This window comes from Salmo salar, chromosome 12 (genome assembly GCF_965601325.2).
Source record: "Salmo salar chromosome 12, fSalSal1, whole genome shotgun sequence".
Lineage (NCBI taxonomy): Eukaryota > Metazoa > Chordata > Actinopteri > Salmoniformes > Salmonidae > Salmo > Salmo salar.
In genome coordinates, this window is record NC_138302.1 from 68,347,043 (window position 1) to 68,418,916 (window position 71,874).

Sequence of the window (71,874 nt, forward strand, 5' to 3'; positions counted from 1 at the left end):
AGACTGGAATATGATGACTAATCAGAGGACTCCATATGTGCTGATTGTATCCACAGTGTCCTAATGTGGGGAGAGGGAGGGCAGTTTGTTGGTGTGATAAATGACAACTGTTTGTAATTAACACAAATACAACATCAGTCTAGGTCCTATAATCATGGCTTGTTAGTGGCAAAGTTGTATTGTTCCTCTAACTTCTGAGTTATTGAAACACTCAAAGGCTCATTCATGTGCACTTATGCATACAGACAGGCAGGCATAAGCACACACCTTTTGATACAAACAATTACTGTTTATCGTAGATATAACAGTCAAGCAGGTAATAAAAGTAAAAAATTAAAAGGTCTGACGTAACCAGTGGTGGAAAAAGTACCCAATTGTCATACTTGAGGAAAAGTGAAGATACCTTAATAGAACATTACTCAAGTAAAGGTTAGTCACCCAGTAAAAAACTACTTGAGTATTTGGTTTCAAATTCTGAAGTATTAAGCAAACCAGATGGCTGTAACGCGTGTCGTGTGTGGAGGACCAAGACACAACAGGGAAGTGTATACAAAATGAAACACGTATACAATTACGAAAACGACACTAACAGTTCTGTCAGGTGAAGAACACAAAACAGAATACAACTACCCACAATCCACAATACAAACACAACCCTAATTATAGGACCTTCAATCAGAGGCAACGATAGACAGCTGCCTCCAACTGAAGGCCCCAACACCAATTAACTAAACATAGAAATACAAATGACTAGACAGAACATAGAAATAAACAAACATAGAACAATAACCAAAACCCTGGACTAATAAATCAAATACCCCTCCCTACATGGACACATACACACAACCACCCTGAACCACATAAAACAAATACCCCGCCACGTCCTGACCAAACTAAACACTAACAAATAACACCTTTACAGGTCAGAACGTGACAGTACCCCCCCAAAGGTGCAAACCCCGGATGCACCTAACAAAAAGAAAATACTAAAATAAACCCCAAAACAAAAAAATTCCCAGCTTATATGGGAGGGAAGGGAGGGCGGCCACCGTCACCAACGTTGCCTCTGCAACGCTCCCCCCTTCCCGCATACTAGTCCCTACGGAGGTGGCTCTGGAGCGGGACGTATTCCTCGCTCCGCCACTTGCTCACCCCTCTTCTTTGCAGACTCTGGGGCGAGGTCCCTCTTTGTCGACCTCGGACTTGGGATCCTCGCTACGGGCGACTCTGGCTGCGTCGGACTGGAGGGCGACTCTGGCTGCGTCGGACTGGAGGGCGACTCTGGCTGCGTCGGACTGGAGGGCGACTCTGGCTGCGTCGGACTGGAGGGCGACTCTGGCCATGGACTGTGGAACACTTCTCTCTCGGGCATAGGTGCCGGACACTCGGACTGAGGCACTGTCGTCGGGCACTCCGGGTTAGGCGCTGTCGCTGGGCGAGGCGCTGTGCCATCTGGGCGAGGCGTGTGCACTGAAGGCCTGGTACGTGGGGCTGGCGTAGGGGACGTCGGACTAGGCCCACGTACCTCAGGGCTAGTGCTAGGGGCAAGAGTAGGACGAGTTGGGCTGGGCTGCTGCACTGGGAGCCTGGTGCATGGTGCTGGCTTCGGGGGAGTCAGACTAGAGACACGCACCTGTAGGCTTGTGCGGGAGCAGGGCTAGGTCGAGCTGGACTGAGCTGCCGCTCGGAAAGCCTGGTGCGCGGTGCTGGCTTCGGAGGAGCCAGACTGGAGACATGCACCTGTGGGCTTCTACGAGGAGCAGGAGTAGGATACACCGGGCCTTGGGTGAGTACTGGAAGTCTCGAGCTCACCTCCTGCACAACCCGTCCTGGCTGGATGGCAGTAGTAGCCCTGTACGTTCGGGGTGCTGATACAGGGCGGACTGGGCTATGCAGGGGCCTGATGGTCGCCGTGCATAGAGGTGTCCTGTAGCCTGGACTTCGGAGGCATACCGGTGGCCAGACGTATTGGGCTGGCATCCTCCTTCCAGGCTGGATGCCCACTCTAGCACGGCCTTTAATTGGGGCTGAGATCACACGCACCGGACTATGCGTGCACATGGGCGAGATCTTGCGTACCTCTTCGTACTTCGGCGCTCTCCACTCCATGTGCTCCCCATAATAAGCACGAGGTGTTGGCTTCAGGGGCATCCTTTGCCCAGCCACCCACCCTGTGTGCCCCCCCAATAAATGTTATTGGGGCTGCCTCTCAGGCTTCCTTGCAAGCCTCATCCCAACGTACTTCTCCCGGTCCTCACCGTTCCTTCGCCACGGACCTTCTCCCGCCAGGATTTCCTCCCATGACCACGATTCCCTGTAGTCCTCCTGCTTCCTTGGCTGCTCCCTGTTCTGTTGCTTGTTCCGGTTGTGGTGGGTAGTTCTGTAACGAGTGTCGTGTGTGGAGGACCAAGACGCAACAGGGAAGTGTATACTCATCTTCTCTTTTTAATATATAAGAAGGAGAAGAAAATGAACCACGTATACAATTAACAGAAACGACACTAACAGTTCTGTCATGTGACAAGCACAAAACAGAATACAACTACCCACAAGCCACAATACAAACACGCCCCTAATTATAGGACCTTCAATCAGAGGCAACAATAGACAGCTCCCTCCAACTAAAGGCCCCAACACCAATTAACTAAACATAGAAATACAAATGACTAGACAGAACATAGAAATAAACAAACATAGAACAATAACCAAAACCCTGGACTAATAAATCAAATACCCCTCTCTACATGGACACATACACACAACCACCCTGAACCACATAACACAAATACCCCGCCACTTCCTGACCAAACTAAACACTAACAAATAACACCTTACAGGTCAAAACGTGACAATGGCAGAATTTTTGTGTTTTTTTTTATTGACAGATAGCCAGGGGCACACTCATAATTTACAAATGAAGCATTTGTGTTTAATGAGCACGCCCGATCAGAAGCAGTAGGGATGACCAGGGAGGCTCTCTTGCTAAGTGTGTGAGTTGGATCATTTTCCTGTTCTTTTGTGTACTTTGTGTGTGAAGGAAAATGTATGGAGTAAAAAGTACATCATTTTCTTTTGGAATGTATTGAAGTAAAAGTAAAAGTAATAAATAGTAAAGTAAAGTACAGATACCCCCCCAAAAACGTAGTACTTTCAAGTATTTTTTACACCCCTGGACCACTATTTTAAATCTCTTATTTCCCCCTTCATCAAAGGCTTGTTTTTTAAATGAGTAAAGGATGAAAGGGATGAAAGCGAGAGCTGGATAATTCATGTATCCTCCAGCAATGTGTTTGTGAGGGGTGAGCACTAGACTATGGAGAATCAATCCATAACATTTCATCTCCATATACATATTTTGAACCAAACACACCTCAAGCCACCCCACTGTCCTGTTCTTCCAAAACAAATTATGTGGCTTTGCTTTGCACCCACCCAACTTATTAGGCTACCAGGGAGAAAGGCAGTTATCATAACAGACCTAGCTGGCAATGACAGAACACTGTGGACACAAAACATCTCTGCCACAGACACAGCTTCATTATCGCTCTGTGATTCTCTAGCATTATTGGCATAAGCAGGCCAATGTCATTGTAACTATAGAAACAACGGACAGGTTGTTTTTGTCTAGATCACTATGGCAGCCACCATGCCCGGTTCTGTTTTGACTGAGAGGGCTCCTGTGATTGGACAAGATCTTATCATGAACTGTAACTACCTCTGAAGTATATAAATAGTCTGGGATCTGTGGGCATGCATCTTTCAGTGCAGTGGGTACCGATGATTATCCAAGCAAGGGAACAGAACCGCTTCACATATTTCACATAAACATGTATAGGCCTAACAATTTTCTTGCAAACTACAATCACAACAATCTTCATGTGGATTTTGCTGTATCAAAGTTGAGCTACAAGGGTAAGGTTTAAAGTAATTAAATAACTGACACTTGTGACTTATCTCATCAAGAGTTCTCCGGTGAACTGAGGTCGGGGTGTACATACGCATACTCCGACACTCTTATAAATCAGTGAAATCACCAAAACGAATAATAGATTTAGAGCAGGAGGGTGTGTTCACTTCTCTCTGATCCTTGCAACAAATTAGGCTCTTGGCTAATGAGCTGCAATTGTGCTACAGATCATGGAGAGACTTAAGACTCAGAGTTTGTGAGAGAGAAGTACAAGACCTTATAATAGCATATGCCATTTAGCAGATGCTTTATCCAAAGCGACTTAGTCATGCATGCATACATTTTATGTATGGGTGGTCCCAGGAATCGAACCACTATCCTGGCATTGCAAGCACCATGTTGTACCAACTGAGCTACAAAGGGCGAGTGACTAAAACTTACCAGAGAACGAGGCCCTGCAAACCTTGATTCAGTTGTAACTGACTCTCTCTCATAACAAAACATATGCTGAGCGATACAACCAAAAGTGCTGTTGTGAGGACCACGCAAAGTCTCATGAAGTCATAAAACCTCCTCGATATGTTTCCCATTAATTCCTAAGAAAAAGTGACCAGCTGTGGATCAAACGTAGGCCTATTGTAACGACTCAATGGGCCAGTTTCCTGGACACAGATTACAGATGACTATTGAAATAGTTTTTTAGTCCAGGAAACTGGCCCATTGAGTCGAATTTGACCTATTTGCACAACTACCAATGGACACAAGGAGATGGAGGCAGAGTCAGATGGGCATGAAACCTCATAGGGAGCTCATCATACTAAATCCTTGATCAAACAACACATCGGGTCCACAGCAGTCTCATTCCCAGCGCTCTTATCGGATTAATGTCCAGGCCGGCAGATCAACGGGTCCCCCTGAGTGTTCCCTACACTTTCCCCTTAGAGTCGTCTGGCCTGGACAGCAAACAATCTGTTGGATCAGGTTCACCAACATGGTTTAGTCAGGGTGGTGGTGATCAATCTGCCGGAACCCAATGAGTAGGTTGCCATTACCGACTCCTGCCAAATCAAATATACGGTAACTTTGAAACTAAAGCGAACTGATATCTAGTTCTTCAATCACAAAACTTTTGGGGGATCCATGTTTTGGATGAAGCTGGAGGTTAATTCTGTTCTTTTGTGAATTGCCTCCTACGTCAAGAGGGCATATTTTTCTTTGGATGCAGCTTACGATTACAATTTCTGAAGGGAAGAAAGTTAATAATTAGTACAGACATAAAGACAACCTTCTGATATCCTAAAAGAGAATCTCAGGCAGAGAAGAAAAGGCTCCTAAATATACCAGCTGTTGGAAGCTACTGTATGAACAGTGGCGGAGGACAGAGGTGTGTGTGTGTGTGTGTGTGTGTGTGTGTGTGTGTGTGTGTGTTTCAAATGCTGTATGTTTACTAAAATAATTGGACTAATGGCCTGGCATTAAACCAACAACACCACCAATTCTCACCTGTTGCATCTGGCTTATTCCAGCATAAATCATTAAATACAGTCTCTGCAATTTTCTTAAATTCACCACTCTTTAAAATGCTTGTTATACTGTATGTCCACGTGTGGTCTCTGAGCGCACATGTCATGGAAGTGGAGTGTATCAGAGTGGGTGACTCGCAACAGCTTGTTTGTTTTCTCTCTCCGATTCATCCCTCCCTTTTGTTGACCCTGAGAATGGAATGTATATGTTTTAAATAACATTCTTAGAATGTTCTTTAAAAGTTTCTAAATGTTTTCATAGAAAGTTTCCTTGATGTTTTGAGAACATGACTTCAAATAGAACCATTAAGTAACCTGTAGAACGCAGAAGTACTGAAATTCCCACAGAATGTCACGGCGTGTGTGTAGGTGGCTGAGAAGTCAAGCGCAGGAGGAACAAGCTTGGTGGAACTGGAGTAGTTTAATAAAGTAAAACAAACTCCAAACCCAAAGTACAATAAAAAAAGAAACATGGGTACAAAACCCTGTTACGCACCAAAAATGACAACACGTGCAAAACAACAAACAATCACTGACAAGGACATGAGGGGAACCTGAGGGTTAAATACACAACATGTAATGAATGGGATTGGAAACAGGTGTGTAGGAAAACAAGATAAAACAAATGGAAAATGAAAAATGGATCAATGATGGCTAGAAGACCGGTGACGTCGACCGCCGAACACCACCCGAACAAGGAGGGGCATCGACTTCGGCAGAAGTCGTGACACAGAAGAAGAACGTTGTTTAAAATACTCTGAACTATGAGAACATTCCCAATGTCAAACCAGTTGGAGAATGTTCCTAGAACATTACCAAAATAAAAATTAAACGTAAGAATGTTCAAACCTTTAGGAAACCTTCTGTTAAAGTAATGAAATACCAAGAACATCTGTTTTTTTGTCAAGTTCCTTTAATGTGCTGATAGTGATGAGACTATCATAATAATATGTAGACAACCCAAATGAATAGTCATCAGTCATTACTGTGTATTTACAAACACATAAATATGGATATCATTCCTTCCTCACCGAGGTTCAGCAGACACATGCTCACATGGACTGGTACACATGTGGAGAATAACACAGGACACTCGCAACGAGTGAGGTCTGTCTAAAGATGAACACTTACAGTGTTCAGCTACAGCGTAATCGCATGTATGAAAACCGTTCCCTACCATTGTTATTTGACAATTACTTGTTCTTTCTTTGACATCCTGGACCTGTGCAGCTTTCTCTCTTTCAACTGCCTCAAAACTAACAGCCATATGAAAATACCTACAATAAAGCTATCGTTCACAACAGTATACCTGTCTTCAAGGATAAATTACTCCAGGTTATGGCAGGGAGAGAGAGGGTAGAAAGAGAGGGCTGAGGGTAAGAAGAGAGGAGAAAGAGTGAGACATGGAGAGATTGTTCATAGATTATATTTATTATGGCCATGCCAATGGAAAATGTATAATTTAATTGTGAAGAAACCAGGGCACGAAATTATCTAACGAAGGTCGTCCTTTCTAGTTTCAAAGAGCGTAGTAGGCTAACTGCACAGATAAACCCAAGCAAGATAAAAGCAATGCAGACCAGAGAGAGCAGGTTCACAGCCAGGGAGACAAGAGACAAGCCAGGCACAGTAGCAGGGGGCATCTATAACAAGCTCAACTGAGTGCTATGAGATATGAGCTGTCACACACTGGACATGAAAAGGAACACAATTACACTGGCTGCAATTTTTCCACGATGAGGGCCTCTCACGTCCCTCTCGTGGAGTGTGTTAAGGCAGGTTGAGGTGCGTGCCGGAGAGCACCCAGAGAGGCCAGTCTCCCGCCCAGTAGCCACTCTCTGGTTAGCCCCTTGCTGGGCCAGCATATGAGACAGCGGCAGAAGGCTGCAGGAAAGCACTGACCAAGCCAGCACACAGCAGTGCACGTGTACCTGTATGCCTATAACACACACACAAACACAAATTACTGTATACTTTGTATGTATAATCAGTACAAACACAGAGGTTCAGCCCAGGTTTCTGCCATCTCTTTTCCTCCCACCTTCTTTTCATTCTCACCGTTGTTCCCTTTTACCCCCTTCTGTCTAAAGAGGTTTTTCCTACATTCTGTATCCCTCTATAGCTGTTGTTTCTGTCTGAGGGAGTGTGCCTAGTGTTCCTTTGTTTGTTGGAACAGTAAAGTGAGAAGTGTATCTGCTGGCTTCTAAAATCCCTTCTGATGCTGAGAGTGCACCTCCACATGTGCCAAAAAACAAACACTTACGCTGTGGAGTTTTCAGCTCCTTATTTTGATTTTAGCTACAGAAGAACACTGAAAACATTCAAGGGCATTGGAGTGTCCTTCGACTAGCGGGAATAGTGCCCCCTACTGGCCCTCCAACATAATCTGGTCTCCCAAGCCTCGACCAACCCAACCCTGCTTAACTTTAGAGGCAAGCCAGGACTAGGATGCTGGGTAATATGGCTCCTGACCACAGGAGGTTGGTGGCACGTTAATTGGGGAGGACAGGCTCGTGGTAATGGCTGGAGTGGAATGGTTAAAATACAAACACATAGGTTGCGTGTGTTTGATGCCAGTCCATTCGCTCCTTTCCAGCCATTATGAGGAGTCCTCCCCTCAGCAGCCTCCACTGCTCCTGACTAAAGATAAAGTTTTATCCCCAAACTTGACAAAAGGAATTCCGTGTTTGGATCTTGAATCTCTTGGGTAACTTCTTTGGTAAGACACTACAAACATGTCCTCTGTATTGGTTTCATTCTACTATATTAAACCACAATTAATACCAATCATGTGTTCACCAGCTCTGTGAGACTAGGATCCCCATAGTAAGTCCAGCAGACATGGTCCTATTGATACTGTCCCATGGTGATGGTTATTGTCTCTGTCAGGTGGATTACACTGTATTGACCTTAAACAATCTGTCCCCGGGGTCTGCCACTGAGGACACAAACAAACACACAAAAGGGACAGCAATTTCCTTCATAGAAACTTTTCCATATTGGTCAAATCAGATGACAACCACTGGTTGTGTAGCTAGCTGCCTTTATTCAATCAACCACACACACACACAGCGTTAAGGCATATTGACATGTCAAGATGAGTTTGTAGATAAATGTCACGTTACTGCCAACGGAACTTGAGGTCACACTGATGCATTAATGACAAGAGTAAATCTGGATCACGAATGGAAAAAGCCATTTGAGTAGCTTTACCCTTAAGAATAGTTTTTATCATATCTAATAGAATAAGCTCAAAAGCGTGCCTGTTTGATTCAATTTAAAGTAATCACAAAGCTTACACTGAGTGTACAAAACATTAGGAACAACTTCCTAATATTGAGCTGCACCCAGGGTCAAGATCTCCCACCAAATCAAAACGGGGACCCAAACCAGCTACTTAAAAATTGGCCACCGGCCCAAGTTCCCAACCGCCAGGCCACCAACCATCCAAGATCCACCTATAGTTCCCCGAGAGCTGACCCTCAACCATCTGAGACCACCCCAAAATACCTCTCCCTCCATTCCCCAGCAAGCCACCCCCCCCCCAATGCACCAACAATATGAACAAGAGATAAAAACATTGCAAAAACAAACAGACATCAAGGACAACAAAAATCAAAACAGCGAGGCCAACTGTACATACGTTTGAGTGCATGTGGTACTATTTACATGTGTATGTACAGTTGAAGTTGGAAGTTTACATACACTTAGGGTCGAGTCATTAAAACTCATTTTTCAACCACTCCACAAATTTCTTGTCAACAAACTATAGTTTTGGCAAGTCGGTTAGGACATCTACTTTGTGCATGACAAGTAATTTTTCCAACAACTGTTTACAGACAGATTATTTCACTTAGAATTCACTGTATCACAATTACAGTGGGTCAGAAATGTACATACACGAAGTTGACTGTGGCTTCAAAAAGCTTGGAAAATTCCCCACAATTATGGCATGAGAAGCCTCTGATAGGCTAATTGACATCATTTGAGTCAATTGGAGGTGTACCTGTGGATGTATTTCAAGGCCTATCTTCAAACTCAGTGCCTCTGCTTGACATCATGGGAAAATCAAAAGAAATCAGCCAAGACCTCAGAAGAATAGTGTAGAACTCCACAAGTCTGGTTCATCCTTGGGAGCAATTTCCAAACGCCTGAAGGGTACCACGTTCATCTGTACAAACAATAGTACGCAAGTATAAACACCATTGGACCACGCAGCCGTCATACCGCTCAGGAAGGAGATGCGTTCTGTCTCCTAGAGATGAACGTACTTTGGTGCGAAAAGTGCAATTAATCCCAGAACAACAGCAAAGGACCTTGTGAAGATGCTGGAGGAAACAGGTATAAAAGTATCTATATCCACAGTAAAACGAGTCCTATATCGACACAACCTGAAAGACCGCTCAGCAAGGAAGAAGCCACTGCTCCAAAACTGCCATAAAAAAACCAGACTACGGTTTGCAACTGCACATGGGGACAAAGATCGTACTTTTTGGAGAAATGTCCTCTGGTCTGATGAAACAAAAATTGACCATAATGACCATCGTTATATTTGGAGGAAAAAGGGGGATGCTTGCAAGCTGAAGAACACCATCCCAACCATGAAGCATGGGGGTGGCAGCATCATGTTGTGGGGTACTTTGCTGCAGGAGGGACTGGTGCACTTCACAAAATAGATGGCTACATGAGGAAGGAAAATGATGTGGAAATATTGAAGTAACATCTCAAGACATCAGTCAGGAAGTTAAAGCTTGGTCGCAAATGGGTCTTCCAAATGGACAATGACCCCAAGCATACTTCCAAAGTTGTGGCAAAATGGCTTAAGGACAACAAAGTCAAGGTATTGGAGTGGCCATCACAAAGTCCTGACCTCAATCCTATAGAAACTTTGTGGGCAGAACTGAAAAAGCATGTGCGAGCAAGGAGGCCTACAAACCTGACTCAGTTACACCAGCTCTGTCAGGAGGAATGGGCCAAAATTCACCCAACTTACTGTGGGAAGCTTGTGGAAGGCTACCCGAAACATTTGACCCAAGTTAAACAATTTAAAGGCAATGCTACCAAATACTAATTGAGTGTATGTAAACTTCTGACCCACTGGGAATGTGATGAAAGAAATAAAAGATGAAATAAATCATTCTATACTATTATTCTGACATTTCACATTCTTAAAATAAAGTGGTGATCCTAACTGACCTAAGACAGGAAATTTTCTGCGGATTAAATGTCAGGAATTGTGAAAAACTTAGTTTAAACGTATTCGGCTAAGGTGTATGTAAACTTCTGACATCAACTGTATGTGTGTGTATATGTATGTGTACACGCGTACAAGCACCTGCGCGGCATCAGCCTCAGGGAAACAGGCATTGGATGTAACAGCATTGCCCCTCCGTGTCATTCAAACTTACTTTGTTTTGTTCCACAGGGATGCTGGCCCATGTTGACCCCAATGCTTCCCACAGTTGTGTCAAGTTGGCTGGGTGTCCTTTGGGTGGTGGACCATTAAGACACACGGGAAACTACTGAGTGTGAAAAATCCAGCAGCGTTGCAGTTCTTGACACACTCAAACTGGTGTGCCTGGCACCTACTACCATACCCCGTTCAAAGGCACTTAAATCTTTTGTCTTGCCCATTCACTCTGAATGTCATACATACACACTCCAGGTCTAACTGTCTAAAGCTTAAAAATCCTTCTTTAACCTGTCTTCTCCTCTTCATCTACACTGATTGAAGTGAATTTAACAGGTGACATCAATATGGGATCATAGCTTTCACCTGGTCAGTCTCAAATCACATTAAATTGTATTGGTCACATACACATGGTTAGCAGATGTTATTGCGAGTAGTGCGAAAGGCTTATGCTTTTAGATCCAACAGTGCAGTATTATCTAACAGGTAATATCTAACAATTCCACAACAAAACCTAATATCTTAAAATTCCACAACACAAATCGAGTAATGGGATAAGAATTTATAAATATATAATATATGGATGAGCAGTGACAGAGCGGCTGATGCAATCGATAGTATAGAATATATATGTATACTGTATCCTACACTATGAGATAAGTAATGCGAGATATGGAAACATTCTTAAAGTGGCATTATTAAAGTGACTAGTGTTTTTAAAGTGTCCAATGATAAAGTCTGTAGGTAGGCAGCCGCCTCTCTGTGCTAGTGATGGCTGTTTAACAATCTGATGGACTTGAGAAGGAAGCTGTTTTTCAATCCCTCTGTCCCAGTTTTGATGCACCTGTACTGACCTCGCCTTCTGGATGGAAGCAGGGTGAACAGGCAGTGGCTCGGGTGGTTATTGTCCTCGATGATCTTTTTGCCTTCCTGTGACATCGGGTGTTGTAAGTGTCCTGGAGGGCAGGTAGTTTGCCCCCGGTGATGCGTTGTGTAGACCGCACCATCTGGAGAGCCCTGCGGTTGTGGGCGGTGCCGTTGCTGTACCAGGCGGTGATACAGGATGCTCTCGATTGTGCACCTGTAAAAGTTAGTAAGGGTTTTTGGTGACAAGCCACATTTTTTCAACATCCTGAGGTTGAAGAGGCGCTTTTGCGCCTTCTTCACCACACTGTCTGTGTATGTGGACCATTTCAGTTTGTCGGGGATATGTACACGGAGCAACTTAAAAAGACTTTCCACCTTCTCCACTGCTGTCCCGTCGATGTGGGTAGGGGGGTGCTCCCTTTGCTGTTTCCTGAAGTCCACAATCATCTCTTTTGGTTTGCTGACATTGAGTGAGAGGATATTTTCCTGACACCACACTCCGAGGGCCCTCACTTCCTCCCTGTAGGTTGTCTCGTCGTTGTCGATAATCAAGCCTACCACTGTTATGTTGTCTGCAAACTTGATGATTGGGTTGGAGGCATGCATGCATGGCCACGCAGTTGTGGGTGAACAGGGAGTACAGGAGGTGGCTGAGAACGCACCCTTGTGGGGCCCCAGTATTGAGGATCAGTGGAGTGGAGATGTTGTTTCCTACCTTCACCACCTGGGGGCGGATCGTCAGGAAGTCCAGGACCCAGTTGCACAGGGCGGGGTCAAGACCTAGGGACTCAAGCTTAATGATGAATTTGGTGGGTACTATGGTGTTGAATGCTAAGCTGTAGTCAATGAACAGCATTCTTACATAGGTATTCCTCTTGGCCAGATGGGATAGGGCAGTGTGCAGTGTGATGGCGATTGCATCGGCTGTGGACCTATTGGGGCAGTAAGCAAATTGAAGTGGGTCTAGGTGGACAGGTAGGGTGGAGGTGATATGATCCTTGACTAGTCTCTCAAAGTACTTCATGATGACAGAAGTGAGTGCTATGGGGTGATAGTCGTTTAGCTCATTTACCTTAGCTTTCTTGGGTACAAGAACAATGGTGGCCCTCTTGAAGCATGTGGGGACAGCAGACTGGGATAGGGATTGATTGAATATGTCCGTGAACACACCAGCCAGCTGGTCTGCGCATGCTCTGAGGACGCGGCTAGTGATGCCGTCTGGGCCGGCAGCCTTGCGAGAGTTAACACTTTTAAACGTTTTACTCACGTCAGCCACGGAGAAGGAGAGCCCACAGTCTTTGGTAGTGGGACGAGTCGGTGGCACTGTATTGTCCTCAAAGCGCACAAAGAAGTTGTTTAATTTGTCTGGAAGCAAGACGATGTCCGCAGCAGGGCTGGTTTTCTTTTTGTCATCCGTGATTGTCTGTAGACCCTGACACATATGTCTCGTGTTTGAGCCGTTGAATTGCGACTCCACTTTGTCTCTCTACAGACAATTTGCTTGTTTGATTACCTTATGGAGGGAATAACTACACTGTTTGTATTCGGCTATATTCCCAGTTGCCTTGCCATGATTAAATGTGGTGGTTCATGCTTTCAGTTTTGCGCGAATGCTACAGGAGTGAAGCAACAAGATGGAGTCATGGTCAGATTTGCCAAAAGGAGGGCGGGGGAGGGCCTTAGAGTAGCAATGGTCAAGCGTGTTACTAGCTCGTATACTGCAATCGATATGCTGATGGAATTTAGGTAGCCTTGTTCTCAAATTAGCTTTGTTAAAATCCCCAGCTACAATAAATGCAGCCTCAGGATATATGGTTTCCAGTTTGCATAAAGTCCAGTGAAGTTCCTTGACGGCCATCTTGGTATCCGCTTGCGGGGGATATACATGGCTGTGACAACCGAGGAGAGTTTTCTTGGGCGATAATACGGTCGGCCTTTGATTGTGAGGAATTCTAGGTCAGGTGAACAAAAGGACTTGAGTTCCTGTATGTTGTTACAATTACGCCACGAGTCAGTAATCATGAAACATACACCCCCGCCCTTCTTTTTACAGGAGAGATGTTTATTCCTATTGGCACGATTCACTGAAAATCCCGTTGGCTGTACTGACTCCGACAGCATGTCCCAAGCTAGCCATGTTTCCGTGAAACACACTGTTACAATCCCGGATATCTCTTTGGAAAGCAACTATTGCCCTGATTTCGTTGACTTTGTTAACTGGGGACTGAACATTAGCGAGTAATATACACAGAAGCGGTGGGTGATGTGCACGCATTCGAAGCCTCACTAGAAGACCGCTCCGGCACCCTCTCCTCTGGCGGAATTGCTTTGGGTCGGCCTCTGGAATCAGTTCTAATGCCCTGGGAGGTGCCAACAAAGGATGCGCTTTGGGAAAGTCACATTCCTGGTCGTAATGTTTTGATATAAAAATGGCTGCATTGGACCTTTAAGGTTTACCCACTGGGACATCACATATAAACACTTTTTAAAAATGTATCTTAACAAAACTCAAGGGAAAAAAGAAAAAAGACAATCTCAATCGTATTGTAGAACATTTCTTATTGCGTGGAATTACTTTACTCAAATGTTGACAATTGAGCTGAACAAATCAATCATGTATTACATGTTCTAAAATGGAAATACACAGCAATGGGAGGGGCAAGTGTGTTGAGGTTCTACATAGATAAATCAGTTATATCAGAGCAGAATTGCTATCATTGATTCTTATTGGTTACTTACAAACATGAGCCAAAATAACCTTGTACATCAGCAAGGAATACAATTCTTAATTTAAAACAAATACATTGATCTAAACAAAAATATAGTTATGTAGGTAACAACACTTGATATGATGTTGCCATTTTCAACCAATACAGGTTAATTAACACAATGTCCCATTTAATTGTGTGGCTCATTAGACATTGATTTGGACCATAGGCACGCCATCCAGCCATGCCCTTAGTGCAGCAACATCACATATAGAACCATGGCGAAAGCCTGAAATTCTAGTCTCTCTGGCTCCACTGCCTTGTGCCCTGCTATCTAAGTCTATATTACACCAGGCATCAAACCAACTCTAGTCTTCACTAACCAGAGGTACTCCTTGTCTTCAGAGGAACAGTCTCTTGCAGTTCAATGGGCCTCCACCCGTTTCAAAATAGAAACCTCTATCTCTACATGTGTATTACATATACTGTACATTTTAGACAATGTGAAAATATGAAAACCAATCAAATAATATATTTCCACGCATTTCAAAATAAAGCAATAGCTTCCTTACATTGTTCATGTTCCGAATTCCTCCATCATATGCATTCAACGGGCATATGAAACAAAGGCATGATACATCCTTGTAAAAGCAGTATACTTTCATATGTACGTACACCGTCTAAACCGTGGATTTGACATGGTTTAACTCTCCATGACCCGATCCAGCAGAACTGAGCTTCTCTGAGAAACACATCAAGGACAAACGGTGGACTTGAATCACAAGTGGCTTCCTATTGATTGGTTTGTTTAGAGATAGATTATGGGGACTGAAGGTCCTCTTGATGGCTGTCTATAACACTATATACACCTAGCTGGATACCGCATGCAAAGTCACACCCACTATGTTTAACAGCAAGTGGCAATGCACTGGTGCGTGCCATGTCTGTGGCAAATAGCATAGAAGCTGGATAGACAGACCACAGTAGACAGCCATACAGACAGGACAAGAGTAGCATGCTATGGGGAAGATATGCCGTGTTGCAGAACTAATCTCTTGATCCATTCCCCACATCTATCTGTCGATGTGCAACGCATTCCATCACCAGTGTCCCTGCAGTCAGGAACAAAACACCCCTCCCACCTCCTCCTTGCTCCCTCTCGCCCCCCCATGTTAGAAAATGCCATTTTAAAGCAGGATGACCTTTACACTAATATGATGAATGTGCTGCCATGGCTGTCAGGGGGTTGGGCGGGACACATCAATGACTAAAATAGAGACCCTTGCCCAGTGGACAGGGTGGGGCGATCGAAGACCCGTTGAGGACATGGGGGGTGGGGAGGAGAGGTCCCCATGTTGTCACAGGCAGAGCAGGCGGGAGCCCTCGTCCCCCTCCTCACCCTCAGTCTGGGGGATGCGGGGCAGCATGGCCGAGCGGGTCAAGCCCCAGAAACGAGGAGGGGACAAGTCTTTCTTGGTGGCTGTGAACTTCCAGCCCATGTGTGAAGCACAGGTACGACACTGAGCGATTGTCCAGGCATACCTGAGAGAGGAAAAACAGAAAGAACATATTAGTCCTCATGCATTTGTGCTGCATGCCACATTTCTTATTATTGTTGTCATAAGGCACCTGACACAGAAACTAATACCCTAGTTGGTTGTCTTTCAAATCCCCCTCAACATATATGGCATACCAGATAGTATTGTTCTAATCATCAGCTAATAGAGGCCTAAGGCTCTCGGAGGCTCTCCTTCCCAGATATTACACTGAGAAAGAACAGAGTGTGTGTCTAATCAATACAATCCACTCGCATCTCCTCTCTATTTGTTCCAGCCTCATTTCCTCCTCAGACCAAAGCCTTTGTTGGCTTTCACGTGGGAACGGCGGCAGGAGATGGAAGCAAGGCACACAGACAAACCACTCCCCTCCAGGCTCTCATCTGACACCTGTCAAATGAAGACGTATCCCAGTGTTCTCTTCTTGGCAATAGCATACCATTTGAAGTGGCTGCATGACAAGTATCACCCAGCAGCACTGGCAATTCAAATCGGCTGTATACTGACAAACACCAGTATACAGCCTAAAACTGCCATCTTGTGGGTCTGTTGCTCTCTCTACAACAAGTCTTCGCAGAACACCTTATGCTAACAGGCTGTAAAAGCACCCTTCCCCAGAAAAGCAGTGTGGCACATAGAGGTTGAGTGGAGCAAAAGCCCTTTCTTCCCGCTACCCCTCCATACCTCCACTCAGAGGACTTGAATAAGACTCAGCTTGACCAGTGCCAGCCCTCGAGGAGAATAAGTGGAGGCCGTTATTACTGTCATTATTATTACTGGAGGCTAACACCGGCACAAATGCATTGTCTCATGCAGAAAATGCATACTGGAGACCATTTATGAGGAGCGGCGTTGGTTGAAGGGGCCCTTACGTTACAGAACCACTGAGAAGCCCGTGGAGCGCTCCACTTCTCTTCAAACACTTCAGGTTCTACGTCAATACCTCGGTCAAGCCTGATGTTATGTACCCAGGCACCCGCACACACAGCTGCTGTATGTGTAAGGTATCCCCGCAAGGAGAACTATGTCAAAAAATATATATACATTTAGCATATTGACGACATACCAAAAATGACAAACAATACCATAAATGACAGTACACCAAAGGGCCAGACACTTTTGTTTTCAAGTCTTTAGCAGCTTAGATTATTCCTGGACCAAATAAGGTATTAAAGCGCAAATTAACCAAAAAAACTACTTCTCTGATTGAAAACGGCCTGTGTGCATAATATGAGTCAGAAACATGCATTCTAGTGTCAAAATTTATTACAAAATGTAAGTAGGATAATTTTGGTCATAAAGTCAGTATCGTCCCAAACTGAGATTTGCGAGATGTAAGCTTTCCTTGGGTTGGGTTTATTTTTATTTCAATCCTGCCCACATGTCCACAGCTGGCAGCACCCAAGTAATCATCAATTGAAGTGTTTCCCATAAAAACAAATCCAGCGCATCGGGGGTGCATTGCTATTTCTAGCTGTTCCCATAGACTTCCAGTCATTGAGCCCACGGCTATCGCGTCTCGGCAGAAATATATATTTACAAACATGACATGTTTTTTTTTTATTTATTACATGCTTTACATACTTTTTTGCAGCGGCGGCAACAATTTAGCAGTGGTGGATCACAGCTGCTTAATGAATATAGGGGAAACACTGAATTTGAAGTGCAGCTGCACACGACCCAATCGTAATGTCCACTAAACACATGGGTTTGGAACGCACACTGACCGTGCTAAATTTGATTTAACTTTGGATATCCCTATGGGGCTAGTTAGGATAGGGTATCCAAAGTCAAACAACTTTTGCAATGGTCACACACCGGCCAACTGAAGCCAATTGGCTACTTTCAGAATGTTACATCTTCACCATACCATCTGGTTTGTGCTTAGTGGGACTAAAATTTGTTTTTCAACAGGACAGTGACCCAAAACACACCTCCAGGCTGTGTAAGGGCTATTTGACCAATGAGAGCGATGGAGTGCTACATCAGATGACCTGGCCTCAACAATCACCCGACCTCAACCCAATTGAGATGGTTTGGGATGAGTTGGACCGCAGAGTGAAGGAAAAGCAGCCAACAAGTGCTGAGCATATGTGGGAACTCTGTTGGAAAAGCATTCCTCATGAAGCTGGTTGAGAGAATGCCAAGAGTGTGCAAAGCTGTCGTCAAGGCAAAGGTGACTACTTTGAAGAATCTCAAATATAAAATAGATTTTGATTTGTTTAACACTTATTTTGGTTACTACATGATTCCATATGTGTTATTTCATAGTTTTGATGTCTTCACTATTATTTTACAATGTAGAAAATTGTAAAAATAAAGAAAAACCATGGAATGAGTAGATGTGTCCAAACTTTTGACTGGTACTGTATATGTGCGTGTCATGTATAGAGAGGCATTACCCTGGAAACCAGCTGTGGAGCGTGGACGGCCTACCGACCAGGTTGAGGTTGCTGGCTTTGTAGACGGTCAGGGTCTCATGGACGTAGCCGTGGGGGTTGACATAGGCTGCCATGGGGCCGTACAGAGACAGGCTGCAGGAGAAGAGAGAGGAGACATGGTAGAGATTTCAAAAAAAGTTAGTCTAAACCACATTGTACAAATAGCAGCTGAATTGACTGTAGAAAATGACATGCAAACATTTTAAGTACCGGTATAGAAATATACTAAAACTACAAATATTCTAAAATTATACAAACATACTACAATGACCCCAGGCCAGGTGGCTAAGGCTGTGGTAAGGTACAGGTCAGAGAGTTTAGCCCAACTGAATGGGACAGTAGACAGAAAGATGGTTATGAAACCTAACTAGATGAATGTCAAGCAAGAGACAACTTCTGCTTAATCCTTCCTTCATCGCTCTCATTTGAGCAGAGTACAAACGCACCTGCAGCATCATTAATCTAGTGTGTTTGAAACGTATACTGTATTAAACACATCAGTCATCAGTTATGTACACTGAGTATACCAAACACTAGGAACACCTTCCTAATATTGAGTTTCACCCTCCCTTTTGACCTGAGAACAGAATCAATTTGTCAGGACATGGACTCTACAAGGTGTTGAAAGCGTTCCACAGGGACGCTCGACTGTGTTGACTCCAATGCTTCCCACAGTTGTGTCAAGTTGGCTGGATGTCCTTCGGGTGGTGGACCATTCATGATACACACCGGAAACGGTTGAGCGTGAAAAACCCAGCAGCGTTGCAGTTCTTGACACACTCAAACCAGTACGCCTGGCACCTATTATCATACCCTGTTCAAAGGCACTTAAATCTTTGTCTTGCCCAATCACCCTGTGAATGGTTCATATACACAATCCATTTTTCAATTGTCTCAAGGGTTAAAAATCCTTCTTTAACCTGTCTCCTCCCCTTCATCTACACTGATTGAAGTGGATTTAACAAGTGACATAAGGGATCATAGCTTTCACCTGGTCTGCCTATGTCATGGAAAGAGAAGATGTTCTTAATGTTATATATACTCAGTGTATAGCTGCCCGTTCCCTAGTAGGGCTGCACAGAACCAGAAATGGGTCTGGAGAAGCTCATTGCCTCTGCTTTTGGGTGCCTGTTTATCGCAACACTACCATCTCACTCTAACAACTAGTGTTAGACTACTCGACAGACACTATTCAGAGTCTAGGTGCATCTCTCCCTCACCTGAAGATCTCGTTCTTGGTGGTGATCTCTGTATCTTGGCACTGCTTGCAACACAGCGAGGTGCACTGTAGGAAAAAAAGACAACTAATGTGACTTCATGTTCAATCCACCAGACTTCTGTAGCAGAAGCAAACATCCCCGTAGTTATTGCCTGTACTAACAAGCACCTCAGAAGGGCCAGGTGTTTCTCTTTATAACCCTCTTTCTCCAGGCAGCAGCATGAGAGTGCTAATTATCTTCAAGCAGTGGTGCAGGCTCTGAGTGATGAAATCATAGCAGGGGGTGCAGAGTGGTCAGAGTGATGAAATCATAGCAGGGGGTGCAGAGTGGTCAGAGTGGAGATGAGGGTGATGATGGAGGTAGGGTTTAGGGAAGTAGCACTGTAACAGCTCTCAATGCATCAGAGAGTTCACAAAGGAAGGCAGCATCTCCGACCCACCGACTCAGAGGGGAAATTATCATCACTATACAGTATATAGGCAGTGGCTAAAAATACTGAACAAAAATATAAAACCAAACAAGTGCTGGTCACATGTTTCATGAAAAGTTCCATACACACAAAAGTCTGGTTTCTTTCAAATTTGGTGCACAAATTTGTCTACATCCCTGTTGGTGAGCATTTCTCCTTTGCCAAGATAATCCATCCACCTGACAGGTGTGGCATACCAAGAAGCTGATTAAACAACATGATCATTACACAGGTGCACCTTGTGCTGGGGACAATAAAAGGTCACTCTAAAATGTGCAACTTTGTCACACAACACAATGCCACAGATGTCTCAAGTTTTGAGGGAGCGTGCAATTGGCATGCTGACTGCAGGAATGTCCACCAGAGCTGTTGCCAGAGAATTTAATGTTGTTTTAGACAATTTGGTAGAACGTCCAACCGGACTAAAAACCGCAGACCACGTTTAACCACACCAGCCCAGGACCCCCACATCCGGATTCTTCGCCTGCAGGATCGTCTGAGACCAGCCACCCGGACAGATGATGAAACTGAGGAGTATTTCTGTCTGTAATAAAGCCCTTTAGTGGGGAAAAACTGATTCTGATTGGCTGAGCCTGGCTCCCCAGTGGGTGGTCCTAGCTCGCAAGTGGGCGTGCCAATGCCCTCCCAGGCCCACCCTTGGCTGTGCCCCTGCCCAGTCATGTGAAATCCATAGATTAGGGCCTAATTCATTAATTTAAATTGGCTGATTTCCTTATATGAACTGTAAATAAAAGCCCGTCTGGTGTTCAACCTTCCCAAGTTCTCTCACGTCACCCCGCTCCTCCGCTCTCTCCACTGGCTTCCAGTTGAAGCTCGCATCCGCTACAAGACCATGGTGATTGCCTACGGAGCTGTGAAGGGAACGGCACCTCCATACCTTCAGGCTCTGATCAGGCCCTACACCCAAACAAGGGCACTGCGTTCATCCACCACTGGCCTGCTGGCCCCCCTACCTCTGAGGAAGCACAGTTCCCGCTCAGCCCAGTCAAAACTGTTCGCTGCTCTGGCACCCCAATGGTGGAACAAGCTCCCTCACGACGCCAGGACAGCGGAGTCAATCACCACCTTCCGGAGACACCTGAAACCCCACCTCTTTAAGGAATACCTAGGATAGGATAAAGTAATCCTTCTAACCCCCCCCCCTTAAAAGATTTAGATGCACTATTGTAAAGTGGTTGTTCCACTGGATATCATAAGGTGAATGCACCATTTTGTAAGTCGCTCTGGATAAGAGCGTCTGCTAAATGACTTAAATGTAAATATTGAAATTGTCACATGCTGCATTTAAATTTTTGTTCAGTATATAGACACTAGCACATTAGAGGAGAGGGAAGAGAGAGAGACAGGGGCGTTTGTCACAGAACAGCAGGGAGGAGTAGGGGGTCAGAGGTTAGACAGATCAGTCGGGGAGTCAGTCGGTACAGCTGGATGGATGTGTGTTGTGTGTTTAGGGGTACATATCAGACAGTGTGTGGATGGTCAGTGCTAAATTGTAAGGTTTAGTGATGTGTATTTCTGGCTCTGTGCGTGGGCGCACATGTCTGTGTCTGTGCTCACCCGGGCCATGATGTCCAGCTCACAGCGCAGCCTCTGGATGGCACTGCCAATCTTCAGCAGCTGGAGCCGAAGGGCATCATCTATGGGCAGACAGGCCGCCACTCTATAGGAGAAATCTGGGAGGAAGGAGTGGGAGCAGGAATATTACAGTTCAGGATTTGAATTCCATGAGATTGTCAGTAGTACTCTAAAAGATTTTAGGTGGCATATATACTCTGAACAAAAATATAAAATGCAGCATGTAAAGTGTTGGTCCCATGTTAAATGAGCTGAGATAAAAGATCCAAGAACTTTTCCATACACACAAAAAGCTTATTTCTCTCAAATCTTGAGCACAAATTTGATTACATCCCTGTTAGTTAGCATTTCTCCTTTGCCAAGATAATCCATCCACCTGACAGGTGTGGCATATCAAGAAGCTGATTAAACAGCATGATCATTACACATGTGTACTTTGTGCTGGGGACCATAAAAGGCCCCTCTAAAATGTGATGTTTTGTAACGCAAACGCAATGCCACAGATGTCTCAAGTTGAGGGAGCGTGCAATTGGCATGATGACCGTAGGTAAAGTGGGGGAAAAAAGTATTTGATCCCCTGCTGATTTTGTACGTTTGCCCACTTACAAAGAAATGATCAGTCTATAATTTTAATAGTAGGTTTATTTGAACAGTGAGAGACAGAATAACAAAAAAATCCTGAAAAACGCATGTCAAAAATGTTATAAAATGATTTGCATTTTAATGAGGGAAATAAGTATTTGACCCCTCTGCAAAACATGACTTAGTACTTGGTGGCAAAACCCTTGTTGGCAATCACAGAGGTCAGACGTTTCTTGCAGTTGGCCACCAGGTTTGCACACATCTCAGGAGGGATTTTGTCCCACTCCTCTTTGCAGATCTTCTCCAAGTCATTAAGGTTTCGAGCCTGACGTTTGGCAACTTGAACCTTCAGCTCCCACCACAGATTTTCTATGGGATTAAGGTCTGGAGGCTGGCTAGGCCACTCCAGGACCTTAATGTGCATCTTCTTGAGCCCTCCTTTGTTGCCTTGGCCGTGTGTTTTGGGTCATTGTCATGCTGGAATACCCATCCACGACCCATTTTCAATGCCCTGGCTGAGGGAAGGAGGTTCTCACCCAAGATTTGACGATGCATGGCCCCGTCCATCGTCCATTTGATGCCTCCTCCTCCAAACACGGCAAGTTGAGTTGATGTCAAAGAGCTCCATTTTGGTCTCATCTGACCACAACACTTTCACCCAGTTGTCCTCTGAATCATTCAGATGTTCATTGGCAAACTTCAGACGAGCATGTATATGTATTCTTGAGCAGGGGGACCTTGCGGGCGCTGCAGGATTTCAGTCCTTCACGGCGTAGTGTGTTACCAATTGTTTTCTTGGTTACTATGGTCCCAGCTGCCTTGAGATCATTGACAAGATCCTCCCGTGTAGTTCTGGGCTGATTCCTCACATTTCTCATGATCATTGCAACTCCATGAGGTGAGATCTTGCATGGAGCCCCAGGCCGAGGGATATTGACAGTTCTTTTGTGTTTATTCCATTTGAGAATAATCGCACCAACTGTTGTCACCTTCTCACCAAGCTGCTTGGCGATGGTCTTATAGCCCATTCCAGCCTTGTGTAGGTCTACAATCTTGTCCCTGACATCCTTGGAGAGCTCTTTGGTCTTGGCCATGGTGGAGAGTTTGGAATCTGATTGATTGATTGCTTCTGTGGACAGGTGTCTGTTATACAGGTAACAAACTGAGATTAGGAGCACTCCCTTTAAGAGTGTGCTCCTAATCTCAGCTCGTTACCTGTATAAAAGACACCTGGGAGACAGAAATCTTTCTGATTGAGAGGGGGTCAAATACTTATTTCCCTCATTAAAATGCAAATCAATTTAACATTTTTGACATGCATTTTTCTGGATATTTTTGTTGTTATTCTGTCTCTCACTGTTCAAATAAACCTACCATTACAATTATAGACTGATCATTTCTTTGTCAGTGGCCAAACGTACAAAATCAGCAGGGGACCAAATACTTTTTTCCCCCACTGTATGTGGACCAGAGCTTTTGGCAGTACGTCCAGCCAGCTTCACAACCGCAAACCAAGTGAAAATGTCCTTGTTCTTCCATGGCCTGAATACTCACCAGATGTCTCAAGTTTTGAGGGAGTGTGCAATTGGCATGCTGACTGCAGGTATGTGGACCAGAGCTTTTGGCAGTACGTCCAGCCAGCTTCACAACCGCAAACCAAGTGAAAATGTCCTTGTTCTTCCATGGCCTGAAGCATGTTTGGGATGCTCTGGATTGACATGTACGACAGCGTTCCAGTTCCCGCCAATATCCAGCAACTTCGCACAGCCATCGAAGAGGAGTGGAACCAACATTCCACAGGCCACAATCAACAGCCTGATCAACTATATGTGAAGGAGATGTGTCACGCTGCATGAGGCAAATGGTGGTCACACCAGATACTGACTGGTTTTCTGATCCACACCCCTAACTTTTTTAAAAAGGTATCTGTGACCAACAGATGCATATCTGTATTCCCAGTCATGTAAAATCCATAAATTAGGGCCTAATGAATTTATTCCAATTGACTGATTTCCTTATAGGAACTGTAAATAAGTAAAATCTTTGAAATTGTTTCATTTATTTTTTTGTTCAGTGTATATACACAGTATACATGGTCTAGAGGACAGTTGTACCTATAGCGTTTGTGGGGAGGGAATCATCCTTGAGGTTCTCGTCCCACTCATGGAGCTGTCTCTTCACTCTCTTCATCAGAGTCTCCTGGGAGACAAACACAAGAAACCATGTTACAAACAAGATGTGTGTCATAACAGTCACTAAACTCACTTACAGTATTTCTCTGAAACGCATTATGGAATAAATCAGCTCAATCATGTTCCAGTGGAAATGTTTTGTCTGTACACACACACAGTAGTTCTATCTAGCCCTGATAGGTTAGCACACTAACCTACAGAGCAGAGATGAGCAGGGCATTCAGTACTCACAGAGTCATAGAGGGCGTAGACCCAGGAAGGCCATGAGGTCATGTTGGCACAGTGAAACTTCCTCTGAGGAGGACAGAGGCAAACACACAGACAACAAAACCTCAGCAAGAGAACATCTTTATTCATCTTCATTGTTGAACACAAACACTGGGATGCCAGGTCGCATTCAGGAGTGAGCAACTGTATAAAGAGCGGATATGTTTTCTTTTCCCATATGACAAAGAAGCATGTCTGTTCTAGCTAAAACAAGTTTATATGAACACTTCATAAGGTTGGGCCTTGATTTGAACACATCTCATGTTTTGTATGTCTCGGCTTGAAGACTGCCACCTCTCCTCGGCATCTTAAACAACACCCTAACAAACAATTAACGTTGACTCCATCCCTCCCCGTTCCTAATTTCCACAAGAATAATGTGTGTCGGACCTGGCGGTAGGTGGCCCACCAGCGCTGGGCCTGTTTGCAGCTCTGGGCGGGGGGTCTGGAGGAGGGGTGCATGTGGAGGCGGGACAGGGGCGTGAGCTGCACTGCAGTCAGGGGGTCCGGTAGAATCCGCTCGGGGAGGATCTGCACCTTGGCCTGTCTGATCCTGGAAGAGACAAGAGACAAGACACAGAGAGAATTGGGGGCTAGATAAAGATAGTGAATAAACCCTTAGGTACGTATACTATGCATTTCAATTACAAAGCAAAAGCATACTTCATCAGAGAGAGGAGATAATCTGGGGCCTTAGTGAAAAAAAACATTACGTGGTGGATTAAAGCATGCAATTTGGTGCAAACATTCCTCAGGTGACAACATCCCAGAAGGGGTGCACATTAACATTTTACCAGGAATAGAGTTTTTTGCGTAAATCCAAAATGGCTTCCATAATAAAGGTATTTGACCATAAAACGGTTATGCAACAAATAAAAGCAGGACATTTGGTACAAACATTCCTCAGATGATATAAAAACATCCTAGAAGGGGTGCTCATTGCAAATAGCTTGTGCGAATATCTGCATAAGCCAGACACAGAGCACAAACATACCATATTATGGTGTGGTACCTGCCCTTAAAAACATACATAGTGGCACAGCCAGTCCACAAGGTGGCGTAGCGCCAGTCTTACATTCTTTGGAGAAAACCCTGCCGGACATATTAACTCTGGCTTCATTCATACATTAGACCAGTCAGCACAATGCTAGCAGCCAACCATATTTAGCCTAGGCCTACTCAACGTAAAGTCCCCAAAAGAAAACATCACTTACGTGCATGACTTTAAATTGTATTGCTTACTATTATTTCCATGCTACAGGCCACCTCTCAACACATTTACTGAAGGCAATCTCCATCTCGCATTCCCAAATCTCCAAACTAGCTTTGTGATACTGGCAGATGCTCAAAATATAAACTGCAGCTACTCAGTGTTAACAAAACGGCTGGTACACTGTGTCCACAAACGTGCTTGAGGAAATGGACATCTGCTACATTGTTCCATGTTACAATAACAAAAGTGAGTGCACAGGCTTGACTAGTCAGATTCACAGTGATTTGATCAACCACTGCGCTATCCATGGTGCTGAATCTCTGCTACTAGGCCTATTTGCTTGTATATAACCATGTCAGAGGTGAAAGGCTTGCCTTTGAGATGAATACATTCATGGATGTACAGTGAGGGAAAAAAGTACTTGATCCCCTGTGGATTTTGTACGTTTGCCCACTTACAAAGAAATGATCAGTCTATAATTTTAATGGTAGGTTTATTTGAACAGTGAGAGACAGAATAACAACAACAAAAATCCAGAAAAACACATGTCAAAAATGTTATAAAATGATTTGCATTTTAATGAGGGAAATAAGTATTTGACCCATCTGCAAAACATGACTTAGTACTTGGTGGCAAAACCCTTGTTGGCAATCACAGAGGTCAGACGTTTCTTGTAGTTGGCCACCAGGTTTGCACACATCTCAGGAGGGATTTTGTCCCACTCCTCTTTGCAGATCTTCCCCAAGTCATTAAGGTTTCGAGGCTGACGTTTGGCAACTCGAACCTTCAGCTCCCTCCACAGATTTTCTATGGGATTAAGGTCTGGAGACTGGCTAGGCCACTCCAGGACCTTAATGTGCTTCTTCTTGAGCCGCTTCTTTGTTGCCTTGGCCGTGAGTTTTGGGTCATTGTCATGCTGGAATACCCATCCACGACCCATTTTCAATGCCCTGGCTGAGGGAAGGAGGTTCTCACCCAAGATTTGACGGTACACGGCCCCGTCCATCGTCCCTTTGATGCGGTGAAGTTGTCCTGTCCCCTTAGCAGAAAAACACTCCCAAAGCATAATGTTTCCACCTCCATGTTTGACCGGGGGGATGGTGTTCTTGGGGTCATAGGCAGCATTCCTCCTTCTCCAAACACGGCGAATTGAGTTGATGCCAAAGAGCTCCATTTTGGTCTCATCTGACCACAACACTTTCACTCAGATGTCCTCTGAATCATTCAGATGTTCATTGGCAAACTTCAGACGAGCATGTATATGTATTCTTGAGCAGGGGGACCTTGTGGGCGCTGCAGGATTTCAGTCCTTCACGGCGTAGTGTGTTACCAATTGTTTTTTCTTGGTGACTATGGTCCCAGCTGCCTTGAGATCATTGACAAGATCCTCCCGTGTAGTTCTGGGCTGATTCCTCACCGTTCTCATGATCATTGCAACTCCACGAGGTGAGATCTTGCATGGAGCCCCAGGCCGAGGGAGATTGACAGTTCTTTTGTGTTTCTTCCATTTGCGAATAATCGCACCAACTGTTGTCACCTTCTCACCAAGCTGCTTGGCAATGGTCTTGTAGCCCATTCCAGCCTTGTGTAGGTCTACAATCTTGTCCCTGACATCCTTGGAGAGCTCTTTGGTCTTGGCCATGATGGAGAGTTTGGAATCTGATTGATTGATTGCTTCTGTGGACAGGTGTCTTTTTTACAGGTAACAAGCTGAGATTAGGAGCACTCCCTTTAAGAGTGCGCTCCTAATCTCAGCTCGTTACCTGTATAAAAGACACCTGGGAGACAGAAATCTTTCTCTTTTGAGAGGGGGTCAAATACTTATTTCCCTCATTAAAATGCAAATCAATTTATACAATTTTTGACATGCATTTTTCTGGATATTTTTGTTGTTATTCTGTCACTGTTCAAATAAACCTACCATTAAAATTATAGACTGATCATTTCTTTGTCAGTGGGCAAACGTACAAAATCAGCAGGGGATCAAATACTTTTTCCCTCACTGTATGTACTCTATATGTATTGTCTTTTCTCTGTGGGACTGATGACCATTTCAATGCTAATAAACAGTAGACACATGTTGAAGCGGTCACCAGGGTGTATAGATCGCAGGGTGATCAGTGTAGGGTAAATGACCGCCGACACAATCATAGGTAAGTCACCAAGTGCACCAACAGGTCCAAATTGTTTTGACCTCAGGGGGTCTATGTACACCTACTAATGAATAGACCGACTGAAGACGCGAGAGATATCATTATAAACACTATTAATGTACATGGAATACATGGGGTTTCCATGGTAATGAAGATCTTAGTGACGTAAAGTTCTAGAACAGCTTAATCAGTGAGCGGTTGACCTCTATAATAACCAGGTGCAGCAGCCTGTTCTTCCTCCATGTCTCATATATGTTGGAATGTAATATGAACTGAACTGTGTGAGATATTTAACTATTCAATGAAGAAACTGAAATGTTCGCACCTTCCCTATCTGCAGAAACTTTAGTTGCGGCAAAAATGTTACTAAATTTAAAAGTTCCTCAGTTAAAATTTGGATTAAATTATGAGTAAACTGTGTTACAGAACAACAACGCCAGCTTAAACCATAGCTTCAGTTTTACAGATACTTTCCTGCAATTCTACCCACCGTGCCATGACTTATGCCATGTTAATATGACATCTGAGTGAGTGAGAGTGACTAACAAAATAAATGGCTTTCGTGCCCAGTCGGTATTCGGCCATGATAACTACAAGTTTAAATAGCTGGCGCAACTAATTTACCAATCCAAAAGTTGTTAGCTAGCTGACTGACACTAGCTTGGTTTCCATCCAACTGGCGACAGATTTATGGGAATATTATAAAATCTGCCTAATAAAATTGGGCTTGTTAAATGGATTTCCATCACATTTCCAACTCTACTGATGTTTTTTGACACAATAAATGTAGCGTTAGATAGTGAATGTGCCCACTCTGGTATTGGCACGTGCTCTCTAGCCAACAGCTCGCAGAAATAGTGTGGGTATTGTTGTATTTATTTAACTAGGCAAGTCAGTTAAGAACAAATTCTTATTTACAATGTCGGCCTACCCCAGCCAAACCAAAACGACGCTGGGCCAATTGTGCGCCGCCCTATGGGACTCCCAATCACGGCCGGTTGTGATACAGCCTGGAATCGAACCAGGGTCTGTAGTGACACCTATTATGGATTATTAAAAGTGCGAGAATTTTTATTTGTCAAATGGCAGCCAAGCATCGATCATCATGTCAACAGGATGAGCCCCTCGATATTTATTGGAAATGACCATCAAGCTCATCAACTTGCACTTTGACCACCATTTGAAGTTCGTCGTAACTTATTTATTATGTCGCCGAATAAACTGCATGCTTTCCCAAGTCATAGTGGGATGACCACAAGTTTATTTCGAATGATGATTATTATACTGAACAAAAATATAAATCCAACATGTAGCAATTTCAACGAGTTTACTGAGTTACAGATCATATAAAGAAATCAGTAAATCAAAATAAAGAAATAAATTAGGCCCCAATTAATGACTGGGCAGGGGCACAGCCATGATTGGGCTTGGGAGGGTAAAGGCCCACACACTGGGGAGCTGGCCTAGCCAAACAGCATTAGTTTTCCCCACAAAAGGGTTTTATTACAGACAGAAATACTCCTCAGTTTCATCAGCTGTCCGGGTGGCTGGTCTCAAATGATACCGCAGGTGAAAAAGCCGGATATGGAGGTCCTGGGCTGGCGTGGTTACATGTGGTCTGTGGTTGTGAGGCTGGCTGGATATACTGCCTAATTCAACATTGGAGGCGGTTTATGGTCGACAAATGAACATTAAATTCTCTGTCAACAGCTCTGCAGTCAGCATGCAAATTGCACGCTCCCTCTAAAATTGAGACATCTGTGGCATTGTGTTGTGTGACAAAACTGCACATTTTAGAATGGCCTTTTATTGTGCCCGCAGCACAAGGTGCACCTGTGTAATTATCCTGTTGTTTAATCATATTCTTGATATGCTTTTTGTGTGCATTTACAATTTCTGTGATCTTAGCTCATGAAACCACTTTATATGTTGCGTTTATATTTCCGTTCAGTGTGCATGTACAGTACCAGTCAAAAATGTGGACACAACTACTCATGCAAGAGTTTTTCATTATTTTAACTATTTTCTAGATTGTAGAATAATAGTGAAGACATCAAAACTATGAAATAACACATATGGAATAATGTAGTTACACCTCCAGGCTGTGTAAGGGCTATTTTACCAAGGAGAGTGATGGAGTGCTGCATCAGATGACCAGGCCTCCACAATCACCCGACCTCAACCAAATTGAAATGGTTTGGGATGAGTTGACCCGCAGAGTGAAGGATAAGGAGTCAAGTGATCAGCATTGTGGGAACTGCTTCAAGACTGTTGGGAAAGCATTCCTCATGAAGCTGGTTGAGAGAATGCCAAGGTGTGCAAAGCTATCATCAAGGCAAAGGGTGGCAACTTAAGAATCTCAAATATATTTTGATTTGTTTAACACTTTTTTGGTTACTAAATGATTCCATGTGTTATTTCGTAGTTTTGATGTCTTCACTATTATTCTACAATGTAGAAAATAGTCAAAATAAAGAAAAGGTGTGTCCAAAATTTTGACTGGTAATGAACTGGCAGCTTCATTAAATAGTACCCACAAAACACCAGTCTCAACATCAACAGTGAAGAGGCGACTCCGGAATGCTGGCCTTCTAGGCAGAGTTCCTCTGTCCAGTGTCAGTGTTCTTTTGCCCATCTTTAACTTTTCTTTTTATTGGCCAGTCTGAGATATGGCTTTTCCTTTGCAACTCTGCCTAGAAGGCCAGCATTCCGGAGTCGCCTCTTCACTGTTGACGTTGAGACTGGTGGTTTGCGGGTACTATTTAATGAAGCTGCCAGTTGAGGACTTCTGAGGCATCTGTTTCTCAAACTAGACACTGTAATGTACTTGTCCTCTTGCTCAGTTGTGCACCGGGGCCTCCCACTCCTCTTTCTATTCTGGTTAGAGACAGTTTGGATGGAAACCTGCTTAGTGACTGAAATATCAAAAGGAATTGCTTATGCACAACCAAATTTCGAAATTGCACCTTGTGTATTCTACCTCTCAACAACCATGTATTTGGGAAAGAAATACTGCTGTAACTATATAATGCTGGTCACAAAACAATTGGTTTACCACTGTCTCTGAGGATATATGATTGTCCACCCCTTATAGGGAATACTGTCTGATGTGCTTTCCCACTCAGATGATACAAATAGAGTTTTCCATCTTGTGGTTACTTATGGTATCACTTACAACATATTTCCTGCTCATACATACATAATCTCTACTTACAGTTGAAGTCGGAAGTTTACATACACCTTAGCCAACTACATTTAAACTCAGTTTTTCACAATTCCTAACATTTAATCCTAGTACAAATTCCCTGTCTTAGGTCAGTTAGGATCACCATTTTATTTTAAGAATGTGAAACGTCAGAATAATAGTATAGAATGATTTATTTCATCTTTTATTTCTTTCATCACTTTCCCAGTGGGTCAGAAGTTTACATACACTCAATTAGTATTTGGTAGCATTGTCTTTAAATTGTTTAACTTGGGTCAAACGTTTCCGGTAGCCTTCCACAAGCTTCCCACAATAAGTTGGGTGAATTTTGGCCCATTCCTCCTGATAGAGCTGGTGTAACTGAGTCAGGTTTGTAGGCCTCCTTGCTCGCACATGCTTTTTCAGTTCTGCCCACACATTTTCTATAGGATTGAGGTCAGGGCTTTGTGATGGCCACTCCAATACCTTGACTTTGTTGTCCTTAAGCCATTTTGCCACAACTTTGGAAGTATGCTTGGGGTCATTGTCCCTTTGGAAGACCCATTTGCGACCAAGCTTTAACTTCTTGACTGATGTCTTGAGATGTTGCTTCAATATTTCCACATAAGTTTCCTACCTCATGATGCCATCAATTTTGTGAAGTGCACCAGTCCCTCCTGCAGCAAAGCACCCCCCACAACATGATGCTGCCACCCCCATGCTTCACGGTTGGGATGGTGTTCTTCGGCTTGCAAGCCTCCCCCTTTTTCCTCCAAACATAACGATGGTCATTATGGCCAAACAGTTCTATTTTTGTTTCATCAGACCAGAGGACATTTCTCCAAAAAGTACGATCTTTGTCCCCATGTGCAGTTGCAAACCGTAGTCTGGCTTTTTTATGGCGGTTTTGGAGCATTGGATTCTTCCTTGCTGAGCAGCCTTTCAGGTTATGTCAATATAGAACTTGTTTTACTGTGCATATAGATACTTTTGTACCTGTTTCCTCCAGTATCTTCACAAGGTCCTTTGCTGCTGTTCTGGGATTAATTACACTTTTCGCACCAAAGTACGTTCATCTCTAGGAGACAGAACGCATCGCCTCCCTGAGCGGTATGACGGCTGCGTGGTCCCATGGTGTTAATACTTGCGTACTATTCTTTATACAGATGAACGTGGTACCCTTCAGGCGTTTGGAAATTGCTCCCAAGGATGAACCAGACTTGTGGAGATCAACAGTTTCTTTTCTGATGTCTTGGCTGATTTCTTTTGATTTTCCCATGATGTCAAGCAAAGAGGTACTGAGTTTGAAGTTAGGCCTTGAAATGCATCCACAGGTACACCTCTAATTGACTCAAATTATGGCAATTAGCCTAGCAGAGGCTTCTAAAACCATGACATACTTTTCTGGAATTTTCCAAGCTGTTTAAAGGCACATTCAACTTAGTGTATGTACATTTCTGACCCACTGGAATTGTGATACAGTAAATTCTAAGTGAAATAATCTGTCTGTAAACAATTGTTGGAAAAATTACTTGTGTCATGCACAAAGTAGATGTCCTAACCGACTTGACAAAACTATAGTTTCTTAACAAGAAATTTGAGGAGTGGTTGAAAAACAAGTTTTAATGACTCCAACCTAAGTGTATGTAAACTTCCCACTTCAACTGTAATGGCCATGAAGATAATGCCTTTATAAATCCGAAAATGATGATAGTCAAAGTGAAGCTCAACTGATAGACAGATTGGATATATGTTGGTCTGTGTCTTATTAGCCGTTTTACTCATTACTATGCCCAGGTTCTACGAGGTTCTAGGTCGTTCTGGTCTGGTCAGTAACATTTAGTTCCACTCACCCATCGGCTTGGGTTCTGATCTCATGGACCTTGAACCGCTGCCGTCCGACTGCCTTCACTTTGACTGTCTCAATGCCGTACTCCTGCTCCTCCCGGTAAGCATAGATCTCAGCCGTCGTCCCAAACTCTGCCTGCACCTCGCCTGTTTCACTGGGGGGAGTACAGACATCTATTTAGCAACACCCTATTGTGCTCTACTCTAGCCATGCTCACACGTAGAGCAATACACACCAATCAAATGCATTCTAATACATGAGAGAGAATGAGCAAGAGAAAACTTTGTGGAGAGGGGTAGCCAATTGGAATGCAGCCCATTACGATTCCCACTCTTTCTGAACCCATACACTCTCCCTCCGTCCCCCTCTGCCGTCCTCCTCCTCCTCTCTCCCGCCATACCTGTGTGCGAGAACAGCAAAGGTGCGGTCTCTCTGGATAATGCTTCGCATCATGCTGACCTCCTGCGGTCTGAAGAGCTGCAGCGGCAGGGTCTGTCCTGGGATCAGCATGACAGCTGTGAACGGCAGCACTGGGATGGTCTGGCAGCTGTCGTCATCGTGCACCGTGCGCCCATGAAACTCCTCCATGTCTGAGCCCAGGTACTGGGAGGGAAGGGGGCATTGGAGGGAGAGACATTATCAGATACACAAACAAACAGCACTACTGGAATCAGTAGGCAAATCTAACTGTACTGCTTATTTGAATAAATTACTGACTAAGTGATTAAAAGGCAGAAGGGAAGCATTTCCCAGATACGGAAAGAAGAATTAGTACTGTGTGTGTAGAAAACCCCATACTGAATACTGATACAGCTGCACAACAATACTTTGTAGAAGTAAATATAAAACCCACAGCATGTGAAGTTGGAAGACTGGGGTCAAAGTTTATGTTTGGTTTTTCTGCATCCTCTGCATCCTCACGGTCCTCAGTCTCCATCTCATTCTCCTCTTCCTCTTCATTTTCTATAATAGTGATTGGCAAGCAATACATACTTAAACAAGCACATATGTACTCTCTCTTTCACTTCAAATGACCCCATTGTAAAAAAAAAAAAGAAGAAGTATTTCCCTTAGTCATTGTGTTGACAACAGCATAACCTGTTGGACATGCATTTAGATGATGATTACCAGTGATCATACACACAGACCAAAAAACCTAGCTCTGGCAAGCTACTGCATCTTAATGCCAAGTACAAGTAGACTGACATGACTATCAACTGGGGATTAAATCACATTAGCATACATGGTAGCTAGCTAACTAAATAGACAATTTAATTACAGTCTGTTGAAACAATTCCATAGCTAGCTAGCAAGATATTACAAATTATAAAACAAGCAATCAATCCGTCAAGATAAAAAATAAAAATAATTGCTTGACTGCGACAGCGATTGAGTGAGTTGATTATGCTCTGTCACTTGAAGTGGTGTGGCCTCGATTCTTTGCAGAATACAAAACTGATTTTGGCTTGCATAACGAGGCTTTACCATTTACAATAACCAACGTATTCAGTACACTAGTATACCAATGCAATTCAACTGAAGACACATTTACCGGGTAAAAGTTGTAGTTGGTTGCCCATGTTGTCGTTGATATTGTTGTCGCCTGCACCCCTCTCGTCGGCCATATCCTTCTGTTTACACCATAGACTGTAAAAAAATGGTTTAGACTCTTCTTTCTCAGTGGTGTCTTACCGCAGGGTATGCGTCGAAAACGACTCACTATCGTCCCTCAGTGGAAGGAGCTAGTCTTGTATTCCTGTTTTCAAAATGAATTATGCATTTTGGGTTAAGGGAATTATTATTTCAAGTTTCGAAGTTTATTCGCTACGTGCACAGGATACAGCAGGTGTAAACCGTACCTTGATAGCTCATACTGGAGCGGTTGAGGTGGATTTATAAATAAAAAGTGACTGATAGTAGAATATATACTGCTCAAAAAAATTAAGGGAACACTTAAACAACACATCCTAGATCTGAATGAAATAAATAATCTTATTAAATACGTTTTTCTTTACATAGTTTAATGTGCTGACAACAAAATCACACAAAAATAATCAATGGAAATCCAATTTATCAACCCATGGAGGTCTGTATTTGGAGTCACACTCAAAATTAAAGTGGAAAACCACACTACAGGCTGATCCAACTTTGATGTAATGTCCTTAAAACAAGTCAAAATGAGGCTCAGTAGTGTGTGTGGCCTCCACGTGCCTGTATGACCTCCCTACAACGCCTGGGCATGCTCCTGATGAGGTGGCGGATGGTCTCCTGAGGGATCTCCTCCCAGACCTGGACTAAATCATCCGCCAACTCCTGGACAGTCTGTGGTGCAACGTGGCGTTGGTGGATGGAGCGAGACATGATGTCCCAGATGTGCTCAATTGGATTCAGGTCTGGAGAACGGGCGGGCCAGTCCATAGCATCAATGCCTTCCTCTTGCAGGAACTGCTGACACACTCCAGCCACATGAGGTCTAGCATTGTCTTGCATTAGGAGGAACCCAGGGCCAACCGCACCAGCATATGGTCTCACAAGGGGTCTGAGGATCTCATCTCGGTACCTAATGGCAGTCAGGCTACCTCTGGCGAGCACATGGAGGGCTGTGCGGCCCCCCAAAGAAATGCCACCCCACACCATGCCTGACCCACCGCCAAACCGGTCATGCTGGAGGATGTTGCAGGCAGCAGAACGTTCTCCACGGCATCTTCAGACTCTGTCACGTCTGTCACGTGCTCAGTGTGAACCTGCTTTCATCTGTGAAGAGCACAGGGTGCCAGTGGCGAATTTGCCAATCTTGGTGTTCTCTGGCAAATGCCAAACGTCCTGCACGGTGTTGGGCTGTAAGCACAACCCCCACCTGTGGACGTCGGGCCCTCATACCACCTTCATGGAGTCTGTTTCTGACCGTTTGAGCAGACACATGCACATTTGTGGCCTGCTGGGGGTCATTTTGCAGGGCTCTGGCAGTGCTCCTCCTTGCACAAAGGTGGAGGTAGCGGTCCTGCTGCTGGGTTCTTGCCCTCCTACGACCTCCTCCACGTCTCCTGATGTACTGGCCTGTCTCCTGGTAGCGCCTCCATGCTCTGGACACTACGCTGACAGACACAGCAAACCTTCTTGCCACAGCTCGCATTGATGTGCCATCCTGGATGAGCTGCACTACCTGAGCCACTTGTGTGAGTTGTAGACTCCGTCTCATGCTACCACTAGAGTGAAAGCACCGCCAGCATTCAAAAGTGACCAAAACATCAGCCAGGAAGCATAGGAAGTGAGAAGTGGTCTGTGGTCCCCACCTGCAGAACCACTCCTTTATTGGGGGTGTCTTGCTAATTGCCTATAATTTCCACCTGTTGTCTATTCCATTTGCACAACAGCATGTGAAATTTATTGTCAATCAGTGTTGCATCCTAAGTGGACAGTTTGATTTCACAGAAGTGTGATTGACTGGGAGTTACATTGTGTTGTTTAAGTGTTCCCTTTATTTTTTTGAGCAGTGTACATGTAAACCAGGCTGAAAAGTGACTGATAGCAGGAATATATACATACTTATGGTAATATACTAACGGTAATTTATAAACTGGGTGGTTCGAGCCCTGAATGCTGATTGGCTGACAGTCGTGGTATATCAGACAGTATACCACTGGTATGCCAAAACATGTATTTTTACTGCTCTAATTAGGTTGCTAACCAGTTTAAAATAGCAATAAGGCACCTCGGGGGTTTGTGGTGTATGGCCAATATACCACAGCTAAGGGCTATGTCCAGGCACTCCGCGTTGCGCATGAGAATAGACAGTACCAGTCAAACGTTTGGACATGCCTACTCGTTTAAGGGTTTTTCTTTATTTGACTATTTTCTACATTGTAGTGAAGACATCAAAACTATGAAATAACACATATGGAATCATGTAGTAACCAAAAAAGTGTAAAATCAAAATATGATTTATATTTGAGATTCTGCTAAGTAGCCACTCTGCCTTGATGACAGCTTTGCACACGCTTGGCATTTTCTCAACCAGCTTTATGAGGTAGTATCCTGGAATGCATTTCAATTAACAGGTGTACCTTGTTAAAAGTTAATTTGTGGAATTTCTTTCCTTCTTAATGTGTTTGAGCCAAGCAGTGGTGTTGTGACAAGGTAGGGAGTGGTATACAGTAGATAGCCCTATTTGGTAAAATACCAAGTCCATGTTATGGCAAGAACATCTCAAATAAGCAAAGAGAAAAGACAGTCCATCATTAGTTAAGACATGGTCAGTCAATCCAAAAAAATAAGAACTTTGAATGTTTCTTCAAGTGCACTTGCAAACGCGCTATGATGAAACTGGCTCTCATGTGGACCGCCACAGGAAGGAAGATCCAGAGTTACCGCCGCTGCAGAGGATAAGTTCATTAGAGTTAACTGCACCTCAGATTGCAACCCAAATAAATGCTTCAGAGTTTAATTTACAGACACATCTCAACATCAACTGTTCAGATGCTGCGTGAATCAAGCCTTCATGGTCAGATTGCTGCAAAGAAACCACTACTAAAGGACACCAATAAGGAGACTTGCTTGGGCCAAGAAACATGAGCAATGGATATTAGACCGGTGGAAATCTGTCCTTTGGTCTGATGAGTCCACATTTCAGATTGTTGGTTCCAACCATCTTTGCGAGACAGAGTAGGTGAACAGATTATCTCCACATGTGTGGTTCCCACCGTGAAACATGGTGTGATGGTGCTTTGCCTGTGACAGTGATTTATTTAGAATTCAAGGCACACTTAACCAGCATGGCTACCACAGCATTCTGCAGCGATATCCCATCTGGTTTGGGCTTAGTGGGACTATCATTTGTTTTTCAACAGGACAATTACCAATTTTCACCAAGGAGAGGAGTGCTGCATCAGATCACCTGACCTCAACCCAATTTAGACTGTTTGGGACGAGTTGGACCGCAGAGTGAAGGAAAAGTGCAAACTCCTTCAAGACTGTTGGAAAAGCATTCCTCATGAAGCTGGTTGAGAATGCCAAGTGCGCAAAGCTGTCAAGGCAAAGGGTGGCTACTTTGAAGAAATTCAGATACAATAATTTTGGATTTCGTTAACACTTTTTTGGTAACATGATTCCATGTGTTATTTCAGTCTTCACTATTCTACAATGTAGAAGATAGTTAAAAGAAAAGCGACCAGTAGCAAGATAAATATGAATGGCAACCAATGTGGGCAGGAGAGCAGTAGTTAGCCATAAGTGTTACTGCCAGGGGATAGAAACTGCACCGGTACCACCTGCTGGGCAGCAGCACAGAAGTGTCTGGGGTTGCTGGAGTCTTTGGCAGTCGCAGGCCTTGTACTGGGCTGTCTGCGCCTTCCGGTCACAGGCAGTGCAGTTGCCACACGGGTCAGGATGTGGCTGTAAGAGCAGAGGGAACATGCCAATCGGGCATCTAAGAGAACTTGGCACACTGAAAGACTACTGTTCAGGAACGTAAGAATTTAAAGTAGTTTGTTCCCATTAGCCGTTTGCCTCAAATCACTAGATGGCTCCAACACAGACCAGGCTTCCAGTTCACACCAAACAAGAGACCTGCAAGTGATTTTTATAGTACCATTATTCCAGACAGGGTTTGTGCAACTGACCATGAGTCATTTAGGACAGGCACAATAGTGCAAGGCCTCTTGTCGATGTGACCATATGCCCCAGAAGGCCAGAACCTCAACTATATTACTTGATCCCCAGGGCATTTCAAAGCCTACAGCTGTACAAATGTAAACCAAATTGTGCTTCAAAAGCATCCCAACTGGTTCCCTAGATATTAGTTAACATTATCAAAAGCATAAGTGTAGTGCAAGTTGGGTGGAACGAAAGACATGAATTTCACTAAACCTGCAGTAACATCTGCTAAATGTGTGACCAATAAACTTTGATATGAACATCAATCAATGTTTACAGAGACAGTAATGTAGTTAGTAAACCAAATATTTATTATGGTCTTCACAACAAATCAGCTGTGCAGGTGGTAAAAGGCCAGAGTCCAACAACAGGAGAGATTCTAGCAGTAGTCAACAGCCAGGTGCCATTGGCAGAGTAGAGGGCTGGGTATGCGGGATCCGTCCTTCACACCAATGAGACCGGCTTCAGACAACCATGGTTCAGCTCTTTGCAAATCATGGACCGCTGGCTTCAAACAGGGGGCTTGGAGTGGGTGGGGAAAAACAATCACAGCAGTAGGGGAATGGGCCAGTCTACTTGGACCTCTGCCTCATCTTTCGCCTTTTACGCTTCAGCCTACAAAGACCAGAAAGTGTCAATTAGTGACCAGAGCTGCATCATTACATACCAAACACAGCATGTCAGTTTGTAAAAGTCCCTACAATGATTAGCATTAATCCCACCATTGCTGTGTGCTCATTTAGTATTTAAAATGTAACGTTTATTTAACTAGGCAAGTCAGTTAAGAACAAATTCTTATTTACAATGACACACGGTCCCCGGTAGTTAACTGCCTTGTTCTGGGGAACAGATTTAAGTTGTCACCTCGGGGATTCGATCCAGCAACATTGTGGTTACTGGCCCAATTTTCTAACCACTTGGCTACCCGCCACCCCAAATGAAAACATTAATCCTGGACTGAACTATTATGAGCCTTAAAAAAAAAAAAGTCATATGCATGGTTGTCAAATCTATTGTAGTTGATAGTTTATCGCAAATGTGTGCTGCGTCCATGTTAACAAGACTGGAGTACCATGCTTATCTGAACGAAACTACAAAGCAACATCAACATTCAGATAAATCCTAAAAGGAAGTGATCCTTACCTGCGCATACGCTTCTTCCTCCACTAAAAAAAAAAAAAAAAGTACATTTAAAGAGTTTCATGCAAACAAGTATTCATTCATGTTTACAGCACAAGCTGCGGGTCGAAACAGGAAGACATGTGGATATCTGGCATGGCAATGCAGACCATGCGTCACAAGGTTAGGAGTTAAGACCATACAAACACGCAGGCATGACACTGGTGAACAGTATCATTTATCCTGCTAATATAAGCCACTCACGAAATCTACAAAATACATTACAAGTAATATTGCTAGTACCTTGTGCGCCATTGGGCCGTGAAACCTAGTTCGCCAACGTGGTCAAGCTAGCAAACGTTAGCTAAAAACGCCATGGGTGAAGTAAATTGTATATCCAACATTCAAAATGCAAAACTCGTGCCAATTAAGCGTTTAACCTTTAATGTAATATTGAATACAGCCAATGTTTCCATAATATAGGAAGCCAACTATTTAGGCACGTTGTCGTCAGAGAAATGTGTGTATAGCGTTAGGTAGCTAGCCACTGCTTAATGACAATGAGCCAAACAAAAGCCCGCTAATATGAAGTTAGATATTTATCAACTCACCTTTGCTCTCATCTTGTGGAGATGTGTCTGCAATTAAAGATAACAAAGTTGTTTAATGTAACGGATGGCAAGCAATTACTACTGATTTAGTTGGATTTGTTTTGGGACAGAATTCAATGTTTCTTACCTCTACAGCGAAGACACCAAATTGAAAGAGGACGTGACGAAGAAAGGGGAGGGCCTTTATAGAACAAAACGTAACGTCATATTCAATCGCCACTTGCTCAGCTCATTGCTCACTGGGAGATGTAGGCAGAAGTCGTTGAAATTTAAATCATATTTTACGTTGGAATTATATACTTGTGTTCAGGCATGTCTACAATCACGTAAGTCTATGGGTGCTGTTTATAATAGAAAAAAATGGGGGCACACTTTCCATCCATGTAAGTTTCCTTTTAAATCTTATCAAGCAAATGTTATTTTTCACCACACCTCCACAGTTCTCGTCATATATAATCAGAAACCTCTGATTAAAGTGAAACTGAAAGGTCCAGGCATCAATTATATACACTACATGACTAAAAGTATGTGGACACCTGTTCATCTCATTCCAAAATCATGGGCATTAATATGGAGTTGGGCTCCCCCTTTGCTGCTATAACAGCCTTCACTCTTCTGGGAAGGCTTTCCACTAGATGTTGGAACATTGCTGCAGTGACTTGCTTCCATTCAGCCACAACAGCATTAGTGAGGTCGGGCACTGATGTTGGGCAATTAGGCCTGACTCGCAGTAGGTGTTCCAATTCATCCCAAAGGTGAACCATCAAAAACATCCCCAGACCAAATGTTACAGTTGGCACTATGCGTTGGTAGCGTTCTCCTGGCATCCACCAAACCCAGATTTGTCAGTCAGAATGCCAGATGGTGAAGTGTGATTCATCACGCCAGAGAACCCGCTTCCACTGCTCCAGAGTCCAACGGGAGCGAGCTTTACATCACTCCAGCCAACGCTTGGCATTGCGACCTTAGGCTTGTGTGCAGCTGCTCGGCAATGGAAACCCATTTCATGAAGCTCCCGACAAACAATTTTCGTGCTGACCTTGCTGCAGGGGGCAGTTTGGAACTCAGTGGGGAGTGTTGCACCTGAGGACAGACCATTTTTACACTACACGCTTCAGCACTTGGTGGTCCCGTTCTGTGACCTACCACTAACACTGATGCTCCTAGAAGTTTCCAATTCACAATTTTCATCACTTTTAGTTGACCGGGGCAGCTCGAGCTGGGCATAATTTTGACGAACTGACTTGTTGGAAAGGTGGCATCCTATGACAGTGCCACGTTGAAAGTCACTGAGCTCTTCAGTAAGGCCATTCTACCGCCAATGTTTGTCTATGGAGATTGTATGGCTTAAATAGACAAATCCACTAATTTGAAGGGGTGTCGACATACGTTTGTATATATATATATATATAGTGTACTCTTTATGGCTGTGCAGTCTAAAGTAATACACAGTGTCTTCAGAAAGTATTCAGACCCCTTGACTTTATCCATATTTTGGTAGGTCACAGCATTATTCTAAATTTGATTAAATTATCCCCCCCCCCCAATTAATTTACATACACTACCCCATAATGACAAAGCAAAAACAGGATTTTATAAATTGCTAATTTATAAAAATAAACTGAAACATCACATTTACATAATAATGCAGACCCTTTATTCAGTAAATCAAATCAAATGTATTTATATAGCCCTTCGTACATCAGCTGATATCTCAAAGTGCTGTACAGAAACCCAGCCTAAAACCCCAAACAGCAAGCAATGCATGTGAAAGAAGCACGGTGGCTAGGAAAAACTCCCTAGAAAGGCCAAAAACCTAGGAAGAAACCTAGAGAGGAACCAGGGGTGGCCAGTCCTCTTCTGGCTGTGCAGGGTGGATATATTATTCAGTACTTTGTTTTAGTACCTTTTGCAGCGAATACAGCCTCGAGTCTTGGGTATGACACTACAAGCTTGGCACACCTGTACTTGGAGAGTTTCCCCACATTCTTCTCTGCAATCCTCTCAAGCGCTGTCAGGTTGGATGGGGAGCGTTGCTGCACAGCCATTTTCAGGTTTCTCCAGAGATATTCGATCAGGTTCAAGTCCGGGCTCTGGCTGGGCCACTCAAGGACATTCAGAGATTTGTCCTGAAGCCACTCCTGCATTGTCTTGGCTGTGTGCTTAGCATCATTGTCCTATTGGAATGTGAACTTCCGCCCCAGGCTGAGGTCCTGAGCAGGTTATCATCAAGGATTACTGTACTTTGCTCCGTTCATCTTTCCCTCAATCCTGACTAGTATCCCAGTCCATGCTACTGAAAAACATCCCCACGGCATGATTCTGCCACCACCATGCTTCACCGTAGGGATGGTGCCAGGTTTCCTCCAGACGTGATGCTTGGCATTCAGGCAAAAGAGTTCAATCTCAGTATTATCAGATCTTGTTTCTCATGGTCTGAGAGTCTTAAGGTGCCTTTTGACAAACTCCAAGCAGGCCGTCAGGTGCTTTTTACTGAGGAGTGACTTCCGTCTGGCCACTCTACCATAAAGGCCTGATTGGTGGAGTGCTACAGAGATGGTTGTCCTTCTGGAAGGTTCTCCCATCTCCACAGAGGAACTCTAGAGCTCTGTCAGTGACCATCAGGTTCTTGGTCACCTCCCTGACCAAGGCAATTCTCCCCCAATTGCTCAGTTTGGCCAGGCAACCAGCTCTAAGAAGATTCTTGGTGGTTCCAAAATTCTTCCATTTAAGAATGACGGAGGCCACTGTGTTCTTGGGGACCTTAAACGCTGCAAATAGTTTTTGGTACCCTTCCTCAGATCTGTGCCTCAACTCAATCCTGTCTCAGCGCTCTACAGACAATTCCTTCAACCTCATAGCTTGGTTTTTGCTCTGACATGCATTTTAAACTGTGGGACCTTATATAGACAGGTGTGTGCCTTTCAAAATCATGTCCAATCAATTGAATTTACCACAGGTGGACTCCAATCAAGTTGTAGAAACATCAAGGATAATCAAGGGAAACAGGATGCACCTGAGCTCAATTTCAAGTCTCATAGCAAAGGGTCTGAATACCTTTGTAAATAAAGGGTTTCGGTTTTTGCTTTGTCATTATGGGGTATTGTGTGTAGATTGCTGAATGGGTTATATTTATTTAATTCATTTTAGAATAAGGCTGTAACGTAACAAAATGTGGAAAAAGTCAAGGGGTCTGAATACTTTCCGAAGGAACTGTATGTTGACAGACATCGGCAACTTATTTCCTGTCACTAAAATCTTTCTGTTCTTGCTACTACAACAATTTACCTATTGCCTGCTTTCACTGTCAGATATGTGAGAGGGGACCATGATTAATATGTAATGTTGACTCATATCTGTGCAGATCAGATCATGACTCAATAGCCTTGTTGGAGCCCTCCAACAGAGAACAACATATTAGACATATTAAAAGGTCATTTTATTTCATTAGGTACAAATAAGTATTGGATACTGGTTATGCTTTAAAAAGTACATCTCAACATGTACTACTGTTGTCAATTTAGCTTTTTGCCATTTAATGACATGCTCTCACTTAGTTGAAAAACAGATTTGCATAAAATATGATTTCAAGCAGTTCTGAATGAAGACACTTTGTTTAAAAGCTCCACTAAAATGTTTCATTTGGTTGATAAAAATTAGGTATTGTTGAAAATAAAAATAGATTTCTAAACTGAACAGCACGACACCATTCCCTTAAAAATCCCCTACCAGGAAAGAGGGGGGGTGCCAGTAAGTATAGCAGGGTTTGTTCCCATAACAGTAACTCTTCAGGTGTTAGTGCAAGAATTCTGTCTTTGAAATTCTGTGCTTTAACCTTACAATTATTCAAACATGACAGTATTGAAACGCTTTAACCTGTGCTCTAACCTTTCAATTCTGTCATGTTTGAATAATTGTAACACTGGCACCCAACTATTATTTTCCAACAGATATCATCCAGTTAAAATTGAGTTAATCAAAACAAAACTTCTACTTTGTTTTGACATTTTTAATTTCAAAAGTTTATAACACTTCACCTATAGATTGCAACATTTCTGAAGTCAGGTACATCACCTAACGATAAGGTGTAAAAACACAATGCTAGAAAAGGTTTTTTATCCATCATATTCCAAAAATGTGTTTCCCCAATCTCAAACTCCAGTTAAGTATCAATGGAAAATAAACTCCATATATATGTGTTACAAGGATGTGACCCTTATTCAGACTCCAGATTCAACAGAATGGCTACAAAAAAAATAGTTTTTTCAACAGATTTGAGTGCATTCCCAACAGGCTCAACTCCAAATCTATCAGATGTATTCAATGGGCCAAATACTACAAAAGGGCATGAGGGTCAGAAATTCACTTTCTAAGTTTGTTATATGGTGTGTGTGTGTGTGTGTGTGTGTATCAGTGTGGCTGAAGACAGGTAGGCATCTACTCTGCAGCCTTGTTGCTCTCCTCGGTTGGCTGTCCAGTAGTGGTTTCCACAGTCTTTGAGGCCTAGGAGGGAGGAAGCAAGGCCCCGATTAAGAATGGAGAGAGCAAACAGAATGTTTTGAATTAATTTGTTTTTCACCATTGTCATATCAAATACCTTCTTTTTCTTCTTCTTCTGTGTTTTGCGACTGGCTGAGCTCTGTAGTAGAGTCTGGGGGAGAAAAAGGGATTGTTTGCTGTCAATCAAGAGATGTCTTCCAAGGAAGAAAGCCACAACAGAACTGCTAAGTGTGGAAATACACTGGTCAAAACCTCAGATGCCATCTCACACCCTTATGCAGTTACTTAAAGTGTAGGCTCTGAGGTGCAAGTCCCTGTTCATTAATATAGTTATTCATGTAATATGAGCAGTGAAGAGCCATTCAGGTTGCCTGGGGCCATGGGCTGGGAGCCAGCTGGAAGCCCTACTTACCCTCAGGTCTGCATCCTGCACCTCGTGCTCTGACTTGTAGAGCTCTGCCTCAAAGGGTCCGCTGGTGATTTTATGGGGGCCGTTGGCCATCAGCAGCACTGTGAACTTAAACTGGGCCACAAACTCTCCTGAGAAGCAGAGAGAGATAATGAGACACGTAGTTAGGAAAAAAAGAAAGAAACAGTGCACAGAGGATAGGAAAAGAAAGATGCAGAGAGACTCACCATCCTTCTCATTGAGCACACTGAAAGGCTGTAGCAACTCGTGTTTGGCACACTCCACCACGCCCAGGCGGGCTTTTGCCTCATCCTCAAACGCCCTGAAGAGAGGAGAGGAACAAGACACACCTGTTAGCTGAGGAGGTCTCCAATGGACATTCAAAGCACCTGACTCACAGCATCAGTGAGATGGTTGATGAAAAAAAGTCCACGTCTTTAATGATAAGATTATGGTGTTGATGCGGTTGGTTATAACAAGTCTCTGACACTTCTAATATGAGGACATCCTACCTGAGAGTGAAGGGCATGGCGTCGAAGCGTCGCTCCACCTCGCTGAAGAACATGCGGGAGGTCTTCATCTTCAGCCCGTACTGCTTACTGGGGTCCCTCTTGTAAATGGTGGTCCTCTGGCCTCCATCCCTGGCCTGGGCAGGGGACAGGAGCATAGAAACATCAGTATTGGACAGTCACATTTAGCCAGGTAAGAAATTAAAAGGAAAAAAAGGATAGTTCAGACTCAGTAATAATGCCCTTTTCTAGCCATGTTACCGCATGGGGGCATTGGGATCCCCCCCTCGCTCTCTCACCTTCCCTTCACCAGTGCTGATCAGCACATCAACAGCGTAGACCTCGTGCACCTCAAACTCCGCCTTCTCATGGTCCTTCCTGCAGATGGGCATCAACAGTAGCCAATCAGAGCAACTCACATCTTTCATTTATCATTCAGTCCTAGTGACTAGGGCTGTGACGGTCATGGAATTTTGGATCGGCCAAATTACCGTTATAACTGTTCGAATAGCAAAAAAACAACAACAAAAAAACGTTCTCCTCATGACTGCATGTGCTCCTAGGCATTGCCTTGGACTCAAATCAGAAACTGTGTTTACTGTTTAGCTAAGCTGACTGACAGCTAGCAGAGAGGATAGCTAGCTAGCTGGAGTTAGCTAGCCTAACTTGCTGACATTTCTCTGTGAAGTCACAGAGTGTGCCCTGTTTTTGGTATTCCATTGGGTGCATGTTTTCCCATGATTGCTACAATACTGTACCTTGCTGAAACAAGGAGCAACAATGTTTCATCATGGTGTAAAAAGACCATGTTAGTACGGAAACTGACTCAACTTCACTTCTTGTCTTTTTGAATGCCTGGCCATTCCATCTTCAGTTCCACAACACAAAATTCAAAAACTGGCTAGTTTTGTCTCCTCTCGTCTCTTCTTATGTCAGCTGTTAGATGTGAACCAGACTTACTTTTATAGAAAACAAAAATATAAATGCAACATGCTGTCTGCCGTGGTACTGCACTTCATCAAAGCACTATTCTCTACATGTGTTCAAGTGCTTGGACATTAATGTACCTTTGCTGGTCTGTGGGGTTCTGAATGATGGTTTTCTCTCCATCGATAACGTGTTGCTTCAGCTGATGAGATAACATACCTTAAACAGAAAGATAAAAAGCCATTACAACAGTTCTCGCTCCACATTTTACTGCAGTCACACAACAGTTAACTTCATAGACTGGTTGGCTGACAATGTCCTGAAAATGATGCTTGTGCATTGATGGTAGAGGTCGACCGATTAATCGGAATGGCCGATTAACTAGGGCCGAATTCAAGTTTTCATAACAATCGGTAATCAGTATTTTTGGCCACCGATTTTTTTTTAATTTTAACTTAATTTTTTTAATATAAATATTTTTTAACTAGGCAAGTCAGTTAAGAACACATTCTTATTTTCAATGACGGCCTAGGAACGGTGGGTTAACTGCCTTGTTCAGGGGCAGAACGACAGATTTTTACCTTTTCAGCTTGGGGATGCAACCTTACGGTTAACTAGTCCAACGCTCTAACCACCTGCTTTACATTGCACTCCACGAGGAGCCTGCCTGTTACGCGAATGCAGTAAGAAGCCAAGGTAAGTTGCTAGCTAGCATTACACTTATCTTATAAAAACAATCAATCAATCAATCATAATCACTAGTTAACTACACATGGTTGATGATATTACTAGTTTATCTAGCCCGTCCTGCGTTGCAAAAAATCGATGCGGTGCGCATTCGCGAAAAAGGTCTGTCGTTGCTCCAACTTGTACCTAACCATAAACATCAATGTCTTTCTTAAAATCAATACACAAGTATATATTTTTAAACCCGCATCTTTAGTTAATATTGCCTGCTAACATGAATTTCTTTTAACTAGGGAAAATGTGTCACCTCTGCAACAGAGTCAGGGTATATGCAGCAATTTGGGCCGCCTGGCTCGTTGCGAACTGTGAAGACTATTTCTTCCTAACAAAGACAGCCGACTTCGCCAAACGGGGGATGATTTAACAAAAGCGCATTTGCGAAAAAAGCACAATCGTTGCACGACTGTACCTAACCATAAACATCAATGCCTTTCTTAAAATCAATACACAGAAGTATATATTTTTAAACCTGCATATTTAGCTAAAAGAAATCCAGGTTAGCAGGCAATATTAACCAGGTGAAATTGTCACTTCTCTTCCGTTCATTGCACGCAGAGTCAGGGTATATGCAACAGTTTGGGCCGCCTGGCTCGTTGCAAACTAATTTGCCAGAATTTTACGGAATTATGACATAACATTGAAGGTTGTGCAATGTAACAAGAACATTTAGACTTATGGATGCCACCCGTTAGTTAAAATACGGAACGGTTCCGTATTTCACTGAAAGAATAAACATGATAGTTTCCGGATTCGACCATATTAATGACCTAAGGCTCGTATTTCTGTGTGTTATTATGTTATAAGTCTATGATTTGATAGAGCAGTCTAACTGAGCGCTGGTAGGCACCAGCTGGCTCGTAAGCATTCATTCAAAATAGCACTTTCGTGCGTTTTGCCAGCAGCTCTTCGCAATGCATTGCGCTGTTTATGACTTCAAGCCTGTCAACTCCCAAGATGAGGCTGGTGTAACCGATGTGAAATGGCTAGCTAGTTAGCCGGGTGCGCGCTAATAGCGTTTCAAACGTCACTCGCTCTGAGACTTGGAGTAGTTGTTCCCCTTGCTCTGCATGGGTAACGCTGCTTCGAGGGTGGCTGTTGTCGATGTGTTCCTGGTTTGAGCCCAGGTAGAAGCTATACTGTTACACTGGCAATACTAAAGTGCCTATAAGAACATCCAATAGTCAAAGGTATATGAAATACAAATCGTAGAGAGAGAAATAGTCCTATAATTCATTTACATCTATTAGCAGACGCTCTTATCCAGAGCGACTTACAAATTGGTGCATTCACCTTATGATATCCAGTGGAACAACCACTTTACAATAGTGCATCTAAATCTTTTTTTGTGTGGGGGGGGGGGTAGAAGGATTACTATATCCTATCCCAGGTATTCCTTAAAAAGAGGTGGGGTTTCAGGTGTCTAATTCCTATAATAACTACAACCTAAAACTTCTAACCTGGGAATATTGAAGACTCATGTTAAAAGGAACCACCAGCTTTCATATGTTCTCATGTTCTGAGCAAGGAACTTAGAACCTTAGCTTTCTTACATGGCACATAATGCACTTTTACTTTCTTCTCCAACACTTTGTTTTTGCATTATTTAAACCAAATTGAACATGTTTCATTATTTATTTGAGGTTAAATTGATTTTATTGATGTATTAAAAAAATAAGTGTTCATTCAGTATTGTTGTAATTGTCATTATTACAAATAAAATTTGTAAAAAAAAATTTAAATCGCCCGATTAATCGGTATCGGCGTTTCTTTTTTTTGGGGGGGGGGGGGGGGGGTCCTCCAATAATCGGTATAGGTGTTGAAAAATCATTTGACCTCTAATTGATGGGGCCGGAAGCCATGCATTGTTATCATTCTGAACGGTCAGATGGCTAGGAACAATTACAATAAGCTGCCATGTGGGGAATTTTAGGTGGCTCATTTCAGCTAGTTTTATCTTGTTTTTGATACCATGTCTTGTTGTGAGGCGTTTTGAGTGATTTCATATCAATGCTAATATGACTAAAATTCGCGAGCTAGCTAACCAACAACTGTAACAATGTATTTGAGAGACACATGTTCATTGTGCAAATGCATCTGTTTTTAATAAACATTTGGAGACTAACTATAGTTTACATATTGTCAACAACCTAAGCCAACCCAGTCTGTTTTGCCCCATAGTTGCGCAAGTGTCGGTTTTGTTGCTAAACAATCAACCCGTCTATATGTAAACGGTCAGCTAAAACCATTGATTCACTATCTTAGACCCATGAATCCGAGTCACCTCTCAGGGCAAAACTGACTTTCTGCCTCAACTAGTGAAGGCACTCACCCTCGATGGCTGTGCATTTGAATGACTGAGCGATCTTGTTCCAAGCCTCTGTCACCTTTGAGTTCTGGTTGCCAGGCTTGACAAGGCGTAGGGCTGCCTCCGCACACAGATGAGCTGCCTTTATCACGTCAGCTTTCTTCCCCGTCACTGGCGCTTCCTACATGTACAAGGCAGAGGTTAGGTCAGGGCGCTACGTTGACCTTTTTTTTTTCAAGGAGTTGAAAAATGTAGATGTACACAAAGAAATTGTGTACATCTAAATTGAAAATAAATTGAAAATATTTGAGATATTAAAGCTAAAATCCTTAATTTTTTACAAGCGCACTGGTGGTCGCACAGCAAAAATATTTAGGCACATTTGTCAGAACCATGAATGAGAGTTAATGTGGGTGATTTAAATATATTTTCTGGAAGTTTTGTATAATATCAGCCAGTAGTTTTGAAAGTAGTGCTCACGAGCCAAAGCGGATCCCGAAAATTGTGCACAATTGTGTACAACGTCCTCGCGTCATTGTTCTCAAGCCTCTGTAGCTGTGATCAAAGAGAGTAAAACAAACTCTGTGGTGTTCATGTGGTGTGCATGTTTGGCTCACTTCAAAACTGGGGCTGTAATGAAAACATGAAGCAGACCAACCTCTTTCGTCCTTTAAAAACCGGCTGTATGTAAAATATTGTGTGCTATTGCTTGGGAAATAAATACACGTGACTCTGGATGACAACATAATTATGTTTGTTTCCAACATTAGGGCTGTTTTCCTAAAGAAGTTCCATCTGCTTCATGTTTTGTTTCCTTGCCACGATACTAACAAGTATCGAGATACTCGTATCTTCCAGGCCCTAACGCAACCTCATTGGACAATACTGGGCATATCCTGATCCCGCCTCCCACTTTAACCTTGCAACCTCATTAGACATAATTGTACCTGCCAATTAACATTGTCCATCAGTTTGGTTGTTGCAGGCCAGTTCCCGACTTTCTGTAGTTGCACCCAAGGTCTCAAAGTAATGTGATAATGTCATTTCATACAATGGAAAGTTATACCGGTAGTTATATGTTGGCATCAACTCCTTGGAAGTTGTGTATTTATTATAAATAGCATTTGGCTACGTGATGAATGATGATCGCTGACAATGAACTGCAGTGTTGGATTATTACCCCATATCATGGAATAATACATTTGGGAACGTTTATAATGACAAAAGGTGGACACATGGAATTATTTGAATTGGATGGATGGTTGATAACAGAAAGGTAGGCCGATATTTTATTGTTTAAAAAGTGGGTGAAAGCATGCATGGATGCGCACCTGGTAAAAACCTTAGCCTATTGTGCAATATGTTCCAAAATTCACCAGCGACACCATTGTCCACCTGATCGGGTGGACAATTACCTTCTAATGTATTTGTGTGGCTACAATGGCATCTTTAGCGCACAACATTCTCTGGTTTGCTGAGAAATGCTTTGAAAGAAATTATTGTAAAGTGGTTGTTCCACTGGATATCATAAGGTGAATCCACCAATTTGTAAGTCGCTCTGGATAAGAGCGTCTGCTAAATGACTTAAATGTAAATGTAGGTCTAATAGATCTCACTTCTAATTCAGGAGGCTTTCTAACTTCTGATGCATGGAAGTTATCATGCATTCGATGAATTCAATGTATTTTCGCTGTTATCAAAATAACTAATGGTAAGCGCATGCAGCCACTCATCCCACTTGCTTCAGAGCGCACGTTCACTGCATGACAGGAATGAGCAAGTAGATCTCATGCACTAAATTATGGCAGGTTAGAATGTAAGGATTCTGTGCCTTTTTTTCCGCTGGGAGAGGACTGCAGATAATGTATTATACATGTATGAGCCATACATTTATACGTCAGGTCCAAAACAGGAGGCAACAAAAATGAGGTCATTTTCGAATCCTCCAGAATATATCTCTTCAATGAGGGCTTAAGAATTCCAAGTCATTAGGTCATAACGGTACATACCTTGGTAGCTCCCACAACAAAGCTATGAGCCACATTTGCGATGAAGCCATCAACATGGACTCCAAGATCACTGCAGAAATAAAGGGGACAGAGATGGAGAGGATAAGAGAAAAGGAGAGACGGAAACGTTTTAAGTTATGAAGGAAATAGAAGTTCATCAGACATTCAGAAATCGTTATGCCAACTATGTAGTTGTGTAGCGATGTTATATGATGTACTGTTATATCTTGTGTAATGTAAGTGTCTTGATGTGTTTGGACCCCAGGAAGAGTAGCTGGGGATGCCTAATAAAATACAAATACAAAGCCAGTTGCTGATATCTATGTCATTGTGTAAAAGGACATATAGATGATTAAATACATTTAGACAAGGACAAAATGGCAGTCATGTTGTGCTTCCAAAGATCAAATGGGAAAAAGTTTACTGACAAAAAAGACGTCAGAGATAAATTAAACAGTCTAATTTGTGTGATTTTATTACGGTAAGTGTCGAGTGAGGATATGCTCCGAGGGTAAGTTGTTATTGGCTTGTTCACCTACAACCATACCGCAGGGGGATCATAATGTATTCCAAAGACAGCACCCATGACAATGAAATTGCTAGTTAAGGATACACCCAGGCTTTTGGTATAGTAATGAAAAATATGACTTTTCAACAGATTCAGAGAATGGCACAGCCCTACAGTAATACAAGTTGGCATAACCATCTACACTGAACAAAAATATAAATGCAACAATTTTTACTGAGTTAGAGTTCATATGACCAAATTGAAATAAATTCATTAGGCCCGACTCTATGGATTTAACATGAATAGGAATACAGATATACATCGGTTGGTCACAGATTTCAACAACAACAAAAAAGGAAGGGGTGTGAATTAGAAAACCAGTCACTATCTGGTGTGACCACCATTTGCCTCATGCAGCGCAGCACATTTCCTTCGAATAGAGTTGATCAGGTTGTTGATTGTGGCCTGTAGAATGTTGTCCCACTCCTGTGCCGAAGTCACTGAATATTGGCGGGAACTGGAACACGCTGTCGTACACGTCGATCCAGAGCATCACAAAGATGCTCACTGGTTGATATGTCTGGTGAGTATGCAGGCCATGGAAGAACTGGGACATTTTCAGCTTCTAGGAATTGTGTTCAGATCCTTGCAACATCAGGCTGTGCAGTATTATGCTGAAACATGAGGTGATTGCGACGGATGAATAGTAGTGAAATGAACATTCAATTCTCTGGCAACAACAATAAGCGTTTTGTGTGTATGGAAATGTTCTGGGATCTTTTATTTCAGCTCATTAAACATAGGACCAACACTTTACATGTTGGGTTTATATTTTTGTTCAGTATAGTTGGCTCTTTAACACTCACAATATTCCAGACAGTGACATCCTTATATTAACAGAAGACAGAAAACAGGAAAGGGAGGGTCAACAGAGAGATGACAAAAGTGGCAATCCAACAACTAAGATGAAAAGGCTTGTTCAACTATACAATGGCAATAGTGACAATTAGGCACCAATACCAGATGAACAAGGCTAGTAATCCAATCTTTACTTATCGTTTGCCATATAGACATACAGGCACATAGACATACAGGGAGACAAGACCTAACAAAGACGACAAGTCAACAGCCAAGGAGACCCCATCAGATGCATGAGAACACAGCAAACAAGATGACAGACAACACATACTTGGGAGACTGAAGACACACAGAGTGAAGGGGTAATGTTACTGTAGATTGAGGTTCATACATTTTGACCAGATCTCCATCTTTAAGTGTGTAGTCAGGGTCACTCTTCAGGGGAGAGAAGTGGCAAACACAGTTATTGACTGAGACGCTGGTGGGGAAGGCAATTCCTGGAAGAGGGAAGAGAGAACCACCAAATCTTCAATTTAAAATAATCTGCAGTGTTTATGAGAGACCTGACTGATGGCAAATAATGTCCCTCTTTTCAACCAATATCACTCCTCACGGTTCTGTCATCTCACTGACATATTCAATAACTCATCCCATGTTCAGGCCCATTGTGAATGTGTGGCATGTGTTTCTGATCTGGAGACAGTATGACAACATACTGTCCCCCTCACAAAAGAAAGCATGGCTTTGAACCACCTGCCCTATATAAACATTTATGGTAGACGTAAGAGACAGGACCAACAGTCATAACTACATAGTAGGGCTGTGAACGTTTAAACGACATTGGGATAGTTAACGGTTATAAAAAAACTACTACCAACAGGTCCCAATCAAATCAATCAAATGTATTTATAAAGCCCTTCTCACATCAGCTGATGTGACAAAGTGCTGTACAGAAACCCAGCCTAAAACCCCAAGCAGCAAGCAATGCAGGTGTAGAAGCACGGTGGCTAGGAAAAACTCCCTAGAAAGGCCAGGACATAGGAAGAAACCTAGAGAGGAACCAGGATCTGAGGGGTGGCCAGTCCTCTTCTGGCTGTGCCGGGTAGAGATTATAACAGAACATGGCCAAGATGTTCATAGATGACCCAGCAGGGTCAAGTAATAATAATCAGAGTGGTTGTCGAGGGTGCAACAGGTCAACGCCTCAGGAGTAGATGTCAGTTGGCTTTTCATAGCCGATCATTATCATCATTAAGGGAAAATGGAAATTAAACATACCTAACGCAACAATCCTGTAACGTTAGTAGGAGGAGATATGCATCTTTCAAATGATTTGCCAAGGATATAAAGCGCTCCACACCTCATCGCGGTTAATAGTTATCAAAATAGCAGAGTGAGGCAGGGAAGGGACCGCAGCGAAGAACTGTATGGCAATACTTTGAGAAGTTAAATGAGAAGGTGGTGAAATAAATGCAAACTGTGCAAGGTGGAATTGAGCTACAGTGGCAATACAGCTGAAATGCTTAACCATCATCTGAAATGGAGGCACCATGGAGTGAGAAAATCACAGCACTGATTACAGAAATGATTGCAGTTGATATGCAGCCATTGTCAATGGTAGAGAATGTCAGCTTCACTGCCCTGATGGCATATCTAGAACCTGTCTACAAGATGCTATGTAGAAACAAAATGTAATGACCTGGATGGTGAAATTGTACAATGATTCCTCTGTGAGTACAAAGCGCGAGCTCTCAAACACCATACGTGGTGTTAACAGCAGATTGTTGGACGTCTATGAACAGGCTGTTATACGTCACTGCAACGAGCCATCACATTAATGAAAAGTGGGACATGCACTGACAATTGAGCACACGGAGGAGAGGGACACAGCAGGGAACCTAAAACAGCATTAACTAGCAGTAAAGTGAGCGTCTTCTGTAAGTAGCAAGGACTGCGGTAGATTGAAATGTACTGCCCCCTAGCGGTCATACGCAGGACCATATCTGAATAGTAAATTCACGTAATTTTAAGATTTTTTATTTTCATTTAAACGTTTAAATGATAAAAATTGCAGTTTAAACACTAAGAACAATTGTAACCCCATTCCGCTTGCACTTCTCACCCAGCTTTTATCCCCCTTCCACCCCAGCCCTTTTACCTTTCTTCAAGTCTTTCTCCTTCCTGAAGACCTTGCCAGTTTCTGCCATGATGTGAGCATCTCCCTTTTCACAGAGACTGAGCACAGACACCCCTGACTTGGACGCCTCAATCACCACGCGCAGGGCCTCTAGAGAGAACAAGAGGGTAGGGGAATAGGAGGTGGAGATGTATGAGACATTTGAGAGGTGAAAAAGAGTGTAGAAGTGAGACCAAATATGTCATCATCACATTCAATCAGAACATGTGCATTCTCTATAAATAAGACTATCCATCATGGTTGTATTATGTCATGATGAATCAGCTGCCATTTAACTGAGTTCAATGTTGGGGTATGAGTCATGACTCTGGGCCTGGGGTCAGTTTGAAGCCTGTCCATAGAGGGGTAAGGAGGAGGAGGAGTCTACCGTGTCCGGAATTTACGTCCCCGTTCATTTATTGTATTCAGGGTTCATTCAAACAATTTTAAATTTTAGTTTTTTACTATTGACAGTTACAGCGGATTTCGATATTGTATACCCATTCGCTCTCATTAAATATAGGTCATCTGATTTATTTGTTTCAGTCTCTGAATTGTTTAAATCAAACTTTTCTCTGCCAGCTCCTGGTATCAGTGCATAAAAACTTAAAGCTGTCTATCGATATCAGCTGATGTACGAAGGGCTATATAAATACATTTGATTTGATTTGTCTACTGAATTAGCCTAGTGCGCGTGGGCACACATGCACACTAAGGCTAAGCTTGTTTTCCCATTTGAACTATGCTAGTTTCCGTCCTCATTACCAAACTTCATAAATACTCCACCCTCGACTTCAAAACACCTTGCTAGTTATACAATCATGTAAATAACAAATTTGCTGGAAATAAACATTTTATTGAATAGTCATGACCGGTTGAAGATGTCGTAAGATGACGGTGGCGAAGGATATCATTGCTACTTAACGCAGATCCAAGTTCAGTTTTGAGATCCGCCGGCATCATTGGTGTAGGGTTAGCTGGATGTTTCTGACTGGTCTTGGAACTGTGACAACGGGCAGCCGCTCCTCGCTTGGTTTGATGGGATAAGTAGTGATTTTGCCAACACCGCCAGCTATGTACAGTCATGTACTCTTATACCCTGACTACACCGTGCGCCAACAAGCATCTGCGTTGCCAAGGGCTAACATTTACATTTAAGTCATTTAGCAGACGCTCTTATCCAGAGCGACTTACAAATTGGTGCATTCACCTTATGATATCCAGTGGAACAACCACTTTACAATAGTGCATCTAAATCTTTTTTTTTGGGGGGGGGGGGGGGGGTTAGAAGGATTACTTTATCCTATCCTAGGTATTCCTTAAAGAGGTGGGGTTTCAGGTGTCTCCGGAAGGTGGTGATTGACTCCGCTGTCCTGGCGTCGTGAGGGAGCTTGTAGAAGTCAGTTCTATTTGTGATGCAGATCACGCTGCAAGTCCTGCCTCTCCTATCTCCTCATTGGTTTATAGAAGCAGATACCCACGTGCCATCTCCTCATTGGTTATACTCACGTGGGTGATTGAAAGATGAACTGTGTTGTCGGTCGTCATGGTAACTATGAAAGTTTAGATGCCAATCATCATATAAGTTCAAAGAAGAAAAAGCCTGGAAGGAGGAGAGATGACTAGAAACGATTCGGTTGACCGTTTTATGTGTGGATTAATTGTCAAAGTAGAGGACCTTGAGCATTTCAGGCAAAATAACTTGATGTTTATATCCCAGGACAAATTAGCTAGCAACAGCAAGCTAGCTAAATAGGACAAAGTAGCTAGCAAGTGCAAGCTAGCTAGCTAAATTGCCATAAATATTTAATGCTTTTCGACCTGTCCCCAAATTAATGTAATTGGTTCAGAGTTTGTTTTGATATTTTAACCTGCATGTCATGATCGCGTTTGGTGTGGGGGGACAAAATACATTTATGCACGATGGTGCACGAGTTTGGGTCCGTGTTAGCCCTTGGCAACGCAGACGCTCGTTGGCACGCGTGAGCAGTGTGGGTGCAATAATTGAATAATATAGATTTCTAAATTTATTTTGCAACGAGCGGTGTAGTCAGCCTATTTACATTTTGTTAAACTGACTATCGTATCTGTTGATTACATCTGACTTACTATAATGAGTAATCCAGGAATGTCACAAGTTACGAGAAAACTTGAGAAAATAGCAACTCTACACAGCGCAATCACTACAATGAATGGCAAAATTACTTCCGGACACAAATGGTCTGCGTAGCTCCTCCTCCTGCTCAACACCGCCAACGATCTAGCTGTGTCATGTCTAGAAAGGAACCAGCTTTGTCAAATTATCGTCAACAGTGACATTTTTGGGCATTTTAGTTAACCTAACCCAATTCTCCTAACATGCTACATTATTTTTTGTAATGTCAATTGAGGTGGCTCAACAAATCACAGCACAGATTGAAGGGTAAACTTCCTGCTTTTACTTCCTGCTATGGTTACACTCAAAATGGCTGCCAGTCCACCCATTATGTCATCATTGACTTGAATGAAGATCCCCGTCTACTCATTCTATTTCTGTGTGTCATAAAGCTACTAAGGTCATGCCAACAAGCAATGTCAGCATTTTTAGCCCACTTGCTTTGGGTAGGAAATTAGCTGTCCATTTATAATACCTGTGAACAAGTTGTCAGTGAGGCAGCTAGCTAGTCAGATCATGTGTGGTTGGAATAATATTTCCCTGTCAAGTTTAAGCCTTTCCCAGTAAAATTGTCTCAGTTGACTACAGCTAGGCAGAACAAACGTACACATACATAGCCAGACCTATTTCACTTTACATGGAACTAGCTAAGTTAGCTAGTTATGACTGCTAGTAAGGGGCAATTACATGACGACAGAATTATGCGGAGGCTAATTTCCCACTTTAAATGTATGCCAAACAAAAATCAACGATTGCAAAGTTAAACAAACCATACAATTCTATGCACAAGCCAGCATTTTTACAAAAACGAATTTACTTTAACAGTACAGATGCAAAGTTTGGTAACAGAATAATGGCTCAAACAGCATAAACCATCATTCTGTTACAAAACTTTGCATTTGCATTGTTCGTCAAGTAAACGTATTTTTATAAACACTTTTGTAACATTTTTTTTTTTAAGTAATCCTTGTGCATTGAGTTTTTGTTTCTTGGTTTTTGTTTGACATAACTAACCAAATTTCCCCAAGGCCACTTCCTAGCTGTGTGGTTGACATGGAAACATAAATTCCGTTAACTACTGTAGCTCCCCAAACAGTGAACTAAGATGACAATACAAAAAAATAACGTTTGCTAGCTAACTACATCTAACTAACAAATACAATAGTGGTTACTACTGTCTGGTGTGACTGTTGATAATTCATGTTTAGGTAACGTTTTCTAGCTAGCCGTTATGTTCACGGTCCTTGACAAAATAACCGTTAACCATAGCTAGCTGGCTTACTGAACTTTGCTCACAAAATAACGTCGTGAAGTTATTGGCCTACCAGGGCTAGGCCAATTTCCATTCCACCATCACACGTTTCTAAACTGCGCCTACTATGTCAAAGCACATGGTTGTGTTGGTCTGTGCCTACACATCAGGCTGGTGTTGTACGAAAGGCCGCCAAGAGCAGGTCACCCCGATCTGACACTTACGGTTGGCGATGTCACCTCCCATTTTGTACTTGGTGACAACCAAGTCCTCAGCGATAGTCTGTTCTTGTTCTTCATTGTCAGACATCTTGACAGCGACTCTCTTTACAACACACTTCCTAATGTGTCGGCACCAAGACCGACACCTGTGTGAAGCTAGCCACAATAGTGGAATTTGTGGTTCGACTTCAAAATACAAGTCACCAATTGAAAGTGATACAAACTGATACAAATAATGGAATCATGTCATATTTGGAGTAGATAATGCTAAACAAGTTTAGAAAGTTGTTATATACATTTGAAAAAAGTCCATAATTGCTGAACAATTAATAAAATGGCCACCCGGACTATTTACATTGACACCTCCTCCTCCCACCCTCTCACATTGTTTTTACACTGTTGCTACTTGCTGTTTATTATCTATGCATTGTCACTTTACCCCTACCTACATGTAAAAACTAACTCGACTAACCTGTACCCATGCACATTGAGTCTGTACCTGTACCCCCTGTATATAGCCTCGTTATAGTTATTTTATTGTTTTACATTTATTACATTTTTTACTTTCTTTTATTTAATAAATATTTTCTTTACTCTATTTCTTGAACTGCATTGTTGGTTAAGGGCTCCTAAGTAAGCATTTCGTGGTAAGGTCTAAACCTGTTGTATTCGGCACATGTGACAAATAAAAGGTGATTTGATTTGATAATAAGTCAATATATGCTAATATTTGTGAAACTCTTCACAGTTGTAATCTGTGGATGTCACTGAGTAGGCTGATACCCCATTTCAAAATCCGTAGGTAAGGCTATACATTGCAATATGAACGTCAATACGCACAATAGGCTATCTAGTGAGTTGACCTCCCACAGTTAAATTTCCCAAATATGAGCAACAATGGTAATATTTGTGTAAACTCTTCAGAATTGTAATCTGTGGGTGTCACCGAGTAGGCTGATACCCCAATTCATGGACCGAAGATCAGTAGGTAAGGCTGTACAAAGGAAAATCCAGCCGCGAGCTGCCCAGTGACGCGGGCCTATCAGACGAGCCAAATGCCTTTTATGCTCGCTTCGAGGCAAACAACACTGAAGCATGCAAGAGAGCACCAGCTGTTCCGTATGACTGTGTGATCACGCTCTCTGTAGCCGATGTGAGCAAGACCTTTAAACAGGACAACGTTCGCAAGGCCGCAGGGCCAGATGGATTACCAGGACGTGTATTTAGAGCATGCGCGGACCAACTGGTTTCAAAAATATATATATATATTTATTTGACCTTTATTTAACTAGGCAAGTCAGTTCTTATTTACAATGATGGGAACAATGGGTTAACTGCCTTGTTCAGGGGCAGAACAACAGATTTTTACCTTGTCAGTTTGGGGATTCGATCTAGTAACCTTTCAGTTACTGGCCCAATGCTCTAACCACTAGGCTACCTTTCTCCCCTTAAGTGTATTCACTGACATTTTCAACATCTCCCTGACCGAGTCTGTAATACCTACATGTTTCAAGCAGACCACCATAGTCCCTGTGCCCGAAAATGGAAGTTACCCTGCATACATGACTACCGCCCCGTAGCACTCACGTCGGTAGCCATGGAGTGCTTTGAAAGGCTGGTCATGGCTTACATCAACACCATCATCCCAGAAACCTTAGAGCCACTCTAATTTGCATACCGCCCCAACAGATCCACAGATGACACAATCTCAATCGCACTCCACACTGCCCTTTTCCACCTGGACAAAAGGAACACCTACGTGAGAATGCTGTTCATTGACTATAGCTTAGCATTCAACACCATAGTGCCCACAAAACTCACCACTAAGCTAAGGACCCTGGGACTAAACACCTCCCTCTGCAACTGGATCCTGGACTTCCTGAATGGCCTCCCACAGGTGGTAAGGGCAGGCAACAGCACGTCTGCCACTCTGATCCTTAACACGAGGGCTCCTCAAGGGTGTGTGCTTAGTCCCCTCCTGTACTCCCTGTTCACCCACGACTGCGTGGCCAAGCATGACTCCAACACCATCATTAAGTTGCTGACGAAACAACAGTGGGAGGCCTGATCACCGACAAAGCCTATAGGGAGGAGGTCAGAGACCTGGCAGTGAGGTGTCAGGACAACAACCTCTCCATCAACGTGAGCAAGACAAAGGAGCTGATCATGGACTACAGGAAAAGAAAGGCCGAACACACCCCCATTCACATTGACGGTGCTGTAGTGGAGCGAGTTGAGAGTTTCAAGTTCGTTGGTGTCCACGTTGTCTCTGCCACCGCACGGCATGCGGTACTGGAGCGCCAAGTCTAGATCCAATAGGCTCCTTAACAGCTTCTACCCCCAACCCATAAGACTGCTGAACAATTAATCAAATGGCCACCCGGATTATTTTGCATTGACAACACCCCCTTTGTTTTTAAACTGCTGCTATTCGCTGTTTATTATCTATGCATAGTCACTTTACCCCTACCTACATGTACAAATTACCTCGACTAACCTGTACCCCCGCACATTGACTCGGTACTGGTACCCCCTGTTTATAGTCTCGTTATTGTTATTTTATTGTGTTACTTTTTATTTTGTTTTTTACTTTAGTTCATTTAGTATATATTTTCTTGAACTGCATTGTTGGTTAAGGGCTTGTAAGTAAGCATTTCACATTAAGGTCTCCACCTCTTGTATTCGGCGCATGTCACATATCAAATTTTATTTGTACACTGCATATTATTATTATGCCACCAAAGCAATTCTAATATATCCACAGATTTGAACTTTTTTGGTGTAAAATTAATTAATAATTGTCTTTTGGTGAATTTATATAATTACATTCCGACCTTGTTTACTGTTGTCTAGTCCAAATATGGAAAGATTCCACTATTTATTTCTGTTTAAATTACTTTCAATGGGGTACTGTTATTTTGAAGCCAAACAGTCAAGTCCACAATTGTGGTTAATCCTTATTGTGGCTAGCTTCACACAGGCACCGCCACTACCATGCCAGAGATACTTATTTGGAGATGGAAAACTCGTTTAAACGTCAATGGTTTGCGCGGTGCATTCTGGGTGATTCTGGGACAAGAAGAGCTCTCCTTCAAGGAGTGAATGGGAGTCAATTTGACGCTGGCTCAAAACCACAACATTAGCATGAATTTCGTCAACAAGAAGTACAACATTCCCAATATTTTCAAGGATGTCAGATAAATAACTTGCTTTCTTTAATATTGTATAGCTTTGGAATCGTGAGATTACGTACTTTCGATGAAAATAGGCACGTTTCTCGACTCATACCCTGACTTTGAGTAGGGATTGCGTGACAATTAGTTTAGCAACCGCGTGATGCAGCATGATAACCCCAAACGCGATTGGGCGACAGTCTGCTGGGTGGGGCGTTGTACATTAATCCCTTCATTGACCAATGTGATTCCTATCTCCTCCTTTCTGTAATATCAATTCAATTTATTAAGGGGCTTTATTGTCATGGGAAACATATGTTAAAATTAACAAAGCAAGTGGAATAGATAAACAAAAGTTAAATAAACAGTAAAAAGTGAAATAAACAGTATGTACAGTAAACATTACACTTACAAAAGTTCCAAAAGAATAAAGACTATCTCTGACCAAGCTCCACTTCATGTAGCTGCTCAAGCCCCTGATTCTCCAATCTCCTCCTATGTTCTTGCTACATAAGCAAAAACGTCACAACCAAATAGGGCTTTATGGTCTAAATCAGGGATGGGCAACTTGATCGGGATGGGGGTTAAAAAACTGAACTCATGAGGGGCCACAGTTGCTCGCAGGTCTGTGTACACACTTTGTTACATCTGCTGGTGTAAAAAGGGCTCTATAAATACATGTGATTGATAGAAATAGGCAGGGTTTATGATCATTGGTACATTGCTACCCTAAACCCTAACCCTAAAGCACTTTTCAGACAGCCAGCGGAATATCGTTGAGTTACGACTTGATAACTTGTAGAAAATGATCCAGTTTCCCACCTGGGAAGTTTCGGAATCAACCAGTATGAAGCTCTACGCAAAATAACTTAAGTTAATTTTAATGCGGAGGTTCCAAGTTTCCGATAGCATGTGAACACGGCGTTAGATCAGCATCTTTGATTTCCTTGCACCTCTACCGAAGGCTGTAGGGACAGCCGCATCAAGGTGCCATCCCACTTCTGACACCAATGTGTACATTTTGGCCTGGGTCACATCCTTATCGGGACTCAATCTACAGTCCCTGAGATTGTCAGTCCAACACCTTAACCGTTATGCACAGAGAATAACTTGACAAGGACACTAATTGTTGTACTAAGGTCACTATAAATGTGGTTCCTGGGATGTTGTTTCAGGTGTTGAGCTCTGGTAATATGCTCAGCCCAACTGGAATAACGACAACATGGAATGTGCCTATTCATTTCTTACTTACCCCAATGAATGGGACTGTGTAACAAGTGAACAGCAAGACACCACAGAAATGAATTAAACATCTGTTATCAACAAACAGATTGTGAATTATGCCCATTCCCACTAATTAACGAAAACAATCACATACATTCTTCAAAGAGTTTTATTATATAGAACATACTCAATAATATCACTTAAAGGTTACATTAACATTTTCAAAACATGAAAATACCATAGAAAAATAACATTGTACAAAATAATTTTTTGTTCTTATAAGTAAAAACATATACAAAGCTTATAATCGGGCCATTTCTATTAGTGCTTCACACACTCACAGTGCCTTACACTTATAATACAGTATCATATTTCAAAGAAAAACATCCCAAAGCCTATATGTTATTATGGCTAAAAAACATGATCAATGTAAACCTGTAACAGACACATTAATGGCGGAACTTCCTGATTTGGCTTCTTTTTCGGCTTGGTCATTAAGAAACGCAGCGGCCATGACTGAAGCCAAACAAGAGTTGTCTTGTAAGGTGGTTTAATGTGGGTGTGTCTTGTGTGTGTTCGTATGTGGCAAGCGTTTGTACATTCACTCTACCAAAACAGTACACAGTTACAGTAACTCACCCTTCTAGATATCTTGAAACCAGGTCTTGTGTCTTAAAGTTGCCTAAGATTGCTAGTGCTAGCCAACGTCTTTTGCCAATTAGCTTCTGCAGGCTGGTATGTGACCGTGGCAAAGTAGATTTTTCATGTTGCACATCTTTTAATTGTCTCATTAAATGCTTTCAATATTTGTTTATGAATTTCTACAATTTATAGTTTGTATTAGGTTTTTAAGTCATTTAAATTTGGAGCTATTGATATTTAAAAAATATTGTCCCATGTACCATTTACTGATGGTCCCTATCTAGCCCTATAGAGATATCGAATGTCAAATCAAATTGACTACGGGCATTACAACCTCCAAATTGATGATGGCTTGGGGGGCAGGATTGAAATAAACCCAACCTCAAGAAAACTATTACGGTACCCTTTATTCCTTGACATAAAATGTTTTCCTATCATATCGTAAAATCTCTGTATTGAACGAGACTGACTTTATGATTTACACTTTGTTTTGACACTAGAATGGATGTTTCTGACTCATATTAGGCTATTTTTAAAACAAGAAGTAGCTTTTTAGTGTCAGTTGCTCTTTAAAATACAAAAATGGCACACAGAGATATGTCTTAAATATTTTTGATATTTGGATGGCTCTGGATTGGTTTCTCCCCTCTCCTGGTCCTTCATTGAATTCAACGGACATGGAAAAGCTACAGAGGCAGCTATCCCCTTCAGGTTTGATGAAGGAGGTCCACTTCCCTACGTGCTCACAGGCTTCAGGAACAACCTGCTCTGCCAGTAGTCTGGATTGTCAAATGAGCAATCTCCACCAGGCTCCCCCACCCCTACCCCTGCACGCACTTTTACAAATGCCCCCATCCCTGTGCGCTGACCCCCGATTGCCCGCACTACACCCTCACCTTCTTCCTGCAAATTCTCATACTCCACTGGGTCCCCAGCTCCAGGGGCAGCAAGTGAATCCATGTCCTCGTACTCATCCACCTCTCCCTCTCCTCCTCTCTGCATCCTCAGCCCCTCCCTGCTTCGCAGAGCCTGCCGTAGCTTGGGTTGCCTGTTAGTGTAATGATAGTCATCCTCTTCTACGTATTCATTGTCCACTTCCTCCACCTTTCTCTCGCCTCTCATCCGCTGTTTGGGCGTAGCTCCAGGATGAGGGACAACTCGTGTTGGGGGATCGTCTGGTCTTTCACTGGCCTCTGGTCCAACACTTCGAATGTCCATGTACTCATATTCAACGTCCCCAGAGCCACTTTCCTCTATTTTGTCTGAATCAGAGTTGAGGGCAGGGAATTCATAGTCCTGGAGTTCTTCATTCTTGGTTTGGCCTCCCCTGTTCTCCCCAGCTGATGTCCTGTGCCCCGTGCACTCTGTATACTCTGTGTCCAGGGATGGCAGAGAAGAGCGTTGCCTCTTGTTCATCTTCAACCACTGGCCATCTTTGGAGTGGCCAGGCTGCTGCCTGGGGGAGAGAGTCATCATGAACGCCTGTTTGTTCATGTACTCATATTCTTCACAGGCACTGTCATTGTCCTCCGAGGGTCCTGACGGGTATGAGGGAACCTTGGACGTCCTCCCGTGAGGAAGGGTGACCCGTGAGCTAGACAGTAGCGTATCTGTGGAGAACAGTGACAAGGGACAGAGGAATGAGTAAGGTGATCCAGAGATCTGAAATGATCTGAGTACTCTTGCAATTAACACTGACACTTTGAGTTATAACAATGACCATGCAACCACCCGCAAACAAAAACATGTGACTTTATTTATATGGCTTAAAGAAAATATAAAAATGGAATATGTTCAATAGTCAGAAACACAAAGATATATGTTCCTATGCATATTGTGTGGTATGTTTGTTTTCGTGATCTATCTATGCTATCACCTCTCTCTGGACTGTCACCCAGTCCGGGAAGCACGTATCCGTTCTGGTCCTCCTCCCCCTCTGTGTCAGGGGAGGGGGTCTCAGACAGCACCCCTGACATGCTGTCCCTCTGGGACATGTAGGCACTGTCCTCCCGATGCCGCTTCCTCTGCAGGCTACCAGCCAAGTCCTCGCTCATCTCCAGCTCCACCAACGTGCCCCGCCCCTCGGAGCTCTCTGACACAGTGCGGGCGGAGTTGAGGCGAGAGCGAGACGCTGGCGGCCACACCATCTATATAGAGGAACAGGAGGTATAAGGTCAAATGAGTGATCAACCCTATAGGATTGATATAGGCTGGAAGACTTCCAATAATACATGTGTTAGCATGTAAATGTTTTCAGTAGGTTTTCATGTATCTTTGTCATCTCCAGTGACTGACCTGAGAGTTATCCAGTCCTGGGGTCATGGGCAGGTATCCAGCCTGACTGCTGTGAACACCCTGAGGGGAATACAAGAATGGAACAGGACGGGATGGGAGTTAGAAAAACAACTTGGTGAACAAAAGGTTTGATCTGCCCATGTTATATATTGACAACGTGAACTGACCAGGACTATAACATGGATAACATGGATTTTCCTAGTCAGGTCACATGGTCCGGAAAAACTCCTGGCCCCATACAGTTTAAAATGTATGCATCGTGTATGCATCGAGAGAGATGCCTTATATGAGCCCTCACCCTGTGGCTTTCCATTCGTGAGAGTCGAGAAAAACTCCTGGCCTGTGACAGATAGAGAGGAGGTGTGGCCATGCCGTCCCCTAGCCTCTCCTCATCCTGGTCCTCCAGCCCCGCCTCCATGTGATCCAGCTCTGTAACTCGGTGGTGAGACTCGTCTGAGGGAGAGTCCGACGGGCTGCAGTCCCCCTGGTGAACAGAGGAAGATAAAGAAATAAACTTCAATCATCATCATCATCATCACTAACAACATCATTATTATTGTCCTCATGAGCTGACATTTCGTGTGGATGAACAAGAGTGTGACTCAGGCAAACAGCACAGTCTTAGGACTGTATTGATTGGCATTTGGGAGTGGACTCCAAAAAACACATTCTTAGCAAACATTGATTTATATGGCTACCTCCCAGGTGTGGCATTCTGTCTTACCTTGATCACTAGGTACCGAGGCGGGTCCCTGGCCATTCTGGTAAACTCATTGGCCAGTTCCTTGAAGGTGGGACGGACATTCTCGTCAATCATCCAGCCTGTAAATGATGATAATGCCACGTGAGTCCCATCGAAGATAGTGTCAGTTGTTTGAACATTCTTTATATACTATACTTTCATAGCAAAACAAATGATTACAATGCAATGTACTCTAGCACATTTCACACAGATCTGATAGGTATTGAGGGTGAAGGAGAGAGGGTGGGCACTCACACTTGACCATGACCATGTAAACATCTATGGTGCAGATGTGTGGCTGGGAGAGACGCTCGCCCTTCTCCAGCAGGTCAGGCACTTCCTGTGGACGCATCGTTGAATAGGGCTCCGCCCCGTATGACATCATCTCCCACACTGTCACTCCTGCAAGATGGAGTAATATAATTTACATTCTAAAATCATGGTAACTCAACATACACATAAGTACTTTCAACTTACCGTTGATATAAAAGTCGATAAAAGCACATGAAACACACACACACACACAGTGACTCACCATAGCTCCAGACATCGCTTTGATGTGTGTATCTGCGGAACAAGATGCTCTCCAGAGCCATCCATTTGATAGGCGTCTGTGGTGAGAGAGACAAGACAGGGAACTATGTCACCATGAGTTCTACTCAGTTCAAAGCCTGTGGCCACTGGGAAAAAACACCTATTAGTTAGTGTTCATGGCAACAATACAAAACACGTAGAAAAACAGGCCATGTATCTAGTCAACATCTCACCTAACAGAAAAGAACCAGGCCATGTATCTAGTCATCATCTCACCTAACAGAAAAGAACCAGGCCATGTATCTAGTCAACATCTCACCTAACAGAAAAGAACCAGGCCATGTATCTAGTCATCATCTCACCTAACAGAAAAGAACCAGGCCATGTATCTAGTCAACATCTCACCTAACAGAAAAGAACCAGGCCATGTATCTAGTCAACATCTCACCTAACAGAAAAGAACCAGGCCATGTATCTAGTCATCATCTCACCTAACAGAAAAGAACCAGGCCATGTATCTAGTCAACATCTCACCTAACAGAAAAGAACCAGGCCATGTATCTAGTCAACATCTCACCTAACAGAAAAGAACCAGGCCATGTATCTAGTCATCATCTCACCTAACAGAAAAGAACCAGGCCATGTATCTAGTCAACATCTCACCTAACAGAAAAGAACCAGGCCATGTATCTAGTCATCATCTCACCTAACAGAAAAGAACCAGGCCATGTATCTAGTCAACATCTCACCTAACAGAAAAGAACCAGGCCATGTATCTAGTCATCATCTCACCTAACAGAAAAGACAGCAGATGGTACACAGGATGGTTTTTCCAGAAGAAGATAAATAGTAGGCTGAGACATTGTCCATGACAAGTTATTCCGGACCATGGGACCTAACCAAGAAGCCAACACACCTTGACCTCATTGTAGAAGTACTTCTTGTCGTCAGGGTATAGCAGGTCTGCGATGCCATAGTCAGAGATCTGGACCATGTAGTCACTTTTCAAGAGAACATTCCTGGCTGCCAGGTTTCTGTGGACCATCCTGTGTTCCTCCAAATAGTACATACCCTGATGGAGGACGGGACACACACCTCGGTTGCATAAACAATAACATGCACGCATATACACACACACACACACACACACACACACACACACACACACACACACACACACACACACACACACACACACACACACACACACACACACACACACACACACACACACACACACACACACACACACACACACACACAAATGGTATCTCACCTTGGCAATCTGCACACACCAGTTGAGCAGCCTCTGTGGGTCCAGGCTATCCCTGTAGTGCCTGATGTGCTCCAGTAAGGACCCCTGAGTGCTGAGCTGGGTGACCAGCTGGAGACTGGCACCAGGACAGATGCCTAAGAGCCTGACTATGTACTGGTGGTCCAAGCTACCCATCGCCAACATGTGCTGCAGGGGTTATTAGAAAAATCTGCATTAGTAAACAGAGTCAAGATAAGTGTTATCAGGTCAGTTATGATTTGAAGGGGCAGATGTTCTTGTGAATGGGTATGTGAGATATACACTACCGTTCAAAAGTTTGGGGTCACTTAGAAATGTCCTTATTTTTTAAAGAAAAGCACACATTTTGTCTATTAAAATAACATCAAATTGATCAGAAATACAGTGTAGACATTGTTAATGTTGTAAATGACTATTGTAGCTGGAAACGGCTGATTTTTAATGGAATATCTACATAGGCGTACTGAGGACCATTATCAGCAAACATCACTCCTGTGTTCCAATGGCATGTTGTGTTAGCTAATCCAAGTTTATCATTTTAAAAGGCTAATTGATCATTAGAAAACCCTTTTGCAATTATGTTAGCACAGCTGAAAACTGTTGTCCTGATTAAAGAAGCAATAAAACTGGCCTTCTTTAGACTAGTTGAGTATCTGGCGCATCAGCATTTGTGGGTTCAATTACAGGCTCAAAATGGCAAGAAACAAAGAACTTGCTTCTGAAACTCGTCAGTCTATTCTTGTTCTGAGAAATGAAGGCTATTCCATGCGAGAAATTGCCAAGAAACTGAAGATCTCGTACAATGCTGTGTACCACTCCCTTCACAGAACAGCGCAAACTGGCTCTAACCAGAATAGAAAGAGGAGTAGAAGGCCCCGGTGCACAACTGAGCAAGAGGACAAGTACATTATAGTGTCTAGTTTGAGAAACAGATGCCTCACAAGTCTTCAACTGGCAGCTTCATTAAATAGTACCCGCAAAACACCAGGCTCAATGTCAACAGTGAAGAGGCGACTCCAGGATGCTGGCCTTCTAGGCAGAGTTGCAAAGAAAAAGCCATATCTCAGTCTGGCCAATAAAAATAAAAGATTAAGATGGGCAAAAGAACACAGACATTGGACAGAGGAACTCTGCCTAGAAGGATAAACTTGGATTAGCTAACACAACGTGCCATTGGAACACAGGAGTGATGTTTGCTGATAATGGGCCTCTGTACGCCTATGTAGATATTCCATAAAAAATCTGCCGTTTCCAGCTACAATAGTCATTTACAACATTAACAATGTCTACACTGTATTTCTGATCAATTTGATGTTATTTTAATGACAATTTTTTTTTGCTTTCTTTCAAAAACAAGGACATTTCTAAGTGACCCCAAACTTTTGACCGGTAGTGTATATATATTTTCTTACGTCTGTGATCTCATGGAAGGTCTGCCGCCCCGTTCGATCATGAATAGTCTTTATGGCCACGGGGATCTTCACTGAGTCTCCCTCAGGAATCCAAATGCCCTGAGAAAGGTGGAGGAAAAGACAGGGGAGAGGGGTTACCTCACAATGAAACAAAGACAAGTAAGGTAAGAAGCACAATATGGTAAATGGTAGAAAGGTGCAGGGTGATGATGAAAATAGGGGGTCTAAGAGGGTGACGGTTGATGGTGTAAGCACCTTGTGGATGGAGCCAAACACCCCGGTGCCCAGCAGCTTGATCTTACGGAGCTCTCTGACCTTCAGGATCCTCGCATGAACTTTGACCCCCTTCTCACCAGGGTCCAAGGGCTCTAAACTCTACAGACAAACACAAATGCATACAGTTAATATCAGGACATATCAAGGCAATAACACACACAGTGTTTAGAAAAATCCTTATTTTCACTCACTCACTCACTCACTCACTCACTCACTCACTCACTCACTCACTCACTCACTCACTCACTCACTCACTCACACACACCCTCTCTCCCCTCCCCACCTCTCCACTCGCCAGGTATCTCCTCATGGCTCTCTTGCGCCGGATGGCAAGACCTCGGCGGTACAGAACACTCATCACAAAGATAGAGATGCCCACTATCACCACTGCCAAAACTCCCAGAACAATGCCTATAATGGGTTGGCTGGAAAGAGACACAGGAAGAGGTATTAGCCAATTAGCAGCTGATATACAGTGCATTCGGAAAGTATTTAGACTCCTTGACTTTTTCCACATTTTGCTATGTTAAAGACTTATTCTAGAGAGTATTTTAAAAAATCTAATCAATCTACACACAATACCCCATAATGACAAAGCGATAACAGTTTTGGATGACATTTTGGCAAATTCAATTGATCGGACATGATTTGGAAAGGCACACACCTGTCTATATAAGGTCCCACAGTTGACAGTGCATGTCAGAGAAAAAAAACAAGATATGAGGTCGAAGGAATTGTCCGTAGAGCTCCGAGACAGGATTGTGTCGAGGCACAGATATGGGGAAGGGTACCAAACATTTCGGCAGCATTGAAGGTCCCCAAGAACACAGTGGCCTCCATCATTCTTAAATGGAAGAAGTTTGGAACCACCAAGACTCTTCCTAGAGCTGGCCACACGGCCAAACTGAGCAATCAGGGGAGAAGGACCTTGGTCAGGAAGATGACCAAGAACCCGACGGTCATTCTGACAGAGCTCCAGAGTTCCACTGCTTAGATGGGAGAACCTTCCAGAAGGACAACCATCTCTGCAAAACTCCACTAATCAGGCCTTTATAGTAGAGTGGCCAGACGGAAGCCACTCCTCAGTAAAAGGACTCTTGGAACATGAGAAACAAGATTCTCTGGTCTGATGAAACCAAGAATGCCAAGCGTCACGTCTGGAGGAAACCTGGCACCATCCCTACGGT

General features: G+C 43.2%; 3 protein-coding genes and 1 long non-coding RNA gene across 7 annotated transcripts in view; all 4 read right to left on the reverse strand.

Annotated features, from left to right (window-relative positions):
- Positions 1–14,246: 14,246 nt before the first annotated feature.
- Positions 14,247–34,848, reverse strand: crbn (cereblon). The gene is made up of 11 exons (XM_045691655.2): positions 34,690–34,848; positions 33,991–34,100; positions 33,538–33,740; positions 33,142–33,291; positions 25,129–25,291; positions 24,703–24,765; positions 24,394–24,478; positions 21,680–21,795; positions 19,633–19,697; positions 18,374–18,505; positions 14,247–15,957 (listed from the first exon to the last, which is right to left on the reverse strand). Exons 1-11 carry the CDS (start codon positions 34,760–34,762, stop codon positions 15,774–15,776), a joined length of 1,344 nt encoding a protein of 447 aa, XP_045547611.2. The 5' UTR covers positions 34,763–34,848; the 3' UTR covers positions 14,247–15,773.
- Positions 34,849–39,077: 4,229 nt separating this feature from the next.
- On the reverse strand, positions 39,078–40,750 carry LOC106565539 (uncharacterized). The gene is made up of 4 exons (XR_001319682.3): positions 40,647–40,750; positions 40,520–40,546; positions 39,933–39,955; positions 39,078–39,404 (listed from the first exon to the last, which is right to left on the reverse strand). It is a non-coding gene; the product is annotated as an uncharacterized LOC106565539 (long non-coding RNA).
- Positions 40,751–43,936: 3,186 nt separating this feature from the next.
- On the reverse strand, positions 43,937–59,273 carry LOC106565538 (proliferation-associated protein 2G4). 2 transcript variants are annotated; one of them, XM_014132784.3, is made up of 12 exons: positions 59,099–59,273; positions 55,450–55,578; positions 53,683–53,788; positions 51,926–51,995; positions 49,941–50,097; positions 47,005–47,083; positions 46,237–46,315; positions 45,941–46,074; positions 45,656–45,750; positions 45,432–45,559; positions 45,117–45,170; positions 43,937–45,022 (listed from the first exon to the last, which is right to left on the reverse strand). In XM_014132784.3, the coding sequence occupies exons 1-12, from the start codon at positions 59,181–59,183 to the stop codon at positions 44,957–44,959; spliced, it is 1,182 nt and encodes a 393-aa protein (XP_013988259.1). In that variant the 5' UTR covers positions 59,184–59,273; the 3' UTR covers positions 43,937–44,956. The 2 variants fall into 2 exon arrangements, with proteins under 2 accessions (XP_013988259.1, XP_045547612.1); XM_045691656.2 differs by lacking the exon at positions 59,099–59,273 and adding an exon at positions 58,948–59,069 and having other exon boundaries at positions 44,514–45,022.
- A 4,370-nt stretch (positions 59,274–63,643) lies between these two features.
- LOC106565537 (receptor tyrosine-protein kinase erbB-3) overlaps positions 63,644–71,874 on the reverse strand; it is a 35,963-nt gene continuing 27,732 nt past the window's right edge. For all 3 annotated transcript variants that reach the window (XM_014132782.3, XM_014132781.3, XM_082959249.1), the window contains 12 exons: positions 70,971–71,112; positions 70,667–70,786; positions 70,412–70,510; positions 68,982–69,167; positions 68,622–68,777; positions 67,707–67,782; positions 67,427–67,573; positions 67,154–67,251; positions 66,728–66,913; positions 66,430–66,489; positions 66,011–66,281; positions 63,644–65,744 (listed from right to left, as the gene is read on the reverse strand). In XM_014132782.3, coding sequence (XP_013988257.2) covers positions 64,870–65,744; positions 66,011–66,281; positions 66,430–66,489; positions 66,728–66,913; positions 67,154–67,251; positions 67,427–67,573; positions 67,707–67,782; positions 68,622–68,777; positions 68,982–69,167; positions 70,412–70,510; positions 70,667–70,786; positions 70,971–71,112 — 2,416 coding nt within the window. In that variant the 3' untranslated portion in view covers positions 63,644–64,869. The remainder of the gene's footprint in view (positions 65,745–66,010; positions 66,282–66,429; positions 66,490–66,727; positions 66,914–67,153; positions 67,252–67,426; positions 67,574–67,706; positions 67,783–68,621; positions 68,778–68,981; positions 69,168–70,411; positions 70,511–70,666; positions 70,787–70,970; positions 71,113–71,874) is intronic.

What these genes read in the sequence shown, in the direction of transcription:
- LOC106565538 (XM_014132784.3), bottom strand. Translation starts at nt 59,183, where the DNA reads ATGTCTGACAATGAAGAACAAGAACAGACTATCGCTGAGGACTTGGTT. An exon ending in GGGAGGTGACATCGCCAACC is followed by an intron (nt 55,579 to 59,098) that starts GTAAGTGTCAGA and finishes TGTTCTCTCTAG; the next exon opens with AGGCCCTGCGCGTGGTGATT. An exon ending in GCCATGCCCTTCACTCTCAG is followed by an intron (nt 45,751 to 45,940) that starts GTAGGATGTCCT and finishes TCCTCTCTTCAG; the next exon opens with GGCGTTTGAGGATGAGGCAA.
- crbn (XM_045691655.2), bottom strand. Translation starts at nt 34,762, where the DNA reads ATGGCCGACGAGAGGGGTGCAGGCGACAACAATATCAACGACAACATG. An exon ending in CCTCCCCACAAACGCTATAG is followed by an intron (nt 21,796 to 24,393) that starts GTACAACTGTCC and finishes CCTTCCTCCCAG; the next exon opens with ATTTCTCCTATAGAGTGGCG. An exon ending in ACCAAGAACGAGATCTTCAG is followed by an intron (nt 18,506 to 19,632) that starts GTGAGGGAGAGA and finishes CTTCTCCTGCAG; the next exon opens with CCTGTCTCTGTACGGCCCCA.